Below are 62,739 nucleotides of genomic sequence, written 5' to 3'. Positions count from 1 at the left end.
GAGCACGAACTCCAAATATGTCTGCAAGACACAGGGAAAAATTTTAATTTTGGAAACTGGCAAAAGATTTGAGATAGCTGGAGAACAATCAGCACTTCCCTTCGTGCCTGGAGGGACTGACAAACTTTGCATAAACAATTTTCTTTCCCTCTGATGTGGAAAAGCTGCCATGGAGCAGTGGGAGAGGCCAACGCTGGTCCCCACTGACTTGGAGAAAGCCAAGCCCAGAAGAATTCCTTGAAAAATGACATTAATGGCCCAGAGCAGCGGGATGGGGGGAATGCAGTGGGAGAGGGGGAAGCAGCAGATCTGATTTCTGATCCAGGGATCCTGTGCTGCTTCCTAATCATGACCCCTCAACCTGGCCACCCTGACCTAGCAGGAAAAGAGATTTCCCTGCCAAGTTAATTGCCATCCATGGAAAAGAGGGTGGGGGGTTGGAAATAATCCCTTTTCCAGGCAAACCCCCCAGACTGCACCATCTCGAGCCATGCACCAGCAGCAGAATATTAATGTGGTGGAGGATGCTGTCCACCTCAGCCAGGCACCAGCTCCAGCACAGCAGAGAGATACCAGGAGCTCAATTTGTGTTTGCCTGAGCCAAGGAGAAAATCTAATTAAACATGGCGTGGGGGCTTGGAGGAGCTGGGGATGGGGCAGGAATATAAAGCACGGCCGCTTCCCACAGATCAGAGGGCAATATTAATAAACCCACGGAGGGGGACTGCAGGATCAGCTGGTAATATTGATAAATGCAAAGCAAAGACAAAGCAGCCTGGGAATATTGGATGGTAAAGCTGATAAAAAGACGAGCAGGGATGCAGGCAGCCCTGCCATCCTGCTGGAATGAGCAGCTCAGCTTCCCAGTGGGATGGCACGGAGCATCCCAACAGCCCCACAGCTGGGCATGGGGGAATTTTGGGCCATTGCTGTGCCCCAAAACCTGCAGTCCCAGAGCAGCACGGCTGCCCTGCACACCCCAGAGCCAGGGCACGGTGGGAAGAAGCTGTGGAGACACAAGCACAGTGTCTGGGGTTCAACCTGGGAGCTGGGGCAGTGCTGGGGATGGGCACTGGGGACACAGCAGTGGCTGGGGGATGTGTGGGAGAGCACAGCAGGGTGAGCTGGGGGCACAGAGCCCTGGAAGTGCTCCCTGCTTGCTCCATCAGCCGCAGGGAATGATGTGGATGAGGCAGGGATGGGGCTGAAGGCTGGGCAGAGGCTGTGGCACGGCCCCCACAGCTCTTGGCCCTCCCTGTTACCTGCAGCCTTTCATCTGCCGCATGAGGTGAAAGTTTCTTTCCTTCCACCCTCGGCAGAGTGACCTTGAGTGTCCCCAAAGCCTCTCGTGCTCCCCCAGCCACGCACCCTCCTCTGCCAGCAGCACATCGAGCCAGGGGATCAAAAAGAGCCACTGAGTGCGTTTTAAATAAAAGATCGCATCTTTCAGAGCTATTGGAGTGATGATTTAAACATGAAGTCAAAGCCAGTAATGGTGTTGTCAGAGCCGTGGCGGTAAATCCAATCAATAATTCACTGATAGCAGAAACTGTGCCTCCAGCCAGACCTACCTGTGGAGGGCACAGAGCCTCCCCCTGGAGCAGGAGGTGCATCCCTCGCCTCCCTGCCACCTCCTGCCACTGCCACCCGGCCTGGCTGCAGGGGTTTTGCCCCCAGTGGGGCTGGGAAAGAGCCAGGAGGCAGATCTGGGGCTCCACAGGAGGGGAACACTCCCTGGCTTGGGAGGTGAAATCAATCTGTTACCTGGGCACAGATTGGCTCCAGCTCAGTGGTTGCAGCTCAAGGTTTTTTCTCAGCCCCTGCGCCCTTGGAGAGAATCTAAACCTCCCTCAGGAAATGTCACAATGCCTTGTGAGGCCCAAAGCACTGCCAGGGGACCGTGCCCCAGCCATCAGCACAGCTGGGCTGCCCACCTGCCCTGGGTGCACTGGGGATACAGGGGGCTCACAGCTGCCATGTACCCCAGCACCACCTTCCCCCAGCCCAGGGAGCATCCCTGCGACCCACACAGCCTGGGTGAGCTCCAGAATCCATTCTGATGCCTTAGGATTTTAGCTTTTCTATTTTTCATCCATGGAAGGTAATCCTGCCATTCTTCAGTGTCTAAGCTCCACACACACTGGGAGCTGCTGCTTCCCCACTTTGGGCAGACACAACAATTCCTCTCCAGGCCTGGCAATCAAGGACACCTCACTGCCTCAGGCCCCAGAGATGGAAACAAAAGGGAGTTGGGGGCAGCAAACTTGGGGGAAATTCCTTCATTCCCTGCAGCTGGAATTGGGAGATGAACCCCCAATGTGCAAATGGAACAAACTTAGAAAAGTGTCAAAATCTGTGACTCATTTTGGGTGCAGCCCCTGGGGGGCTTTGTCTGCCCTAAATGTACCTGAAACCCTTCAATAAATAGAACTGCTTTTTATTCTCTGAATTTTGTCTGGCCTCTGCTTTTAGGTAGCCCCAGAAAGCATCAATTCCACTGCACAATCCTCAGCCACAGCCCAAGCACCCTGTGTTTGCCCCGTCACTCCCTCTGAAGCAGCATGGATCAGTTCTCCTGTAGATCCAGCCGGGAGGATTCCCTCCTCCTTCCTGCCGGGTTTCACCAAGCCTGGAACAAAGCTTGGGCAGGAGCTGAGCAGTTCCCCAGCACCTTCCCACCCGTGCTGGGACCACGGCAGGTCCATCCCTGATCCCTGCACCGACACAGCAGAGGTGTGCAGGGTCCAGGGCTGCCTCAGCCCCCAGTTTTGGGGAGCAGCTGGTGAGGGATGTGAGAACAGCCCTTCTCTGCATCCCTGCTCCTCCCTGGAGAGGGGTTTAACTGGGAATCCCCAGGGCTGCAGTGCCCTGATCTGCATCCCTGCTGACCGAGGGGGTTCAGCTGTGAGCCGGGGTTTAACCCTGGAACCGACCTAAGGATGCTGAGCCATATCCCCAACACGCTGAGGGGTGTGAGGGCAGCACATCCCAGCCCTAAAAACCTTGCAGGGAGGCTGGGGGGGGACTTCGTGCGGACCGCAGAGCTGGGGCATAGCTTGAGGACAGACAGACAGACAGAATCATCCCCTCCTCCGGGCCCTGTGGGGGTCACACGGAGCACAGCGGTGTTGGAGGTGTCCAGGCAGCCTCTCCTCGCTCCGAGCGCATCCCGGCTCCGGGAGCTGCCGAGCCGGCACTGCCACCTCGTGGCACGGCCACCAGCGAGCCTGGCGACACTGTGACATCCCGGACACGCTCCGTGCCTGCGCAGACACTTTATAACCAGGGGGGCTCCTGCGGGATGGATCAGTGCCAAAGCGATGGCAAAATGCTCCAAAGGCGGCAGGTAAAGGGGAGGGGAGTGCGGGTTACCCTGGCTGGAGGAGGAAGATGAGAAAGGTCAGCTGTGGGAGGGGACAGCAAGGGACAGGGCTCACTGTCCATCATCACCCTGCCAGATGGGGTTGGGGCTGTCTCCCCCCGTGCTCCTTGCTCAAAACCAGGACCGGAGCATCGGTGCCCATCCCAGCACCCACCTCAGCAAGGAGCACCAGCTGGGACATGCTGCAAATCCCAGGGGGAAAACACAACTTGGGATGCTCAGGGCAAAGAACAGCCCAGCATCCCCCACAGACACCTCTGGGGCAGCCCATCCCCTCCCCACAGCCCCTCCGACCAAATCAATGGCAGCAACCAAGCCTTTTTAGAGATATATTTATTATTTTTTTTTTTTTAGCAAATGTTTATTTATATCAAAATACAAAACATTTCTGAAGCAGGGTAATGTTACATGAGGAGCAAGTTAATCGATTCCAAAACCCATCATTCTCCTACAGCATGGCTAGTTGTACGTAACATTGCAACACTGCCAGAATTTCTTATAGTGGGTACATTAAAATAAGAAAAAATCAACTCAAGAAGTCAATCTATGAACATGCAATGTTACCGGCGATAAATTAAGTACTCAGCAGGCCTTAAAATCCCAACAGGCAGAGACCGAGGGACCAGCTACTCCCAGTAAGGCAGGGCTTCAAACTCTCGTTTCTTCCAATTTTTGTTGGCTTATTAGCATTTACTCATTAACTGACAACAGTCCAAGAGCCAAAAGGACCCAGCTTTCTTGGCAGAGTGGGATTATTGCTTAGAGCTATCAAAGCAGCCCCAGCTCCCGGCCGGCCCCAGGGGAAGGGCTGGGAGAGGGCTCGCAGGGCAAGAGCCAGGGGTCTGCCTTGGCTAAGCACTGCGGAGGTCGGGCTGAGCTGGAAGATGTAAAATCCCCCGAGGATGGGGCTCGGTGGGTCGTGATCCCGGGGGTGCCGGCAGCGCCGCCGGCGAGGTCTCGGATCCCTGCCCGGGGCAGGATAGCACCCAGTCGGAAGGAGAGTTTGGGGTGAGGGACCCCCGCTTGTGCCCCTCATCGCACGCCTGGGGAGTGATGCTGAAATTTGGCTTTCCCTCCCCGCGGGCCGGGAATTCCGGGGAATGCCGATTCCCATCCCGGGGAATTCCAGGGATGCCGATGCCGAGAGTGGCCATCGGTCCCTCCTGCTGGCATTTCCTGGCCTTGGCAGAGGCCGAGAGCAACAATACAGATACAGAGAGATTATAGAGAGAGCGGAATAAGTTTCGTATAAGGCTTTGGTACAGCACCATCATGTCAGATTTATTTGTAAATCGTTTACAGAAAAAAAAAGCTTACTGAAAAAATAGTGTTTTGTTTCTCTTTTTTTTTTTTTTTTATTCTTTTTTTTTTAATTATTATTTTCTTCTGAGGAACATACCTGAAAGTTCAAAAATTAACCCTCTAGTTGCCGTCTGGGCTCCCATCAAATGCTCATTTTGCTGCGTGCAGTTCCAAAAGGAAACGACTCCATCCCAAATCCCACTAAATTGTGACACAGCCCGCCCGGCTCACAGCAGCCACCAGCCTAAAATCAACACCACAGAAACCTGGCAGCTGATCGCTACTCACTGTTTAGTAAAAATTAAAACAGAATTAAAAAAAAAAAGAAAACCAAAACCCTAACAAAACTTCCAAAAAAAAAAATAAAAGAAAAAAAGAAAAAAAATAAAAGTCACGACAATGAACGTTATGGAACCAGCGGCACTAAAGTTTTTTTTTATTGTTATTGTTATTTAAAAAAGTCAGTTCCACTGGTTACCATTGAAACAGCACCAAAGAGCACCCTAACGTGTGTTATACATTGTAATACTTGACAGTCAAGATATGGAAACGAGGTTGGATGGTCTAGTCTTTATATCCAGAGGCAAGAAATTCTTCTTACAAAGAGGAAAAAGTTGTCCCACGCAACCAGAGATGCGTTGGGTCCGGAAGAAAATCCTGCCTTAGGGGAAAACACTATGGGGTTAGGAGGGGATTAAATCAAGAGCTACCTATGGAGGTCTACGAGGGTTCAGAGAGTCTACAAACCTATTAAAAGGGGATTAAAAAGTCTGGGCTCCCCTGGAGAGCCAGGGATGCTCCCATGGGAGAGCTGGAGATGCTCCTGGGGGGATCTAGGGCTGCTCCCCGAGGAGCTGGCGTGCAGGTGTGAACCCCGAATGCCCAAAGGATGAACCTTACTGCAACGTGGGCATATCCAGGATTTCCAAAGGGCTTTCCCACATGGGAAATGCCAAGGGACCGGAGCCTGCACAGCCGTGTGGAAGGTCCTGCACCCCCTGGGGCCACGGGAGCATCCCCTGCCTGCTCTCTGCCAGCCCCAGAGAAGGAAAAAAAGGGAAGTTTGGCCTTAAAGTGCACCTGGGAGGGCAAGGGGTGAGTGCCAGCATCTCCCACCGAGCCAGAACCTCCCCGAGCAGAGAGGGGCGCTTCCCAGAGCTCCCAGCCGAGCGGGAAGAGCCGGGGAGGGGGCAGGAAGCAAAGCCCCCTGGAAAGCAAGCTCCGGGCAGGTGCGCGGATGGAGGCAGCGGGGATGGTGTCCAAAAAAAACCAAACCAAAGAAACCACGGGAAGCGGGATGATGCTGTGGGAGCCGCCGGCCCCGAGCCCCCCCCCCGGAGCACGGGGGGAGGGAGCAGCTCCTGATGTGTCTGTTTGGCATCCAGAGGGTTAACGGTACTGTGGGAAGTGTGCTTTGTAAACATTTCTAGCTTTCCTTTGCCTGTTTTTTTTCTGTAAGTGATTCCAGGGGAGATGGGGAAAGGAGAAAGCTGCCCGCCCCCCTGCCCACCCCCAGCAATACCCAAAGCCCCACCGGTGGGGGGCAAGGCAGCCCCCCAGCCCGGACACCGAGCGGTGAGAAATCTCATCCCTTCTCTTTCTCCTGACATCCTTTTTTTTTTTTTTTTTGACACCGAGCGGTGAGAAATCTCATCCCTTCTCTTTCTCCTGACATCCTTTTTTTTTTTTTTTTTTCTTTTTTTTTATGTTTGTTTGTTTGCTTTTTTTTTTTTAACATATAAAATACTCACTTATGTATTTACCGCTATTAAATGCAAGTTAGTCCCATCAAACATGCTTTGCTTCGATATCAAGAATTGGTGCTGAACAAATCTCGGCTGGATATTAGAAACATCCCCCACCCCAGCCCCCCCGACCCGACAAAGAAGAGAGAAATATGGAAAATACAGGTGACACCTAGGGAGGACACGGTGCCGCTGGAGGGGCCAGCTCCCGGGGGTACATTCGTGCCTCAGCCACGGGGACATGGCATGACCACGCTCAGGGAGCTCTGCCTGCCTCTGGAAGGGTGTGAGCACTCCAGGGATGTGCCACTGTCCCCTCGGGGCCATCTGAGCCCGAACAGCAGCACCTGGATCCCCCCAGAGCCCAGCCTTGTGGGACACACACCGAGGGGAGCAAAGCCCCGGTCGCTGCTGCCCAAAGACAATCCCCAAATTGTGCCCCAGCGAAGGCAGAGGGGTGGTTTGCAGCTCCCTGGCACTGCTCAGTCCCAAACTGGCTCCTTGCCCCGGCACAGCCCACGGGGAAGTGGGCAGGGATCCGGCGGGTCCGTACTGCCCTGCAGGAAAAGCCCCAAATATCCCCAGCACATTCCCCACTGCACCAGGGCTCGATGCCACCTCACCCACAGGGACAGGGAGAGCCCCACATCCCATCCATGGGGACAGGGAGANGGGACAGGGAGAGCCCCACATCCCATCCATGGGGACAGGGAGAGCCCCACATCCCATCCATGGGGACAGGGAGAACCCCACATCCCATCCAGGCAGGGAGAGCTTCAAATCCCACCCATCCAGGCAGGGAGAGCTTCAAATCCCCCCCATCCAGGCAGGGAGAGCCCCACACGCTGCCCCGGTGGACACCAGCAGCCCCCAGGGCAGCAGTAAGCCCCGCTGGCCAGGGACACTCCTGGAGAGGTACTGACATTCCCGATGGAGAAGGCTCCCTGCTCCAGGCAGCTACAGAATCCCACTGCGGCCACCTGGCTGCCTCTGAGGGGCTCCACCAACTGCAGGAGGGTTTCAGAAACCCTCGAGATTTACGAGGGCAGTGAAGACAGGTGACAAACAGCACCCAGGGAGGCAGCAGCATGGGGACCCTGTCCCCAGAGCGTGCCCCCACCCTGTGCCACCCCCCAGGCTGCAGCTGCCTAATCCTCCCTGAGCGCCCTCACAGCTGAAATTTGTCTTTTTTCTCTGAAAAAAAAAAAAGCCCCAGACAGCCCTCAGTGGAAACACCACCTCACCATGGCCCTGGGCAAGCTGGCAGCAAGCCCAGGCTTCCCCATCCCGGGATTTTTTCCCTTTTTAGTGTTTTTCCCTATTGAAACAGCAAACAGCGGTGATGCTGGGCTCGGGGACGGGCGGATCCCCCGGAGCACTGCGAGCCCCCCAGCCTGGCCCAGCCCTCCTCTCCCTCGCCACTGTATTGCTCAAACAGCACTAGGCATGGATACAAAAATAAAACAGCTATGTGACTTAGATATATATAATTTTTATATATATATATATATTTGTATATATATTTTTGTCTATTTATAGGTGGATGGAGAAGCAGAGAAGCTGAAGCGCAATATAATGTAAAAATTCTTGCTCTGCTCCTGCTGTTGAGACTCTCCCCACCTCTGACAGCTTTTTTCCATGCTGCACAGAAGTTTCTGACACCTATTACTAATGAATTATTTTAAATATTTATTCTCCCCCCCTTCTAAAATAGAGAGTAAATATATATTTGTTTAATTTTATATACAATGTGGTTTTGCTACACCAATATCATTTCTTTAGATAGAGATACTGGGGCTCATTTCTCAAGTCTTTTTTTTTTTTGTGTTTTATTTTAATCTAAGTGCTGGGGGGGAGTGGGTGGAAATCCGAGGAGCTTTCAGACCCGGGAAGATGGGCACCCTCTTTTGCAGCCCCGCAACCTCAGGAGAACAAGAATAAAAGCCCTCCTGGGAGAGAAAGTGTCATTTTGATGGTAAATCCAAAATCTGGGCAAACTGTCCTCCATGGGGGATGCCAGCCCCTCCATCCTGCATTTCCCACCCCACTGCAACCAGTATAAAAATCCTTATGTACCTGTACAGAGCATGCTTGCCTCATCCAACACCCCCGAGCCTGGACCAGCCCCTCTGCCCCCCCTTTCTCTGCCCACCCCCTCCCCAGGTCCTTCCTCCATCCATGCACGTATCAAAAGTCAGCCAGAGCCCCAGGATTGGGGATGCTCCTCCTGCTGCCACACAATGCCAAGGAGAAGAGCTCAGCCAGCTGTGCCAAAACACCTAAAAATGGGGAAAACGGGCAAACACGGCTCCCTCTCATCCCAGTCACCCATCTGCAGTCCCTTCCCACAACCACACTGGTCCTCCCTGCTTGGGGATGTGCCAGCTGATGGGAATTAAGTGAAATATTAAGTTTCTTCTTTTGCTGGCACCAGTGTTGCCAAATCTGGTCGCTGCTTCCCAGCCCTCAGTTCCTGGATCAGGCGTTCCCTGACAGAGCTCGAATAGGAACAACTGCACTTCCCACCTCTCCCTCCCACAAACATGGGCAGAGAGGAGTCAAGATACTCAGAAATAAAAAAAAAACCCAACAAATTGAGCTGAAAGGGGGAAATAGGAGTAAATATCCTGCTTTCTGTAAGGGCTACCCAGGGAGAGCAGTGGGAATCCAGCCCAAACCCGGCTGCCCCCATGCCTGGGGTCAGTACCAGCTCTGGCATCACTGTGACCAAATCCCCTCTCTGCCTCAGATCCTCAAAGTCCTGCTAATGAGGTTTAAAATAAAAAGACACTGTCAGGAACATCTTGTCCCTCCCAGGAGGCACTGCTGTGGCCGGCTGGCACAGTCGGTGCTGCATTCCTCAGCTCAGGGGACAAATTTAGCTGTATCCCTCTCTCATCCCTTCTGACTCACGCTTTTCTGGGAAGAACAGACACAAAGCAAAATGCTTTCACATGAGTAACCAGAGAGCAGCATCTAGAGGGACTTGAGGGAAGGGTTTTCGCATGGTGCAGCTTTTTCTTTAAGCAGTGGCACCAGAGATGAGGCAACGTGACATCCTCCTCCCTTGTCGTGTCCCGTGTCGTGCCCCACGTGCCCCGGACACGCAGAGCACAGGGCCTGTCCTTCCTGCTCCTCCTTGTCACGGCCCAGGGGTGAGCCACAGACAGTGAACAAAGCAAAGCTAAAAACTGGGGATGAAAAAATGAAACAGAGCAATCTGTTGTGTGCAGCAGGGCCGCAGAGCAGGTCACGCTGGTGCCTCTCCATCCCCAAATTCCCCTCAGGCTGCAGCTGCTCCCAGCCCCTTCCCTGCCTTGCCCATCCTGATCCCCAGCTCCAGCACAGCTCTAAACTCTCCCCTAGAGACACACATACCCCAACATGCAAATCTACTGAATTCTGCAAACCTATCTACCTTTGTCCTACGCTTCTCTATCTATTTATATCTCATATGTACAGTGGGTTTTACTCCGGTTCCTTGAGAAGATTTCCTTCCAAAAACTCCCTGACTTCAGTCTGGGGCTGCAGCAAGCCCATGTGGGACATGTGGAAATCCCTGAAGGTCCAGCCTTATGGAAAAATACCTCCAGACAAGAGCTACAGCTGAAACCAATCCAAAACTCCAAGAACTCCCAAACCTACGTCACTGCCTGAAGCAGGAAGAGAAACCAAAATGCCAGGCGGATTTTGTCCTAATACAGACAGCAAGGTAGGAGCAGCAATGAATCTGGAATGTGTGTCATGTTCAGATGCCACCAGACATGACTAAGCCCTGCCAGGACCGTGCCTGGGCTGCTGAGCCCAAATCCAGTGTCCTCAACACTCCCAGAGGCAGGTACAGCAAGTTGTTATTCCCTTTACATTCCCTTTACATTTATATATCCAAACAGCATCACCTCCAGCCTTCCTCCAAACGGGTGGCACTGAGCCAGCTGACAAGATGACAAACACCAGATGAACAGCCTGGAGCCCACCAGTGCCCAAAAGCAGCCTCCAAGTCACAGGGCAGCAGGAATGAGAATCCTCCCAGGAAAAGCATCCCCTGCTCACACAGACACCCTGGGGCTCATGGAGACCTCTCAGCTCAGGGGGCAGACTGCAAACCACGCCGAGGTTCAGACTGGGAAGAGACCCTGGGACCTTCCAGCTCCCCCACCCCACAAAGTCATCGTTCCCTGTGCCTGTGGGTGCTGTTGTGGCAGGCACAGAAATAGGGCCCCACAAATGAGCCCTGAGTTCCCTCTCCCCCCTTTCACTAACTTGCATTTTCCTTCACGTCAACACCGCAGAACCAAAACGCTGCTGGGGCTGCACGGCAAAGTCACCTTAGAAACACGAGGACGAGAGCTCAGCAAGTCCTGCTGGAAAAGCAGGCAAAGCACTTCCCCTGCCCTTTTCCCCTGCCTGCTCCAGGACTCATTGTTGGACAGGCTGCAGGGGACAGCACCCCAGGACCACCCCTTTTCCACAGGATCTCAGTGGCATCCTGTACCCACCTCTCCATGCTGCCTCCCCCAGCTCAGGGTGCCCCAATCCTGCAACCCCACGGCGGCATGAAACCAGTGCTGGAGCATTCCCACCGTGGCCACCTTGCAGGGGGAAGCACCGGCAAGGACCCCCCAAAACCGGGCTGGCACCCCTGCACTGACACCTCAGCAGAGCCCAGGGACAAACCCCAGTGATTCAGAGGCATTTTTTCACCGTGGGCCAGGATTTGCCAAGGGACCTATTGGAACATCGCGTTCGTAACGTGCAAGGAGGAATCATACGGTTACGGATACAGAAAGAGCCATCTACCTCAGACCAGCTTAGAAAATAAGAGAGTTTGGCCCAGGAAGATAAAAATCATATATTTTGCAGCGTGAAAGGAAAAAAATAAAAAAAATAAAAAAAAAAAAAATGAAGAAGCAGCAGCAGCAGCAACAGCAGCTGTGTTTGCAAACCACCAAAGCGACACGGAGTTCAAACGGGGGTGAAATGGGGGAAGTGTTTGGCATCGTCTGACACGGCTTCGATGTTTCCAGGTCCACAGAAGGAGAGAGGAGCAACCCTGGAGGGCATGGGAACCAAAGGGCTGGGAGAAGCGAGGAGGTTGCCAAAGCAAGAGGCGAGCCAGTCAGCCAAAGCACGGCCCGAGTCTATCAGAAGGTAACTCGGTCTAGCAGGGAAAGGAGTTAAGGATGGTTTTAGGGAGGAGTTGCTTCCACGAGGCGCCCGGGCGGGATTTCCCACTCCAGCAGCGTGGCAGGTACACGGCTGAAAGAGAGAGGGCTGTAGCTCCAGCCTCTAAAGGTCGAAGACCATGAAAAGCCCAGTGGCTCAAAACACCTGCAAAAGGAAAACAACTCTCAAAAGACTGACCCAGCAAGCCGGCATGCTCCGTCAACCTGCCCTGCGCTCCAAGTCCTCTAGAGCTCCTTTAGATGGGATGGGGCACAGTCCTGAGGTAGCAACCTCAAGAGCCTGAAGACAGTGCCTGGCCCATCCGAACGGGTGTCGTAAATCGTTTGGAAAGCACTCAGATGGAAAAGCAACCCTCTGTTGGAGAGGCTGAGGCAATGAGAGCAAAAGGAAGAGCAAGTTGGCCGTGGCACAGGTAGCACAGAGCCCCCAGGCCTCCCCCGGCCCCGAGGGTCACTTGTCTGTCAGGAGCAGCCCAGCTGGAGTCACTGGTGAGCTGAAGTTGGCCAAGCCAGGCAGAGTTTTCCCCGCTGCAGAGCGGGAGAATGGCATTAAATCAATTCAGATCCGAGCAGGTTCTAGGGAAAACCCCTAAAAACACACCCAAAGAAAAGAAATCCACAGTCATACTGTTAGCAAGGTTGAGTTCTCACTCTGAGAGTTGAGGTTCTTACATCAGGTCACTCGTCACGTCAATAAAAAGCCCTGGTGCAGGCTGGAAAGAGAGGGGCATTTCTGCCAGACCCTCCCTCCTTCCCGAGATAAACCTGCTGACGGTTTGAGACCACCTACACAAAGTTGTTAAAGCTCAGAAATATCTGGTTATCGATTTAGAGGATTCATTGTCCAGTGGTTCAAACCTTACTTAGGGCATGGAGATTGGAAAAGACACGGTGCTCTGCTTTTGGTGGTCACAGGTTCCCGAGCATCCTGCTGGGAGAGGAAGCACAACCTCTAAAACCAGGTAAGTGGAGGCAGAGCAATCAACAGGCTCCGACCTAAAAGCGTGGCGTGGTCGGAGAGCCAGATCACAACTCAGAGCTCTCGTCTTTCTCCAAACATCTCAGCCCTTGGAGCTTCAACCAGCAGCAAGAGCAAAAAACCAAGGCAAAGCAGAATTAAAGGCGAGATTGCAGAGAATCTCTTGGCAATTCTACCTGGGAATAAACAAAAGTTTCATATGCAAATAGAGAGCCTGGGGCTAAAAACATGCCTGCGGGCTCTCCAGCTCTCCTGACACTTTTTCTACAGCCTGAATCCACTCAAAGCAAGAATATCTACATGAAACACTCTGTGTTTTATTCCCAGGCAGGCTGGAGGGTTTAGCACTTTACCGCAGAGGAAGAACTGTGCAAACCTGGATGCAGTGGTTGATTTTACCACTTCAATCTAAAAAACAAAAAAAAAAAAAAAGAAAAAGAACCAACTCTAAATATTTTAAAGGTAGGGATTGCTTGGTATTAGCACTAAGCATTTACATAGCACTTGCAGTCTGTAGGCCACCAAGTGCTTGTCCAAAGTGCTTAAATATGACTTATCCCCATTTTACAGATGGGAGAACTGAGGCACAGAGAGGTCAAGTGACTTGCCCAAGGCCACGCAGTCAGAGAGTGGAGGCAGAGCAGGAAAGTGAGCCCAGCTGTCCTCGGGTTACACCTTGCCTGCTAAAAACAAACCGAAAAAAAAGGCCTATGCAATCCAGAAAACCACCAGCCACCAAACCTACCCTATTCTGAAGAGGAAATACATTCTGGTGAAGAGTTAGAACAGCATTACCGAGGGGAACAGGGGGCAAAGGGAGGGAAACAACCCCGGCGGGTGTCACAGCCGACACATCCGGGCTGGAGCAGGAGGAAAAAGGGAAAAACGGTGAAACCAGCGGCAACACATTTCAAGCTGGCGCAAAACACTAGGCTTAGCTTTGCACGGAGCCATCCACGTCCATCCGCAGAGCTGGGCACTTCCAGATGCTCTCCCCGGGGCTCAGCACCTGCCGACGGAGGCTTTGGGGACACACAGCCAAACCCCGCTCGTTCGCACGCCTGCGTCTCCCCACTCCGCGGTCACCGGCAGAGATCAAACATCACACAGTAAGAAATGACATCACCATTCGGCACTGAGGGACATTCGCCTGAGATACACAGAATTAATCAAACCCACCCTCATCAAAGCTGGCCCACGCCACACCTGGAGGGGGAAACACCCTCAGATCACGTCAGCCCCGTACCCGCGTGCTCGCACGGCGCCGAGCGCGCGTCACCGAGGCTCGAGTGTGTTTGCACACAGACAAATGGTGATTTCTCACATCTCACATTGATTCCAAGGCTCGGGGTCTTTCTGGCTTTCCCCTTTCAGAGATAGGTAAGGAAAGATGTCATGGATGGTTTTGCTGCTGTTACCTTCACGTCAAAGGAGGCTGGGAAGGGGGAGGCAGGGAGATTTTCACAATTACAGCTTTCCTGGGATTATTTGGTCATGTTTTTATCATAATCAGATTCATGGGATTACCAGTTCCCGCCTGGGTTGTTAGGTTCTTGTCACTTAATTACACCCTGTGTCATTCAATTTCTTCCGGCGATTGAGGGCCAGCTGCTCAATCCCACACTCTCCCCCTAAACACGTGCTGCGGACGCAGATGTCAAAAGCTCCACCCATGCCCTTGAAGCCTAGAGATCTTTTCCAAAACCAAGGTGCAACACCCCCCTTCCCGCCCCACATAAACAGTTTGGGGTGGGGGAGAAGTGGATTTGAGGAACACCCAGCCCAAAGCATCCTCCCCAAAGCATCCCCCAGGTTGTCCCCACTGAACCCCTCAGAGAGGTGACAGTGTAGGGGTGTCCCCCCCTCTTTCCCACCACCTCCATCCCCCCGTGGTGCGACACCAGCTCCCTCCACCAGCTCCTATTCCACCTCCTGGGACCGGCGCTAGGCTAGAGCAGGGTGGCGTGTCCGCTGGTGTCATCGTGGTCTACGCTGTTGAGAATGGCTGTCTGGTCTTCAGGGAGCTGCCGGTGGCAGAGGTCGTCCTTCAGCGCTGAGAGCCGGGCGAAGGGGTCCTGACGAGGGTGTCTCTTCTTCTTGCGGAGGCAGACAGCTTCGTCAGGCGACAGTACCTGAGAGCTGGGAGGGTGCTGAACCTGGGAGGCAGAGCCGTCTGGGAAGGGGGGAGAGAAGGCAGATGGGACCGGAGCCAGCAGCAGGCAGAGCAGAACGCTTTGCTTGCTGAAAAAGGGAGGTGACAGCAAGCCTGGCCCTGAACCCGCAGCGTGGCAAGAAGGGAGAACGCTGGGCACCAGGGAAAATGAAATTAACACTCAAAATCCAAACAAATTACTAAATATGGGAGATGCATGGAAAGGACTCGGTTTGGAGGATTAAAGGAGGGACAACCTACAGGCAAGCAGGCCAGGGAGACATCCCTTTGGGAGGCAGGGCACAAGGGCAGCATCCAGGAATGGACTTGGAGACCCCAGCGCTGGAGCAGGGATCTGCCCGAGCTCTGCTCACAGCAAGACACAGGGAATGCTGTTGGGGACTGCAGGGTCCTCGCACTCACTGGGTTGTTTTCTGGATTTCGAAGAGCCCTTGGATGACTTTTTGGGCTTCTTTATCCGCTGGTATTTCAGAGCTTCGAGCCTCTCAGGTGCAGCAGCGTCCCCGGGCGGAGATGGACGTTTTCTAGGAAGGAAAAGCAGACACGCGCCATCAGCGGCTCCCAGCCACGCTCGGGCCTCTGGACGTCCCCGGTGGGGGATCGGCCGATCCCAGCCGGCTCTGCCGTGGAAAAGGAAGAGGTGAGGAACCCGGGGCCGAGGGAGCAGGGCCAGCCAGGCGTGCCAGAGCGTGGGATGGAGGAAGTGAGGCGTCCCCCTACGTCTCCTCCAGGTTTGCGAGCGGCACCGCGACCCGGCCGGTGCCACCGGCCACGTCCAACGTGGGCACCCCCAGCTCACCTGCCTGCCATGCCAACACTGCTAAACAAAACAGGACGGGGCAGATCCTATGTCCGATAAGGCATTTCTGGGAAGTGGTAGGAAACCCCTTGGGATGGAGAGAGAAGAGAAAGAGATAGGCAGAAGCGGCACGGCAGCATCGAGACGGGCACCACGAGCCACCCAGGGCGGACAACACCGGCGCCACAAACAGCAGGGAGGCAGGATCCTGCTGGCCCTGCTCCCACAGCCAGGAAAACCAGGGGCCACACGACAGACAGGGACACCAAGGGCACACACCGACAGAGCCGGGAGAGGTACCTCGTTCCCAGGTCCCTGTGAGAAGCGACAACAGAAATGCGACAGCACAGGAGCACCTGCTCCTGGAACAGCGAGAGGCTGGGAGCTGGAAATGGAAACACTGACGAGGTTTTATTGCGAGGACAAGGAGGGCGTTTGCAAAGGGGTGCTTCCTGCAGGAGAGCCAGCAGGTGCAAGGGATAGGTTATCAGCTGTAACCCCTGAGGAACTCTTCTACAGGAACCAGCTCAAGGTGCAGTATCCTCCCCTTTGCAAAGAGATTTTTTGTCTTATTTCCTTCACTGTACCTGTGTTTCCCATCCAAGGCCTGGAAAGCATGACTGCTGTAGAGAGCAGAGCATTAGAGGAAAACCTTTTCCTTAGGAGAGCAGGGAGTCCAGCTCTTATTGATAACACATCACAGCATTCCCCCCTTCTTGCTGCTTTCCCATCTCCTTCCCCCTCTCTATTTCACTTCCACGACCCTCCAAGAGTCACCAGCTCCTAATGCCACAGAAGTCTGAGGCCATCTGGGATAAATCCAAGCCACTTGCAGACAAGGTGTGCAGAGAAGACAGGGAAGGTTCCACAAAGCACCTTTCACTGTGATAAAGCCAACACTTTAAGCCAGGCTCCAATGAGGAAAGGAAATTCAAACCAGCTTGCCAGCACCCTTCCGAGGAGGAAATGACTCTCTTCTGCTCTCACAACTTGGTCACCAGAGGTCAGCAACCAAACCTTGTCACAGGAGCCACACAGAGGACAGTGCTGATGGCAGCTCCTGCATCCATCTGAGGCCGGGGCAGGGCTCAGCCAACCCCACAAGCCACGGGCAGCAGGAGGGCAGCAGGCTCAGCTGGCTGCAAGAGGCAACATCAGTGCCTTCAGACACCTGCTTGGGCACAGAACCATTGAGGGTGATGTCCCCCTGTCTGGCAGCAAGGTGTGCCCCATCCAGGATTGCAAAAACACCGTGGCTGCTGGCGGGAGCAGCAGAGAAGGGGTGAGGACATGGGCTGGAGCACAGACCCCACACTCCCGGGCTGTGGAACCAGAGTACACCCACCCACGGAGAGTTTGGAGCTCCTCATCTCCCCTGGGGTCCAGGCAGAGCCTGGCTGGCACTGAAGACACCCTGCAGGTTTTCCACCACAGGTCCCCACGTGTGCCACCACTGCAGAGCACAGTGCAACAGCAGCACTTCCCATCCGACATCCCAAAAGTCTCCAGAGCATTGAAATTTCAGCTGGAGCACACAGGCAAGGAGCTCCCTGGAGATTTTTCCCCTTGGGGAGCAGAAGGGTTTTTGGTTTTTTTTGAAGATGAGTGTGATTGAGAAGCTTCTCAGTTCTGCTGGCAGCAGTGGAGAGCACCCAGGGAAGTGCAGAGTGAGGTGAAGAAGCAGCTGAGGCGCAGCAGACGCAAAAGAAACCCAAACACTGGGCACAGAAAATCTCCTTTTCATGTTTTCCAACGCAACAGAGACGTCAAGGTGCAGAGAGCTCCTGGAAAGCCTCTGTTCCAGCTCCCAGAGAGCCTCTGTTCCAGCTCCCAGCAGAGCATCACATCAGCCGAAGATGAAGCAGCTCATTAGACATGCCAGGAGTCCCGCTGGCTGGATCCAAGCTTTTCCTCGTCAGGAAGACAACGTTTACATTTGCAGAGCTCAAACACCTTCCTGAGTCCAACCAGTGTCTTGTGAGAGCTGCTGCCAGCAGCATCTACCCTCTGAGCTGAACCAACACAGCCATCCACTCAATGCTGGCTGAAGGCAGGACCACAGTGACCCACAGGTCACACACAGCGTGGCAATCCCTGCAGCGATTCCTGCCCAAATGGCCAGTGGCTCTTCCCACTTGTAGCCACCACGCTGTGGGGAGCACACGAGTTACATTCCTGCAGGTACTTGGCGACTGGTGACTTCAGCTGCTCCAGCTCCATCGCCCACGGAGCTCACGTGTGCCAAGCCCTGGACACCACTGAGCTTGGTGATCCTGCCACCATCCTGCCCCCCAGCACCTGCCTCCTACCACCTCTTCCCACCACCCAGACAGCTTTGCCACTGTTATTAAAGCTCAGCCTGTAAAAGTCTCTTGCTCTTTCCACTCTTTTTTTTTCTTTCTAAGAAGAAGCTGTTGTGGCATGCTGACAAAATTAGACAGATTTACATGAGGGATTATGAGGAAATTGCCTGAAGCTCATTTCCACTAGTTCTCCGTAATTGAACTCGTATTTATACACACAAACATAAACAGTGAGTGCACTGAACCCATGTGTCACCATAAATACTGTCTGACCTCTGGCAAGGAAGAGATACAGAGGACAAAACGATGCTACTCAGCAGCCAAATTTTATCTGCTCTACCCACCCTTTATCTCTTCAAAGGCCGCTGATTCTTCCAAATTAATTTTCATTTTAAGCTCAGCCAAAAGGCTCTTCCTGCCCCCGGAGTTCACATGTTGGGCAGCTGCCCACGCACGAGGGAGATCTTGAATACCAACAGATGAGATGTGCAGGAGGCAAGCAAACTTCTTCTGGAAACTTCAGCATAGAGCCAAGCAAAGGAGCTTTGGGAAGCCCACGTGAACTCCTGGCCCCAACCTTCTGCAATGTACCACCAACACCTGGAGAACCAGTTTTCCTCGAGTTTTCAAAGGAAAACCCTTCTGCATGAGCAAGTGTGTGGACTGCATGGACTGAGAGGTACTGGAGAGGCCACAAAGGTACTGAAGGACCTTCAAGAGTCCCAGGACAGGAAAGGGAAGTAGAGGAGAAGTATCCAGCCCAACACATATCTCAGCTGCTCTTCTTCAAATGTTCTTCCACGTACAAAGCAAAGGGAGAAGACCCCCGAAATCATCGCTGACCTCTTTCCACTCAGAAGGGGAACCCATATAAAGGAAGGGTCCAGGAGATTCAAGGATACTATACACATATTTATATATATTTAACCTCATGGAGGTCTCAACACACCCTCCCTGTCTCCTGCTCTCCTTGAGCCAAGACATTGACATCCAGGAATAGTTTGGGCATGTTAGAGCATCCACTTGGACAGAGTATCCACTTGAAAGGAGCCCACTGTGTCCTTCAACCCTTCATCCTCCTCACATGAAGAGCTCAATTTTCCTACACGAGGCTCCTGCAAGTCAGAATTCCCACTCTGCTCCCACTCAGCTGGCTGCTGCCTCCATCCCGGAACGCTTGGGATCCTTCAGCACAAGAGGTGCCAGAGAAACACGGCGGTGACAGCCCCAGGCCAGGGCTGCTGCTGCTGCCAAGGCACCGCCAGGAGGGAGGGAGGAAGGGGCTGGTCCCAGCAGGGAGCACACCAGAGAAGGGGTCCCCTTCTACAGGTCTGCAGACACCACAACTCATCTACACAACGGACTTCACCACCATGCTGACGGAGAGGAGAGAAGGCAAGGGAAACGGGGCTGGGCTGGACAGGAAGAGGGGGATACAGTCATGGGGAAGGGGAGGGGAGAGAGGAAGATAAATGAAAAACAGGAGTGAGAAAATATATAAGGAAATTAAAGAAATTGAAAATAAAAATAAAATAATAATAATAATAATAATAATAATAATAATAATAATTAAGAAAGAAAAGAAAAACGCACTCAGACAAGCGGACTCACAACTTCTCCAAGCGGAAGGAGGCATGGAACACATGCAGAGGATCAGCACATGGACAGTCTTTAAAGGGGAACCTGTTTTCTTTCAAGCGGGGAGCGAGGGCTGCTGCTCCTCCCGCACGCCTGGCGCCGACGTCCCTTCATCACTCAACGCTACGCCACGGCCAAGCCCCCCAGCTCCCAGCACTGGCAGTGCTGCCCTGGCAAGGGGGGCCTGGGGAGGCCACCCAGGACAGGCTGCCATGCCGAGGGGCAGGGGAGCTTGGTGCCTCGTCTGTGGTTTTTGGGTTTCCCTCAGCAGGGAGATGACAGCCCCCTTTACCCTGTTCCGAGATGCGCACTGCATCCTAAGAGAAGAAGATGGGAGAACTCCTCATGCTGGATCAGTAACAGCATCATTTATCCCTGCCCATCCATAAAAACTACCTGAGCTTCACCTAGCAAAAGCCATCATGCTGCAGCACGGAGCTCACGTGCTCCCTCTCCTTCTCCTCTCAGCTTTTAATGCTGCAATAGACAAATCTGGCTGCTCTGGTATAAAACCCCTGTGCTCCGCACACACTGACAATTTTACGACCCCAAATCATCAAGAAATTACTTGGCTGGGCTCTCTATGGGATTCCTCACGTATTGAAGTGAGATTTACTCTTCTGGTTTTCCCTTTTTGGGGATAATGACTCTGGAGTCGTTCCTGTGACTGCAGCTCCCAGCAGCATCCTGGAGTAGGACACACGGCTGCCCCCATCCTGCTGGGCAGCGTGACCCTGCTCCTCAAAATCCATCAGCCCACGGCAGCCAGCACTGGAGCCAGCCAGGATCTGGGCAAGAGCCACACCAAACTCAGACACGAGCCTGGACTCACCTCTGCTGTGCTAAAGCCACGTCTGCTCATGTCCCTAAAGCTGCCAAAGCAGGAAAGTGCCACAGAGCAAGAACAAACAGCCACATCCTCTCTGAGGGCTTCCCCATTCCCCAAAAAGCCTGGCACAGCCCAGATCTCACCAAGGCTTGGTGCCAGCTCAGGGGATGCCCTGCTTTGGGATTAGCAAGGAAAACCAGAAGGAAAAGGCAGCCAAGTGCTCAAGAGATTTGGAGGCTCAAACAGGATGGGTTTTGTCATGCCAAGAGGATGGCTCCTCCATGGAGCACACATATCCAACACCCCCTCCTCACCAATCCTGCTCTCTCCACCCCAGGACAGCCCTCCAGGTCAGCTGAAGGGATTCCTCTCTCCTGGAAACACCTCCCTGACTTCTCTAGGCATCCCACCTCTCTCTCATGAGGCTCTTTCCCATCCCAGCACAGTTCCTCATGCTGTTGGAGAGAATCAGACAGGACTTGGGCTCTTCCCAACCAAGCCAGCAAAGCTTAACCTTTTTTGTAAGACCTGTCCTAAGGAAGTTTGGCTATGGGCAGGCTCTTAGAAGCAGGCCCATCTACAATCCCATCTCTGCTTTCATAACCAGCCTGGCTGATGGCCCAACAGGTCAGTGCTGCCAATCCTCTGGGTCACAAATTACTATTATCCCATCTGGATTTGGCAGTGTTAGTGATATTCTTCTGCTTCTAAGGTCTGAAAACCATCTCCAGATTAGTCCATCCCAGTTCCAGAAATGCCCATGGCTATCTAGGAAACCAGCCCCATGAAGGCAGCCCAGGAGGAATTTTATTGGAAGAGTCTTGCAAGATCTGTTTAGGGCTGTTTAATTACAGCTGGGTCAGAAGAAGTCAAACATTTCTCCATGGAAAATTTCAGGGATGGAGGGATTTTCCCATGACTACACTTGTGATGGGAAGGAAAAAAACACCTTTCTGGCAGCCTGAGACCATAGTTCTGCTGCTGCCAAGCATCCAATCCATCTTGGGAGAAAGACTTCTCCCATTTTCTGTGATTGAGGAGACTTGGGAAAAACAAAACAGATCCAGATACTGCTGGAAACAAAATTCTCCATGTGCTGGACTACAGCTGGAGACTGATTTTTGGAGCCCACTCTGAGCACACTGTCTGCAGCTGCCAGCTCCAGAGGTGGCTGTTTTTCCTGCCTGCAGGGGGTGGCTGTGGGTTCCTCCTGGTTTGGATCATCTGGGACAATCCCACCTCAACACAACCTCCCTAACACCACACAGCCCTCGTGCACCCTGCCAGGGCCAAAAGTGTGTCACCATCCCCCAAGAAAGGAAGGGTGGCCCAGGGAGACGGCAGCTCGGCTCATCCCAAACCCCAGCCCCGAAGGCAGGGGAGCAGCGTGTGCTGCTGGGAGGGGAAACCCAAAAGCCACAGAGACTCTGCGTCCAGAGGTGTTTCCTACTGTTTTCGCATTCCTTATTCCCCTTTAAAGGAAGAGATGGTATTGGAAAAGCCCCTTCCGTGTCCCCTGTCATGCCCCACTCCCAGCCACCCTCCACAGCACCCACACCATCCTTTCGGACATGGATCACCCTTACCTATTGAGCTGAGGAGAAGCTTGTCTCGACAACACTGCCCAGATAGCTGAGATTAATCAAAAACAAAGCAGTTATCAACACCCGCAAGGAGCCGAGCTCCGCAACACATCAGCACGTCAACAACTCCAAAGGAAAAAGGAGGGAAAGAAACCAAACTGAAACACAAACGAAACGAGGCTGGAGAAGAAAGGGGGAAAGAAACAGAAGAGAAAGGAAAAGAAGAAACAAAAACGATAATCAACAAAGCGAATGGATACACTGCATAAAAGCACGGACAACAGTGCTGCTCTAACACGGCTCTGTCCTGGAGCTGGCTCTCCTTGGAATGCCCTGCTAGAGACATGGACCTGCGACTACATCCCTGACTGCATCGCTCCGTAGCTGGGTTTTCCAGAGGCACACAGAAGTCGTTTCAGGCTCGTCCAGCTGCTCTCCCTCCCCATCCTCTCTCCCCTGAGCCCTCCTTCCTTCCGTTCAGTGCCGGAGGGATTTGCTAAGGCCATAACGCTTCCAGGTACCAGAGGGCGGGAGTGAAATGCGGAGGGCACTGCGGGGTGAAACGCTGCCTCCCCCCTCCCCAAAACACAGCCTCTTCTCCGAACACCTCCGACCGCGCTGGCTCCGCGGGGCTGGGACCCCCGGCCCCGACTCCTCTCTGCCACAAGCCGGAGGAGGGGGCTCGACCCCACCAGACAAGAAGCCAGAATGAAGCAAGACGAAAGATGGGACGAAAGCACGGCTACGGGGTCTAAGGTGCTGTGAAAGACGGAAGGAAAGAGGAGAAATAGAGAGAAAGAGAAAGAGAAAGAGAAAGAGAGAGAGAGAGAGAGAAAGACGCTTTTGCCTGGAGCAACCCTGGTACCTGGAAAACCAGCCGCTACTGTCTAGTGCAGCCACATCCCTCTTTAGGGCAGGATCTGAGCGTGCCGGCAGCCTCCCGATCTCCGCTGGGCTTAGTTTATTTTTATTTTTCCTCCTCTCCTGACATGCTGCTGGTGTGGCTAAGTCCTTGATCTCTCCCTGCCCGCGTCCTGGGGCTGCAGCATCCCTTTTGCAGGTGGGGCGGTGACCGTGATAGCTGTTTCTGTCATGCATTAAAGCTCTCTAGACTCCGCGGGAAGGAAGAGGAGGAAGACAGAGGCGCGGCGGCGGCGGCCCTAACGTTCGAAGAAAGCCAAGAGCCAGCAGCTAGAAGAGGAAACAACCTCCAGTGACACCAGGACACTTACCTAAGCGAGCCAGGTCTTTGAACACCTGGTAGACGGCCCGTAGCCCGAGTCATGGCGCTCCCAGATTCCCAAGGGACCGGGAAGGTCGCCTGCCTAAGACCCAGCGCTCTCGGGCGGCGGCCATGCAACCCGTGCCCGTGGCACCAGCCTCTGCCTAGCAAAGCCCGCGGGACGCCGTCTCCAAAAGGGATGCTGCAGCGTGCCCAGAGAGACCCTACCAGTTGGGATGGTGATGGCAGGGAGGGAGTCAGAGGGAGTGGGTAAGGCAGGGTGGGGGAAGCCAGGAAGGGGCCAGGGGGATCACCAGGGGGCTCACGCACTTACCCTGTGGCGGCTACCGTGGTGGTGGATGTCGGCTCTGGTTGGAGAATCTCCTCGCCAGCCCTCCTTGGAGAAGGGATGTCTCCGAAAACATCCATGGTGTCCACGGGCAGGGAGGAGCCCTGGGAGTTGGAGAAGCCGGTGCCCACGGGGGTGAAGGCGGTGGTCGGTCGGAAGCTGGGGCTGTCCCCGCGGCTGCTCGGCGCCGGAGATCCCGTGGAGGACGGCGTGGATTTGCGGGAGAAGCTGACGGCCGCGGGCGGCTGCAGCGTGATCTCCGACACCTCTGCCTGCTGGATGAGCCCCGGGCGGGGCCGGGCGCGGGCAGTCAGCTCTGGGGAGCTGTTGCGGGAGCTCAGGGGACTTTGGGTCAGAGGAGAAAGCCTTGAAGGTTGTAGCACCACCTGATGTAAACTGGGCTCAGCCCTCCTGACCTGCCGAGGGCTGGGCCGAGGTCGGGGTTGGGGCTCGTACCACCTGGTGTCCAGGCTGAATGTGCTTGTGCCGCTGGGGCCGACGGGCTCGGACGGTTCGTGGTAAGGCAACACGGGTATGCCCATACCTTGGCTGGTATGTCTTAGCTGCCCTTGACATCCCATGGGTTGCATAGGTTTGTCCTGCCACTTGGTGGTAGTGGGCACAGAGGATTGACCCCTGCCCGGTGACTTGCCGGTCCAGCTCTTTGGTGCCTCCAGGGGCAGGATGCCCGAGTAGGATGCGGGGACCACCTGGAGGGAGGAGGGGGGCGGCCCCCGAGGAAGGCAGCCCGTGGGCTGGGAGCCCTCGGCCGCCTCGCAGGGCTGGAGCTGGTGGGGGAACGGCGCAGGGGCCAGCTCCAGACTGCCGAAGGGGAACTCGGCCCTGCCCCAGGGCTCGGGGGACCGGCCCCCCGTGGGGGTCTGGGCCAGGGGCAGCGTGCTGTTGGAGGCATTCTCCCCATTCTCCTCGGGGATGGTGGGGTGTCCGAAGGGCCCCTCGGGGGGCAGTGGTGGGGAGGACATGACCGAGCTCAGCGGGCTGACTTCTGGCATGTAGAAGGGCGGCGGGTCCACCTCCCCGGGGCTGCTGCTGCTGAGGTAACCGTAAAACTGGTGGTGGAAAGCCCGGGGGGCCGGCGGGCGGGCCTGGCCGGTGGCCTGCAGGGCGCCAGGACCCTCCAGCGCCCGGTGGAACCGGGGGCTGTATGCTGGTGGCTGAAGGTAGGACTCCTGGCTGGAGGACAGAGGGGTGAGCTGGGCTTTCAGGGCGGTCACGGAGGTGGGGACGACAGGGTCGTCGTTCTCCTCGTCTGACTGCCTGAACTCGGGGTACATGTCCGTCTCCTCCACGAAGGGGAAGCCCTCGATCCGCCGTGTCTTCAGGGAGGGCTCCATCTCCGCCGGGTCCATGACAAAGCGTCCATCCGGCCCGCGGCTGATGAGCTCGATCGGAGTGGTGGCCTCGGCTTCGGCCTCCGCCTTGGAGACGCTGTACTTCTTGCTGCTGATGGCTCGTTTGGTCTTCTTGTAAAGGGAGAGCTCCTTCTCCTTGGTGGGGCTCAGCATCCGCTTGGCCTGCGGGCCCTGGTCATCAGAGGACTCCGAGGGGGGACGGAGCGTGCGGATGCTCTCGGGACTCACCTTGCCGGAAGACAACCTGGACCACAGGGGAGAAAAACCGAGAGAGGGGACGGTCACCCGGGGCGGAAAGGACGCCTTCTCGCCCAGAAGAACAACTCTGGATCCGGAAAACAAAGTGCTACCGGCTCTCAAAAGAGGAACCTCTGGGAGAAATTGGAAGGGGCTAACCAGGATGGCAGACTCTCGCCAGCAGCGGTGCACAACATCCCTGATCCTTGGGAGGGCAGCTCGGAACACTCGGGGCAGAAAGCTCACACCAACACCTTGCAAGCTCCACCAACACCCCAACGCCTCGCAACAAGCTCCACCAACACCTTGCAACAAGCTCCACAGCCCCACAGGGAAAAAAGACATCCAGAGCTCGCTTCCAACTCCTTCTGAGGTTTCTTATGTCCACCTGAGCTATCCATGCCCAGGGAAGGCCCTGACAAGAGGGACATCAGGCAAACATTCCCTCCCACAGAACTCAGCATCTCACTTGGAGATGCTGATGGATCATTTCAGACCAACTCTTTCTCCCATTCTCAACACTCAGACTTTAGTCTGAGAGACTCAGGGTAGTTCCCTCATCCCTATCCAGAAAGCCTTGGACAAACAGGATTGAGAGGCAAAAGACAGCAGATCCAACAGAGACAGTGCAGGTAATTTCAGTGCAGTGGATGAACTGAAAACAAGTAAGATTCAGATCTACTGGCACCAGGACATTTTACAACAGTCCAGGAGCCAAAGAATGAGGTGACAAGATCCCAGACTCTTGCACTCCCAGCGGGAAGATGCTCCTGCCGATTTGCAGCTACACATGCTTTTGATGGACTCTGCAAGGAGCTGTGGCTTCTGCAGCACCATGATCCACCACCTTTGGGCACATGTGGTAAGAGGCTTCAGGGCACTCTTCAGGAGAAAAGATGAATTTCCCAGGGAAAAAAGAGCCAGCAGAGGATGACTCAAAAACTGCACCGAGCTGGCAGGAAGGACTCCGTATGCAGCAGGCTAGTCCTTGTCCTAAGGAGCGCCTTCCAACTGGTGTGGAATTGAGTTCCATCAGCCAACTCCAGCTTTGGAAAATGTTCACAGATCCAGCGGGGTCATCTCTTAGCTCAGTTTGCTGCATTTGTCCCTGCTGCTTTCTGCTCCAAAGCCCATTTGTCTCCTGTGAACTGCTGTGCTCCCAAGAGTTCAGGGAACACCCAAACACAACTGATCATGAACAAGCAAATAAGGATGAGATATTTCCATTTGAGCTTTGCAATGACTGTTGGAGGGAGGCATCTTGAAGACCCCACAGCCTGGTGCTGCAGCTAAGACAGATACTTACGGGGACTCCAAACTCTTCCTGCAGTGGGTTATCGAGAGAGGAGGGTCTGGAAGAGAATAAAAAGGGGAAAGAAGAGAGAACGCTGAGGAGGCGCAACACGACAGAGACAAGACAGACTCAACATCAAGACAACAAAAGACACTCAACAAGAGGCCAAGGTTTCATTGCTCCAGTGCTTTAATGGTTGCTGACAACAAACAGCTCCCGTCACAGGGTCCTGCCCGTCCTGCTGCCGCAGCCCCGCAGGCTGGAGGAGACGGAGCCGCTTCCCTGCCCTCTCCAGCTCCCCAGCCGCCCTTTTCCCTACCAGCCGCTCCTGCATGGAGGCTGCAGTCCCAGCTTTCGGGAAGCAGAGCAGCAGGGTCTCCTTTGGGGTCTTCTCTAGCCCAGCACTGCCCGCTCCAGCAGGCTGGGAGCAGCTGGAGAGCCCAGCTTCGGGGGGCCCTGGAGGAGGTGAGCGGTGCCCCCCGAGTGCATCCCAGAGGACAGCCCAGCCCTAAACCCCCGGTTCTAGGAGTTATCACCACGTGGGAGAGCTCCCTCGAATTCCCAGGCTAGTTTCTCTGGCGCCTCTTCACCCACCCTGCCTCTCCCGCTCCCGACCACGGGCGCTTTCAGGCACAGCCGAGGGAAGAAGTCAGGGCTTCACCTGAGGACGCGCACGGACGAAGAAGAGACAGACAGGGAAGAAGGTTACGACCACAACACAACCAGGGGGAAGAAACGAGGAGGAGACAGGAAGGAGGGAGGAAGCACACGGGGAATGGACTCACCTTTCTTGCGCTTGAGCTTGCGTTTGCGTTGCTTGTTGACGAAGCAGGCGGCGAGTGTGCTGAAGAGGATGGCAGCAGCCAGGAAGCAGATGGTGGCAACGATGCCAGCCAGCACCGGGCGGGCTAGGCCCTCGTCCGTCAGGTCAGGCTGAGGGAAAACGTCTGGGGAAAAAACACAATTCAGTGTTACACCTGCTGCCTTCCCCAGGGAGCTGCCACAGTGTGGAGGCAGTGACCGTGTCCAGGAATGACAAGCTCTTTAAAGACCCTGCTTCCAAACCAGCCCACCCAGGGAGAGCATCAGCGCTGCTTCAGGACCAAGGGATTTGGTGATCTCACACCAGATCACTGAATCATAAGGTAGTTTGGGTTGGAAAGGGCTGTTTAAGGCTGTCTAGTCCAACTCCCCTGCAATAAGCAGAGACATCTTCAACTAGACCAGATTGCCCAAAGCAACCTGATAAACCTTGCTGTGTTAGCTGGTAGACACCCAGGGAAGAAGACTCTACACCGAACAAATACATATTTATGTCTAAACACACACAGCTGCAGCAAACCTGCAGTCACCTCCTGGCTGTTTAACCTGCTGCAGCAGCACAAGATATTTCAACCTCTTTGTCAGTGCTTCATTTCAGCGTTCCAATGAAAGCTGGGCTCCAAACCCTTACGATACCCCTTTGCTAAACAGGAGCACGTGTGCAGCCCCAGCAGATCTCAGCTGTGGGCACGTGCAGATGTGCAGCCTGCACACCTCGCTGCTCCTGCCGTGTGCCATACCCAGGATCAGCGCATTTCCCCACGGAGCCTGGGCTTTCAGCCTGGGAGAGCAGCTGCCTGGGGCCGGGCACCTGCCAAACCCCATCAGAAAAACTGGCGTGAGGAGCAAGGGCAGCCAGCAGGGAGGCTGCAGCAAGCTCTCCTCACCACACCGACACCACTTGGGGGCAGAGAGAGACCGCTGCTTCTCAGCACAGGCTTTTCCACGAGAGCCAGAAATGCGGGCTCGCCGCATCCCCATCCCTCCCTGCTGCCCTCGCCTTCCCCAGCGCCATCGCAGCCTCCTCCGCCTGTCCCTCGGTCGAGGAGCATCCTCTGAGCGCAGGGAACACGCCCGAACCGCAGCACGGTGCAGTATCCCGCTGCAAAGCCCTTTTCCCTGTGGACTCTGCACTGCAGTGCTGCGTTTCCCTCTCCCCACCTTCCACTGCCGTTCCCAGGCTGCGCCAGTGCCCATCGGAGCTTTGTTCTCCCGGCTCACCGCAGCGCCGGGGCGGGCTGGGCTCTGCGGTGCTCCGGGGATTTGTCCTCACCTGCTCCCTGCCTGGGGTCAGCGCCGTGTTCAGAACATCCAGCACAGCCCTGCACCCCCTCAGCCCAGCTCACTGCCCCCCCAAGCCAGGGGGAGAAGAGGAGCCAGCCCTCACCTGTGCTGGACACGCCAGCGACGTTGCTGGGTTCACTGATGAGATCCTGCATGACCGCCAGCACACGGAACTCGTACCAGGTGTCCTGGAACACCAAACACACCTGTCAGGGCCTCCACACAGCCTCCAGCCTCGTCCTCCCAGACCTCCCAACATCCCCAGCATAAATAAAACCCTCTAACCCTTTCTAAGGTTAGCAAGTCAGGCTTTTATCCTTGCCCAGGGAGTGTGTAGACAGTAAAATCCTGGCCTCCACCCAGACACAGATAGAAAATTTTTTCATCTATTTATAGGTTTTCATCAAACAAAAATTATTGTTCATTGGTTCTAAATTACACAATTCTCTTTCATTAATTAGTATTCTATCCTCTATTGGTTATTGATTTCTCGCTTCTTATGCTAATTAGTGAATATTTTTAGTCTTTTTAGTAGCTTTTTCCTCGTGTAGGGACTTTCTAATGTATACTGAGACTTTGCTAGTCTCTTTAGCTTCTAGTTTCTGAAAAATGTCCTTGTGGTCCATAAATCCTACATTCCAACCTCAACAATACATCCTTCTCTCCCAGGCTTTGTTCACTGAAGCACATCAGAGTGACTGTATCAAAACTTTAAGTTTCAGTCATTTTCTCAAGCTGTGCTCCTACAAAAGCAGCTTATAACAACTTCACCAAATGCTGGCTAAGAGTAATTGAGGAGTAACACATTATTTGTAATTTATATGTATATTATGATTACTTAACACCATTAACTAAAATTATTAAGATTTAAATTATTAATCTTTTCCAACACTTGCCCAGCTCTTTGATCGAGCCCAGGGATCGAGCCACTCCAAAACTTCCCCAGAGCCACAGCAGATGGTGCAATATCATGAAGGCTGGAAAAGATCCTTGAGCTGGGTGTGGTGTGGGCAGCCCCTGCTCACCTGGGACAAGTCCTTGGCAAAGAACTCGCTCTCGGAGCCCGGGATGCCATCATCCAGGATCTCCCACTTCTCCGCCACGCGGAATTCCATGATGTAGCGGTCGATGGGGAAGCTGTGGTTGGCGGGAGGGAGCCACGACAGGAGGACGCCTTGCTGTGTCCGGTTGGCTGTTAGGCACCTCGGTGGGGTAACCAACACCAGAGGCTCTGGAGTTGTTACAGGGAATGCTGGGGACAGAGCAGAAGGGACAGGGACACCTCTGAGATGGGGCAGGGCAAGCACAGGAGATCGTCTTCCATAAGTGCCCCCAGCAGCAGCAGAATCACTGTGGCTGTTCCCACATTCCAGGAGTTTAGGGCACGTTTTGGGAGCCTGGTCTCTTATCACAGAAATAGAAAAGTGGATTTTCAAAAGGCACTGGACTAAATGAGGCCGTGACTCCAGGCCTTCCTGCCTCCTCCCACTTCCACCTGAGAGCCCAAAGGCTCTGAGCTGTAACAAGTGATCTCGTGCTCTATTAATACCTCCTGATCTCAGCTGAACTTAAGGAAGATCTGAAAGGTAACTGGCACAGTACAGCTCTCCCATGCTGTCTCTCAGGACAAACCTTCCAGAGCCTCATCCTTCCAGAAAAGTCTGCAAGCTTCATCCAGGACCCTCCACAAACTAACCCCTACATGGCTGGAAACTATTGCTGATGGTGTTCATCTTCAGCAGCATCTCATGGAGCAAGGCAAAGGGCTCCTTCTCCCCACAGACCTCCCAGATCCCTCCCCAGCCCACCCCTCGCTCCCAAAGAGGACCCACCTAGAGTGTTCACAGTGACCACCTCACTGAAGGAGCTGGTGCCCAACTTGTTTTGAGCCAAGACACTGAACTGGTAAGCAGTCTCTGGTTCCAAGGTATCCACCAGTAGCCAACTGGAACCAGCTGGCACAGGGAGAGACAGCCAGTCATGGGGTCCAAACTGGGCTCTCTTCATCCTGCCGAGAGAAAAGGGAGCATCCTCAGGGAAGCTGTCTTTGACAGGGAGGACAAAAAGGCAGCATTAACTTCTTATGCAGAAATGGAGCTTTCCCGAGCGATGGTTTGGTTTGGCAGCAGTGATGTGGATGGACGTGGGGCAGCCACTCACCACCCACGAGCTGGTACAGGACACCATCCCTCGTGTCCCACCTGCTCTCAGGGGCACTGCCACCAGCTCTCCCCTCTGCCCTGAGCTGGGTCAGGGATTAACAGCAGTGCCAGCAGCCCCGCTCTGACGTGATTTCCACCAGATTCCCACGGGCAAAAGTGGGAGCTGGAGCATTTTGGTGAGTGCTGCAAAGGGAACGGCTGACGCAGGAGACAGGCCTTGTTCCCATTTATACCTCGACATCTCCTGAGCCAGAGCCAAGTTCTCCCTCAGCTGTAGCCCTGTACATGTCATCCCACGAGAGACATTTAACTAAATCCCCATCTCTACTACATTTGCACAAGTTGGGGGCTGCCAGCACAGCCTGGGGCACCGCTCAGGGTTTGGCAGAGCAGCAGAGACACTGGCAGGGAGTGCAGGACAGAACCTTTCTTCTGGGGTCTAACCACAAATACAGGGTACAAAACGCTCCCAGAGCCATCCCAGTGCCACCCAGGAGCATGCAGCCACCTCCACAAGCCATTAATCCCACCAGGATCCCACGTCCCAAAGCAGCACCACTGCACTGCTGTGATACTGCAAGAATAGGTGCTCGTGTTAGAAAGATGCTTTAGGGAGTCTGAGGTTTTGGTGGTGTCCATGGAGGATTTGGGAAGGATTGGTGCAGATGGTCTGTCCTGCACAGGTAAGGGGACACATCTGCAGCCAGCAGCACACAGCCAGGTGAATCCATCCAGCAGGAAAAGATGGAGGGAAGAGAAATAACGCTGCTGTCCAGGGAGCAGAAGGTGAGGCAGAGAAGAGGCAGCAAGCCATGGAAACGAGCAGGTCGGTGGAGAGCCGTGCACGTTCTGTGTGCCTCCACCAAACCCAGGGAAAGCCTCTGGATCACCACAGCTCCAGCTGGATCCCAGGATCCCCCAGCACTGTGGCAGAGGCAGGAGGGCAGCAGGGCAGCCTTGTGCAGGTTTCCCTGCAGTGTTTAATCCCTCTGCCCCCACATCCCTCCTTCCCAGCACTACTGCGGGCAGGGACACACGAGAGAGGGGCTGAGGGTGGGGAAAGCAGAGGGTAAATGCAGCACTGAACTGGGAGAACCCCCTGGCTGAGGGGGATGTGGTGTAGCTGGAATGCTGGGGTGGCCCTGGAGGAGGGTTTGCATTTCCAGCCTCAACAACAGCAGACACAGGAGGAGAACACGAATCCAGAGAAAATGGAGCCATGTTTTGCTTGAGCATCCCACAGCCACAGCAGGGAGGAAAGCACAAGGATGGCACTCCGGGTGGCACTACATGAGCCAGCTGTGTCCCAGATCCCTGGTCCCAGGGAACAGCACATCCCCCAGGGATCACATCCCAGGGTCAGGGCAAGACAGGTCACTGCCTGCCTGCTGAAAGCCCCCACAGCTCCCTGTGAATTCCTTAATGCAAGCTTGGTGCAAACACCCTTCCCTGCTGGCTGCTCTCTCCCTGTGGAGTCTGGAAGAGCCACGAGGAGGCAGGAATCCGAGAGCAGGCTGCAGAGCAAGAGCAGCAGCAGCTGCTGATGCAGCCACGTCTCCAGAGCAGAGAGGTTTAACCACTCCTTCCCAAGGACATTTTCATCAAAGCAAGGTCTGCACTGCTCAGCTTGCTCCCTCATTTTCCCCCCTCTGTTCAATCCATTCCTTCTTTCCATCTCCAGACAGACAGCCCAGCCCCGGGCTGGAGCAGAGCAGAAATCATTACAGGCAGCGTCTCCCTCTCTCCTCTCTATCAGCAGCCTCCATCAGGGCAAATTAAGGCAAGGAAAGGCTTAGAATGCCAGGCCAAGCCTGGAAAGGGAAGGCATCACCCCCTCCACGTTTCCAAGGATGATTCTTTAGAAGAAGATGACAAAAGCAGAGCCCAAAGTAGACCCCAGCCTTGCTGCACTTCATTTCTCCCTCCCCTGTCCCAGGGGAAAGGCACAGGGCTGAGCCTGGCCCTGCTGCAGGAGGGTGGGATGCACCCACCAGCTTTGGGTGAGCACAGGAGCTGTGGGAGCAAAGCCCCAGGGGCTCAGCCCCAGTACCAGGATCTCACAGTGCTGGCCATGATCTCAGCGGGGATTTGACCACCTCCTGGGAGTGAGAGAGAGGCTCAGAGCAAGGAGAGAACATTTCTGCTTAGTCACAGCTCTTCCAGGACACACTCTCTAAAGGTTGCATTTTCCATCCTCTCCCTGGCTGCTAAGCCTCATAAACAGTTTATCTTGAAATTAGATGCCAGAGGCACAGCTACATGAATGCAAAGCGTCTCCCGTGTACCACAAGCAGAGTAAAACCTGCTGGGGCAGACGGAGGCAGTGGCCAGCACAGAAGGGAGAGGAAATACGGGAACTACACGATCCCACCACCATCACCACCACCCATCTCTCCGAGGAACCCGAGGGAGTTCAGCCCTGTAAGGCCCACAGGCACAGAGCCAGGCACGCCACCCTCCCCACCCTCCTCCCCCCGGCTGCTCGAAGCTCGGGTCGGCTAGGAAGGAAAAGAAGCAGAGAGCAAAGCATGCCAGGATGACTCACAGAGGGCCGTACCAAACTGAGAAAGTCTGCTCGTATCCACCGTCATAGCCGGGCTCCCAGGAGACGTTGGCTGAGGTCATGGCGGCCACAACGTGCACGCTGGTCGGGGCGTGAGGGCTTGTCCCTGCGGAGACAGGGGACAGCTCAGAGGGAGCAGCACCAGGGCTGCAAGGGGGCTTCTCCCAAGGGTCCGAGGGGATTCCTCTTGCACCGAGCCAATGGCCAAGGCCTTTTCTGCTGGAAATGGCAGCAGGACAGGTGGCCAAAATAACAGCACAGAGAAAGGCAACTCCACCAGGAAATAACATTTAAAGGACAAATTTGTCTTGGAATCGTAGAGTGGTTTGGGTTGGAAGGAACTTGAAGGGAGATCTACTCAAACCCTCCTGACATGGGCAGGGACACCGTCCACTTGACCAAGTTGCTCCAAGCCCTGTCCAACATGACCATGAACATTTCCAGAGATTGGGGCAGCCCCAGCTTCTGTGCCAGGGACTCACCACCCTCAAAGGGAGGAATTTCCTCTCAATATCCCATCTAAACCTTCTGTCTCTCAGTTTAAAGCCACTCCCTCTTGTCCTGTCACCACACTTCTCTTTGTGGGGAGCATCCCCATCTCCTGCCTTGCCTGGGGGGCTCTCCCCAGGCCCCTTTCCCCCCTGCCCGTACCTACGACAGTCAGGTGGGTGCTGGCAGTAATGCTCGCGACGATGTTGGTGGCGACGCACTCCCACTCGCCGTGGTCGTCCTTGCCGAGGGAGCGGATCTGCAGGGTCCCGCCGGGCAGCGTGTTGTGCTTGCTCCTGCTGGGCTTCCCTACCTTGGGCAAGGAGCGGGGTGGGGAGCCGGGCAAAGAGAGAAAAAACACGCCTCAGCAGCGGGTTGTGGGGCAGGGCGAGGCGGCGGCGGGGTCACTAAGCTACCTGCGCGGCCCAGGGGACACCGCCGGCCACCGGCAGGGGATCCGGTCTCTCCGGTCGTGGCAAGGCAGACGGTTCCCCCGTTTCCGAGAGGACCTGGGGGGCAACGCGAGAGGCATGCGTCAGGAGGCTGCTGCTCAGCACTCACACACGAGCGGGAAACCCCACGGCACTCGCACGGACAGCGAGCCCCGCGCCAGGGCTCAGCCTCCGGCATCCAAAGCTGAAACTGCTGCGGGAAGGGGCACCGGCCATCCCAGCTAAACCACTCACGGGATGGGGAAGGCACAGGCTGCCCCAGAAGATGCCCAAACTGCCCCTCAGCCTCAGATAGCAGCAGATGAGAGGCAGGACACAGCAGAGGTCTGGGCAGCAAGGGCCTCATGGGGATATGGGAGGATGGCGTGCGTGGAGGTGCCTGAACGTTCTCAAGTCGAGCGGAAAGATGGATCTTGTAACAACTCATCTGTGCCCATCAGCCAAAGTTGTGCAAATCCCATGTTGTCCTGAGTCCTCTTCAGGTGTTCTTCGTGTGGGGGACTCTGCTGATCAACACCAGGACCCACAGGTTGATGCAAAGAAGGAGGAGCAGAGGAGCCCATGGACATGTGGGGTTACCAGTGCAAGCCCAGGAGTCCTTCAAGAGACTGGTCAGCACTGATGGGCTGATGGGGAGGGAGGGAGTTGACTTCTGCCGCTGGAAAACTGAGCCCAGTCCAAGCCAGCCCTGACTGAGTTGGAGGAGATAAGCCCAGAGCCACAGAATGAGGAGAAGCACCAGAAGGTACAAATGGGATTGGAAAGAAACCTGACTGAGACTGGTGAGGGCACGGAAAGAAAAATAAATGGAGAAAAAGACTAAACAGCCCAAAAGCTTTAGGCAGGTCTCTTGAAATGTGTGAAAGTCATGGTCCTCCTCGTGCTGCTAAAAGGGACTCAGAGATCCAGCAGCTCAAGACACAAGGATTGGGGATGGTCCCAGACAGAGGGGACACAGCTCACTCTCAAGAGCCCTAAGAAGGGCATGGAAGGCTCAGAGAGAAGTTCCTGACAGCACAACAAAGAGCCCAGGAGGTCTCCTGTTCAGTGGCTTTCCTATGGGAGCAGTAAAGGTGGGAAGCAAGGGGAAGGCTGCAGGAGAACTGGAAAGCCCTCGCTGCTCCCAGGCTGTGCCACCACACCCTGCTCTATGAAAAGGAACATCTTGAAATCTTTCTATCCAGTCCAGCATCATAAAAACAGCTTCTTCACAGGGTCTTTAAAGTCACAAGACAGTAAAGCAGCTGCTGACTGGTCCAGAGCCAAGAGACCCTTGGATGTGCTGTGGTGACACATCCCCTCCCTGCACGCGCTGTGAGAACGGCATTGCCACACTGCCACGTCCTGCCAGCGAGCAGCTGGGAGCCAGGCAGGGAGGAGGGTGTCCTGTGGGCAGTGCTGGCGAGGCAGAGGAGGGGGCCGGGCCGGGGGCAGTGTTTCAGCTTTGCGGATGCTGCCGTGTCGGTTTCCCGGGATTACTCGGTGGCCACAAGCCGGGCTTCCCCCACCCACCTGCGGGACAGGACGGCAGTGGCTCAGCCCAAAGCGAAGCAGCTGTACCTGCAGTTTGTTCTTACCGGGACAGAGTGTGGCTTCTCTGTCTGCAATATTCACCAAAAGCCAAAGGCACTGCAGATTTGTCTGGCAGGCCGGGTACCTTTCTCCAGGCGATGATGGGAAAGGGGTCTCCTGCAGCAGCGCAAGGAATCAACAGCTCCCTCCCTGCCTCCTGTCTGTACTCCCAGCCTGGTAGCACCGTGAAATAGGGGGGGTCCTGCAGCCAAGGGGAAAAACAAGGAGTGTCAGCCTGCCCAAACTCCCATCACCAAAACCAAGCCTTTTCCAAACCAACCCGATCCCTATTCTGGTTGCAAGGAAAATTGTGTGGAGAATGTGTGCCAGGAGCCTCGATGGCACACCAAATTACACACCTGGAGGGAGATTCTCTCCAAAGAGCCACCGTACTGGAGCATAAAATCTTGGAATCACAGAATGGTTTGGGTTGGAAAGTACCTTAAAGCTCATGTCATTCCACCCCCTGCCACTATCACAGATTGCTCCAACCTGGCCTTGGACCCTTCCAGGGATGGGGCAGCCACAGCTTCCCTAGGTAACCTGTACCAGGGCATCCCCTCTCTCACACAGAAGAGCTTTCTCCTCATATCTAACCTAAATTTTGCCTCTTTCAGTTTAATCCCATAACCCCTCCTCCCATCTCTACATTTCCTGACAAAGAATCCCTCTCCATCTTCCTTGCAGGTCCCCACAGACACAGGAAGACTGCTGTGACAACTCCACACAACTTTTCCAGGCTGAGCAGCATCTTGCTTTTTTACCTCCTCGAAACAGGAAGAAACCCACCCACATCACATCAGCCATCAACCTGATTTCCTCGCCCCGGCAGCCGCCCCGGCGGATGTGTGTGTCTGGTACACAAAGCGTTGTCATCTGAACCTCGGCTAGACACCATGAATCACCACAGCTCCCTCCCAGGCACAGGACTCCGTGTTCAGGGAGGGAAGAGGCAGCAGCTCCCACCCCAGCTGTACCAGGAACAGTGCTGGGAGCCCAGCGCGCCCCAGGCGCCGCACGCAGCCGGAGCACGTGGAGCTCAAATCATCCATTTATTAAAATCCTCCTGAACCCAAGCCCGGGCCAGCAGGGCTAAGTGTTTTATTGGCAAAGGGGACATTCCAGGGAGATGTTTCCTCAAACTACCCCAGTCCAGTGTCAAAACCCGTGCTGCTGCTCTGGCAGGATATTTCCAGCTACACCAGACAGGGCGCCCTGGGGGTTTGCCGGTGCTGGTGGGAGGCACAGACACACCCTCACCCTGGAGCCTCTGCTCCTCCCCACACAACCCCGGGAGCTGCCCCTGGCACAGGAGGACACTGCTCCCAGCAAACCCATGGGATTTTGGCAGAAGAGTTACCTTCAGTACCAGTCGGGCAGGGGGAGACTGGCCCATCGTACCCAGGGCGTTATAAGGCACACAGGTGTAAGTGCCGAGAGCATCTTCAGTGGCCTCCTCGATCCGGATCGACCCGTCCTCCAGCAGGTTCCAGCCGGAATACTGCAGTGGGGAAGAGCAGGGAGCTCACTTATCCAGCACCCACCACAGCTCCTCATCTCCCCTTGAGCCAAGCCCCCCACCCACGCCCGGGGTGGTTGTCATATCCCCGGGAGATGCCCAATCCCGTCCCAACATCCAAAGCATCTCCTCAACAGCAGAGAGAGGAATCCTGGGCAACATCAGCCTGTCCAAACACAGATGGGCTCCTTCATGTAGCCCAAAAGACTTAAGATCAGAGTCTAACACTAAAACAAAACTTGTTCTGGAGTTGGCAAGACATCTCCACCTGGAGGGCTGAGGGCACCAAGGACCAGGAGGCCAGAGCAGCAACAGCTTTAAATGGAATTAAAACTTCAAATCGTTAATATTTAAGCAAAAAATTTAAAATATTAAGCGTTTTCTCTAAATGTTTAATGGCTAATATCCTTGCTCAGACTATCAACCCACGATTAGGAGAAGATGTACATTTGTTAAAAGGGTCTTTTTACCACCTGTTGCCATTGGAAAAATAAACCAGGGCCATCAGGAGGTGACTTTAGGGGGAAGAAGGCATCAGGTGTGAGAGACACAGAATATCCACAGGCACTGTGGGCTCTGTACAAGTAGTGGAATTAACTCTGCCCACAGCTGATAAAGAAAAGCAGCCTCATCCCATCCATGAGATTCTTCTCTCCCAGCACAAAGGGACCCACAGGGTGCCTGGTGGTGCTCATTGGTGTTGGCTGAGGACATGAGGGTCTGAACCCTGCTGTGCCCCCATCTCCCCTCCCCGGGGGCTTCGTTACCTTCTCGATTCGCAGGGGACGCCCGTCCTTGTTCCACTTGACCAGCGTGACCGGGGGCTCCGCCTCGACCGGGCAGCGGATGTACCCGTGGATCCCGATGGGAACGTAGATGATGGGGGGCATGTTCACCACACGGGCAGGATCTGGGGGGAGCAGCACCACGTTAGCATGGGGAGAGAGCCCATCTCTCCTCCCAGCCTGGCTTCAGAGGATCTACCTCACTTCTGTAATGAATTCCAAACCCAGCACCACCCTGGCTCCCACGGGCTGTGAAGCCAGGCTTGCTACGCACAAATCCACCGGAATACCTGGAATTTCTGGGAGGCTTTGCTCATGTCCAGGGTGTTCCTACCTGGGGCTCATTAAAGACTGCATTTAAGAAGAAATGTGAGATATGCCTGCTCCCAATTCCACACCAGCTTGTATCCTACTGAACTCTGCGCTGCTCCATTACAACATGACACGTGCCAGGTGTGATGAACACCCAGCACAGCCTGGTTTGACATACCAGCAATCAAAGCTATTTCAACTGCCAAGCCTTAAAACACACCCAGATGGGAAAAGGGACCCATGTCCAGGCTGCCATGAGTCCTTTACCTCCCATATCTGCTTGTACTCGTGCCTCATTGAGGCTGGGTCATGCTGAACAGCAACCACCTCACCCTTTCCAAGATGCAAAAACCTTAAAATATATATCTAACCCCCCCCTCCACGCTGCACCACCCACGCAGAGAGGTGTCTCGCAATCCTCCAGTCTAGAATGTGTCATTAACAGCACTTCTAAGAGCTTTTTAATTAAGTGCGAGTGGGTTGAAGATAATCTAGACTTTCTTTAATAAGAAGCTTTTTAAAAAAATGTTATTTTTAATAAGAAGAGTGAGTATTTCTACAATCTCGTCTAGACACCGGCAGCACGAGGTTATGGGAAAATCCTGATGGGGCTTACGCTGCATTAAGGGATAAATGTGGAGGTTTTGGGGTGCAGCATCCCTGCACTGCTGATGCAAAGTGGGAGCTAAACATTAAGGTGCTTAATAGGAAGGGATGGAAGATATGGGGGTGTCCTTTCCTTATTGCTTCCTTGGGGCAAAACCAGCAGAGTTTGGGAGCTCTGCTCCCAGCACGTCACCCCAACCACTCCCCAGATCCGGCGCCCCCGGCAGTGGCACCATAACCCAGATTGTTCAGCGCTGCATATGGAGCAGGCTTTACCCCCCTCTGTGCAACTCCAACTCTTAGGAAATGTAATCAAGGGCTCCAGCAGCGCCGGAGAGGGTAATGGGATCGAGCCTTTCACTACTAGGTCACTGGCCAGGGGCCAGCCCAGCCCACTAATGACCCAGAGCGGTGTCCCCATCTGCTTGGGAGGATGGGAAGCTCCCTCCGGAGCCATCAGCCCCGCTGTGGATGAGGTTTGCTCAGGAGGAAAAGGGTTTGTGGCACCAAAAGCCGAGCACCCCTTGGCTGAGCGGCAGATTGTCCGAGCGCTGCTCTCCCTGCCATTAGAGCTATTTTTAACAGCTATCAGCCCTGACAAGCGGCCTTGGATTAGCGGCAGGGCAGATTTAATGGCCTGAGGCCACAGGCTTTCCCAAGAGCCACCCAGCTGGGCACATCCAAGCCCCAAATCACGCCTGTGCCTGGACACAGCACCACTGACACCGTCCCCCTGCCCACTCTGCCCCTTCATCCACAGGGACTTGCCAGCTCTTCTCTCAGAAGCTCCCCACTAACCAGCACCAGGTCTAAAGTCAGCAGCTCGAAGACAGCCTTGGAAAACCCACGCTGGGAACCCACTTTGCTCAGGCCTGTCTTTCATTATGAAATAAAAACGCCGCAGTCTTTTTGAGCGGAGCAATATTGCAATTGGAGCGGCGGCAATTGAGGCCATTACTGTGGAATGCCACAGGCTGCCGGTGGCACACTACCCATTACCGCCCGGGGATTCCGGGAGAACGAGCGTGGGAAGCAACTCTCCTGCTCCAGCCCTTTCTCCTCCGCTTGTTTAGATCACTTACCTCACTTACCGCCTGAAAAATGTGACACGCCGAGCTCCGCGCTCGCCAAACGGCCGCGCCAACAGGAATAAACCCCCAAAATGAGCCCCAAAAATACAGCTTGGCACTGAGAGCCCTGAGCTGGTGCTTCCCAGCAGGGTGAGGACAGTGAGGGAGCAGGCATGGGATGATGTTCACCTAATTAAAAAGCACTTGTGGCAAAGGTGGACACCAGTCCCAGCTGAGCAGTGTCACTCAGGCTGCTCAGACCATTTGCTTTCTTGTCTCCCACACCCACATGGGATGCTCTCAAGCTTTTTTAGCTGAGGATGCTTCCATGTTCATGCAAAGGCTGCTGTCACATCAGCCTGATTCTCCCAGTGTCATACCAGGACAAGAGAGCCTCTGGGGCTGCCTGGGAGCCAGGTGTTATCACTCCCAGCCCCATCCCTGCACTCACACTGTACTGTCAGGTAGGCAGAGGCTGATGGCGAGCGGCCCAGGCTGTTGCTGGGGATACAGGTGTATTTTCCAGCATCCTCTGGTTTGACACGGAAAATAATCAGCGTCCCGTCGATCAGGATCCGCACCCTCAGCTTCAAGTCGCTGCAAGAGAAGAGGAGAGGAGGATCACAGGGAGAGCCAGGGGCAAAGCCCAACACAATCCCAGCTCCCAGCACAACCCAGGAGCAGCAGGAGAAGGAGAACACACCGCCCCACCAGCTATAAACTCACTTCTTGAAGTAGACATTCTCCTCCTCCCAGTACCACAGGTAGGTGAGGTTCCCAGGATACGCCTCGGCCTGGCAGGTGAACAGCGCATCCTGGGAGATGTTGACTGTGATGTTCTCCGGAGGGGAAACGATAAAAGGAGGTCCTGGAGGGGGGAAGAGGAAAGTGTCACTCCCAGCACTGCAGGTATTCCCACAAAGGTTGCTCAGGTTCAGCTGCATCACAGCATTTTGGCTGGGAGCTGCTGGAGGTCTCTGGGGCAGGGCTGGCCCTGATCCTCTGAGAACCACAGTGACCCTGTTATTCCCAACCCTTTCCCTAATCTCTGGGCTGACTGAGAACCACAGTGACCCTGTTATTCCCAGCCCTCTCCCTAATCTCTACAGCTCTGAGGGGATCCACTCCCATGGTGCTTCTCCCAGGGCACACAAGGACACACCTCCCTTCATCCCCAGCACTTCCCGAGGATAGCATCACCCACAGGAAATATCCAGGGGGAAGAGACTGCCAGGAGCCAGCAGCTCACCACTGCCACAAAAGCAGAGCAGAGGACACCCTGTGCTCCTCTCTCTGCTGGTAGCTGTTGACCTAATTAAAGATTTATTTAATAAGAGAGGGAGCAAGGAGCAGGAGGCCTGTCATGCATCACCGCTGTCTGACGAGGCGCTTCATGACAGCCTCAATCTTTTCCCCGCTTCCCAAACAAAACTGAGCTGCCATCAGGGCCTGGCTGCTCATCAGCACGGCCACCACTGTCCCAATTAAGTGGATTCCTCCGTCCTACAAACCGGATGCAGAGCCCCGGGGCAGCCAGCAGCGTGCCAGGCACACAGGGCTCGGGGGTCGCTCCAGGGTGACACCGCAGCCCCGTGGCCCCTCCATCCCGGCTTCCCAGGGGATGCTGAGGAGCTGGAAGGTCTCACCTTGGACGAGCAGGCGCGTGGTGTGCACAGCCTCGCCCTGGATGCTGTAGGCCCGGCAGGTGTAGGCACCTCTGTCCTCCCGGCTGACCGAGAGCACCGTGAGGCTCCCGTCGCTCACCTGGGAACAAGGGGAGACCCTGGAGCGTGGGCAGGGACCCCCAGGGGGACGGGGAAGACCCTCCCTGCTTCCCACGGCAGAGAGCTGCCGGCACTTTCAGGGCCGGATGAGAGACGGGTTTCCCCGCTCTGCAAGGCTTGGGATATTAATAAACCAACACACGCGTTCCTGCTCGACGCCAAGGGGAAGGGAAAAGAAATGATGAAATAAATAAATAACCATCCCAGCGCATTCATCTCCCACAAGTGACTGGCAGGCAGCAGGCTCCAAACCGCTCCTGCCAAGCACCCTGCCACCACTGGAGCTTCAGAAGGAGCCTTGCTGGAGCATTCCCTGCCCCACCAGGGACCTGCTCCATCACTCAGGGATGAGGAGGATACCCCAGCTTGGCCACTGTCCTCCCTGTGGGGCCACCTCTCAGCCAGAGGAGTGGATGGATTCCCCCCAGGGACACAGCAGAAGGATGGACAAGGGACTGTCACCTTTGGGGTAGCAGCACCCCCATGCACAGGGAGGCCTCCCAGCCAGGCTTTCCCCCCCACCTCATTCTGCCTCATCCTTCTATTTCAATTAGTAACAAATGATTCCTAATTACTCTCATTAGTGCCTGCGCTGATTCCAATGCCTGATTTACCAATTACAGCTCAGGGGGGAATCTCTGCTTGGGAGCCTCTGGGATGCAAAAAGGGTCCTGAAGGGGAGGGAGGAGGGGAAATCCTCCCTGCTCAACCCTCCCTTGCTCCAGCCCTGTTGCATCCATCTCTGCCAGGGGGACACTACCCCAGGCTGCAGCCCCCACCCCATCTCCAGGGTCCTGGCCCCTGGGCTGAGCCTGCAGGGAGCAGGTCAGGTGCAGGAGCAGGGCTGTCCCAAGCACTTGGGTGGTCTCCAGCCAGCACCCAAGGGCTGGCAGCGTTACAGGCTTCTGCTCAGCAGGGATGGGGCGGGGGAAAACGGGCATCTCACCAAGAAGAAGTGCTGAGAAAGCACAGCTGGCTCCAGGCACGGCGGAGCTGCCGCCACCGTGGCCCTGTCAGTGCTGTCCCTGCCAGCTCCCAGCCCAGGAGTCCCCACGGCAGCCCTGCCACACCTACCTGGTACTTGCCATTGGCACCCAAAAGGTCTCCCTCTCTGAGCCAGGTGACGATGGGCTTGGGGTTCCCGAACGCCATGCAGGTCAGGGTGACGCTGCTGCCCTCCTTCGCCTCTACGTACTGCGGTGGGGTCTCCGTGAACGTGGGGGGAGCTGGGGGCACAGGAGAGCACCGTGACCCCCCGGGTCACCCACGGCCACTCTGGCTCTGGGGGCACACGGGGACAGAGGGGAAAGCACTGCCTGGACACAGGGGACACTCTGCACATCCCCACGGCGGGGCTGGGACCACCCCAAAGGCAAACGGGGCTGCAGGGACAGGGGTGTCCTTGGGGACACCGACCAAGAGGGGCCACATCACACCCCAGCTCTGCCCCCTCTCCTCCCCCCAGCCCGCTGAACATTAACTCGCTATTGTCAAAACATGGGAAAACACCGCAGTGCAGATCGAAAGGCTCCTTCCTGATGAAAGAGGCTGGCAGGATTACAGCCCGCCCCTAATTACCCGCGGTTGTTAAAGCCCACTTTAGAGGAAGACAGGTTGGCAATTTAATCTGCTTGGGGGGAAAAAAAAAAAAAAATTGAAAAGGAATTATATTTTGTTTCTCCCCAAATGATTTTTATTTTGCCCCTAAGAAAATTAAGCGTTGTAATGCCACAGTCCTCACCCTGAAAGCAATTCCTCGGGCTGGGAGGATTATGGTTATTATATTGTTATTAAGCCCCTGCACGCCCCGTGCTGCATAAAAGCCCCAAAACTGGCCCATTTTTCCAAGGGGAGGGACAGGGTATCTGGGGCCATTTTCCAGCCCCTCCAGCTGGTGGTTTGCAGGATCCGTGCACGTGGCAGAGGTGAGCCAGGCACCACCATCCTCCTCCTTCCTCCTCCTCCTGCCCTCCTTCCCAAGCCCTCGGAGCTCATTAGCAGGCTGGGGGAAAGCAGGAAGCGGCAGGCAGGGCAGCAGGCAGGGATGGGGCTGGTGGCCTGCACGGCCCCTCTTGCAAAGCTCCCGCTCACTAATTGGGCTCAATTAGGTGGCTCTGCGCTGTGCCACAGCACAGCATCCCCCCAAAGGTTAAATTAATTGCACAAGGTCAAGGCAAGACCAGCGAGGAGCTGCCAGTGGCCACATCTCTCCAGCCACCCCACTGCAGCAGGAGAGGCACAGCCCTGCTGCTGGGCTAAAAATAAAGATCTCTCTCCTGATGCGGAGAATGACAATTTGCTAATTAGTTTAATATACAGCCCTAATAAAATGAAAAAGTAATTTGAGTAAATCTGAATTTCAAGAAAACAAAGATTTGATTTTCTGATCTGTTTGTTGAGAGAAGATTCATTCCCAGCCCTGGTTCTTGATGTCTCTCCTTTAAACAAGCTCTGTGTAATTAAACTGAAGAATCCCTAATAAAACTTCGTCCCTTTTGAAGTCACACCCTGGCTGGAGCAGCCAGCCTGGATGGCTTCAGGCTCGCGTGTCTGCCAGGCACAGATGCCATCGAGGCCAGGGTCCAGCAGGCATCCAGCATCCACCAGAAATCCCATTTTGGCACCGCACAGACGCCGCAGCCCCCGCCGCGCTCACCATTGACCGTGAGGTGGACCCAGCTGCCGTTGTGGAAGGTGTCGTACTGCTGGTCCAGCATGAGCACTTTGCACTCGTACCAGCCCTGGTCCTCGGAGCGCACCTGCTCAATGCGCAGGGAGGCTTTGTCGTGCAGGCTGGCCCGGCCTGTGGGAGAGCACAGCGTTGGCACCATGTCCCTGACACCAGGACATCACTGCAGGGGACACCCCATCCCCACACCAGAGCAGCCCCAAAACATGGCCACAGGGGACACCTCATCCTGACCCCAGAGCAGGCCCCAGAACATCAGGGGACACCTCATCCCAAACTGGAGCAGTCCCCAGAACATCCCCACAGGGATACCCCATCCCAAACTGCAGCAATCCCCAGAACATCCCCACAGGGACACCCCATCCCCATGTGGGCACTGTCCCAGTTTGGGGCTGGCTGAGCTGCGGGGTGTGGTTGCAGCCGGTGGTGCCAGGCTGGTGGTGCCAGGCTGGTGATGCCAGGCCGGTGGTGCCAGGCCAGTGACACACTCACCCGTCTGGGGACAGCAGAGCCAAGCTGCCAGGGCCAGGCAAAGTGCCTTGAGCGATGTCTGCCCACAGCGACACCGGCCTTCTGCTCCCAGCCGGGGGCTGGCGGCGGCACAGCCGGCACACAGGCGTGCCCCAAAGCTTTTCCCCGCCTGGGAGACTCCCAGAAAGCAGGGCAGCCCTCAGCTGACCCTGTGCACAGCCCCAAAAACTGGGTCAGGAGCAAAGCAGTCTAAACCTCCGCCCTGGTGCAGTGGCCATCGGGCTGTGGGATCACCCATTGCTGAGCTGAGTTTGGTACGGCTCAGCTGGTGCATCCTCCCTGCTGCAGCATTTCTTAGAGCACTTTGGGCAGAGAGTCCCATATGACCCAGGGAAGATTCCCAGGACAGCATTCCACAAGGAAAGGAATACCACAGAGGGTCTGTCCTGCCACACCAACCTTCTCAGGGCTGCTCTCCAGCTCCCAGCTCCCACCAGGGGACACCAGCCACGTGTCACAGGCAGCACATTGGCGAGCAGCCACATGAGTTCTGCAGCTCCAACCTGTCACCTCTGCCCAGCACGTGGCCCTGGCTCCATCCCCAGCGTCCCTCCCTGGGCTCACAGCTGCTCTGGGGCGCAGCGGCAGCAGCAGCAGCCACCGCCACCACGCGTCACCCTGGGTTTCTCTGCCTCGCTTGCTCCCGTCCCACGCAGCCCAGCTGGCTTCCTAACGCTGCTGCTTAATTAAAACCAACTGGGTGGAAAGCGAGCAACGAGAGGCAGAGCCTGCGTGGTTTCCGACGGAGGAGCGGATGGAGCGGGGCTGCGCATCCCGGGACGTGCTGCGGCCGGGACCCGGCACCCTCCCCTCGTCCCCCCCCAGGACTCACCGGCATACTCTGGGTCGACATGGGGAGGGTAAAACCCAAACTTGATGAAGATGGGGATGGGGACGCCGAACTTGAACCACTCCACGACATAGGGAGGGGGCTGTCCCGTGAGCGGGTGGATCACGTCGCATCCCAGGATCACGCTCTCGCCAGCGCGAGCGGTCACGAACTCGGGCTCCTCCCTCGAGCCGAGGGCACCTGCGAGGGGGTGAAGGAAGAATCCGTGGCTGCTTGTCCCCAGCATGGAACCAGGATGGCCAGAAGAGCAACAGCAGCAGTAATGCCCATCCCCAGCCACCTGTCTCCAACAAGAGCAGCCTGTGGGTTGTCCTTGCCCCAGAAACAACAGGGTGTCCCAAACCCTTGCACTCAGCTCCAAGGCCACCCTGAGCTACCATAGCAGTCAGGACAGTGGCCATCAGCACCCCAGTGCTCCAGGACAGCTTCCCAACCTCTTCAAGGGTGATGCCCAGTGACCCCATGGGGGATCTGCTCTCAGTAGAGGGGCACAGAGCATGCCTAGCACTGCTCCCCACATTGCAGCACCACCTGGTATACCTCGTATCCTTTGGATACAGGGAAATGGCTGCTTTTAGCTCGTGCCCCTGCATCCTCCAGCGAGCAGGACCGAGCATGCAGGGACCCCTGACCACAGCTCTGCTGCACCAGCTCACGGACCCAGCTCTGCCACCGGTGCCAGGACGGGCTGGGCTCCGCAGCCACCATGCTCCAGCCAAGCCCACATGTCCTCGGGCATCCCTGAGAGCCCCAAGCCTGAAACTCGTCTGCGACCTGCGCGTCGGGTCTGTCACCCTGCTCCTCCCAGCTGGGTAATTACAGGGGACTTTGGTCTCAGCTCCGAGGCTGCTCCACCCCGGCTGTGCCGCCCTGCTCGCTGCAGCCTGGCGTCATCCTGCTCCGCCAGCAGCAGCAAAGCTGCATCCTCAGCACGGCGCTCAGAGAGGGAGAGAGAGGGGGAAACCCAGGGCTGGGGGAAAGCCAAACAGGGGGTCCCCAAAACTAGGTTTAGACCCACATCGCCCTTCCCATTGAGGAAGGGCCCCCCGTTTTCCAGGCACACGCGGCCGCTGGCTGTTCCGGGGGGGATGCTCGGGGAGGGATGCTCGGGGAAGCACGTTCCCACTCCTCCGCGCTGCTCCTCGGGGCCGCCGGTGATTGGCGGCGAGTGACATCACCGCTTCCCCGCCGCGGGAGCCGAGCATCACCGAGCATCACCGGCTATTTTTGGCTCTGGCACAAGCGCGTACCGGCGAGAGGCCCGTGATGTGCCACCCCACGGGCCCGCCAGCCGAGTGTCCCCGCGGGAAGGGCAGCGGGCAGAGCTCGCACACGGCACGCACAAGGTGTGTCCCTGCCCAGGGTCACAGCCCGATGGTCACCCGAGCGTCCTGAGCCCCCACGCCCCCGGCACACGGGTGGCTCTTTAACTGGGAGGGCTGGCTGGTGGCAGCGGGGTGCGTGAAGCCGGGGTGCAGAGCTGTGAGCCATCTGCAAGGAGCAGATGCTGCATTGCACACCCACTGCAGGCAGCCGGCCCCGCTCTGGGGGTCCCGCAGAGATGGGGAGGGGGGTCCTGCACGGCCACGGATCCGCCCGGAGCCCAGCGGGGCGGGGAATCGCTGAGCACACACGTGCGGTGTGCACGCACACCCCCGCACACGCTTTGCACCGCCTCGACAACGCTCTTGCACCTTTCCATCCCTCGTTAGCGCTGCATCGCCGATGAGCTCCCGTTCGCACCCTGTCAGCAGGGACCGTGTCAGCCCTCCCCTGCCACCCCGGCACTGAGCTGGGAGAAGCCGTCCTGACCCCGCTGTGCCCATCCGGGAGGGTGAGGGGGGCTGCGCTGGGAGCCCCCTCCCTGCCCATGGCCCTGCTGCGGGGACAGAGCCATCACGTGCTGCTCAAGAGCATCCAAGGACGCGCTTCCCCGGCCGCCTCGCCCGAGCGAGCCGGTCCCCAGCACCTCGTCCCCTTCAAAGTGACACCCTGTACCCACCAGCAAGAGGAAACGGAAGCTCCAGCACCCAAACCCCTTTCCCAAGCCCCCCACCTACCCCAGCGCTCCAGCTCCCCGGCTACCAAGAGGGAATCTCGGTTTCCAGCACCTCTCCAGCAACTGGAGCCTGGAATGCTGATGTTTGCCCAGCTGGAGCAAGCTCGCTGCCCAAGAGGCCACCCTGACACCCTGGGGACGGGCGCCAGGGAGTCACCCTACGCCAGGATGCCCTGAGTGGCTCCCTGGCAGGGCACTGGGTGACGTCCCTGGGGAGGGGACGAGCCAGGCGCTCTGCCGGACCCACGCCTGGCCAGGGCTGCCCGGGCTCAGGAAAATAGGTCATCCCCGGCAGCTCACAGCGCCGGTGTCTGATCGCAAGGCCGGTGGGGAATTGCACGCACGGCTGAGCATCACCTCCCCAGCGCACGGCCGACTGGCAGCCACGGCAGAGAACCGGCCCCCGGCTCTCCCCAGCTGCCACCCACCCTGCTACCAGCCCCATGTCCTCCTGTCCCCACTTCCACAGCACCGGGAAGGCAATGGGAAGATGTCTCACAACCCCTCTTTGGGTCTCCTCAACTTCCCAACCCATCAGCCCTGTGGTCCCAACCCTGACCAGGTTTTTCTTCGAAGTTCAGACCATGAAGAAAGCGAGCAATGGAGACTGCAGCTCTCAATTCAAAGTGTTTTCTCACCCCCACATTTGTAGGGAAACGCTTGAAAACAACCCGCAGACGCCAGAAGAAACAGAGCACAAATAGACAAGGTATTTTTAAACCCACTTTATTTTCCCAGCCAAGTTCAGAGAGGTTTCAAGGCTGAATCTGCGGTTTGGAAACAGGGTCAACATCAGGGAGCGGCAGCAGGGATGCGAACCCCCAAATCCGCCTCGGTGCAGGAGCTCACGTGAAGATGGGGGATGCCTCGTAAAGAAAAACAAGTAATCAACAGGCTTCGTCATCCAAGCAGATCCAGGAAAAATAAAAGCACGCCGCGTGCCAGGAGGCAAGAATACAAGATGCGGAGGTGGAGTTGAACAGCATCCCAAAGGGAGAGGAGGGAAGGCTGCCGCCACTGAGACGGTGCCACCACGGGGCTCCCCAGGATGGCGATGCCAAGGATGGGGAGACCCTCACCTGGATCTGGGCATCCAGCTCCTCTGATCCCAAGGGCAGAGGTAGAAGGTGCCACAGGACCCAGTGAAGCTGAAGGCATCCAGCATCTCTGCTGCACTTGCTGAAGCGGGACCCTTCCTGCAGGTGCTTTCTGAGAAGGACATGGCCACGGCAGAGAGGTTTCCAAAGGAATTAACGCCTGGGAAAGCTTTCCTGCTTGGCACAGTGGACACCCATGCCCTGGGGCAGAGAGGGCATCCTGTCCTGATCCTCTGTCGCCTTGCAGCCTGCTAACAGAGGCACCAGGATCCATTTCCAATGCTGCCCCACATCCCTGGCACTCATCCCCACCCTGTGCCCCCATGGGGATGGCTGAGGGAGCAGGCACAAGGCCTGGAGCCTGCAGACCTCCCCTCCCTGGTGAGCCGAGATGAGATGTGCTCTGACACATCCCGCTCCCATCGGTGGAGGAGGGATATGGCAGGGATCTCTGAGGACAAGGCCACCAGCGTGGCATATGGAGGCCAGCAGGGAAGGAGAGCAGGCAGCCATCACCATGAAATGAAGAGGGGAGCGACTGCAGCCCAGGGTGGGGGACAGGGACAATGTGCTGCAGGGACCCCGGCTGCCAGGGCAGGGTGTGGGGTGCCAGGAGATTGCCAGTCCCCCACCTCTGTAGACCCCTAAATATCTCAGTGGGGGTTGCACCCCCCATTACAAACCCAGTCCCTTTGCCTATCTTGGGGTATCCAGAGCCCCCCAAAAGCATCTGCCTGTCTCCTGGTGGGGGGAAGCCCTGGGGCTGGGAGCGCAGCCCTCACCCCCTCCCCCAGCTGGAAAGCAGCATCTGGGCTTTCAGTGCAATTCCTGCTTTTTAAACCCGATTTTCCAGATGGATGGAGGGCGACGCGCAGGTCAAGTGACATGCCTCAAGGTCACACGGGGCCAGGGAGGAGAAGGATTAGCAGCTCTGAGGGGTGGCTTGGTGCCCCATTCACAGCGAGATGGGGACTCAGAACCCCATTCCTGGGCATGAGGGGTGCCCTGTGGGATCACCACCACCCTCCCCAGGCAGCCAGGCAGCTGCCAGGGCATCCCAAGGGGAATGCATGCATGGGATGTCGCACCACAGCGAGTCCTTGCTCCCTGGAATGGCACAGGTGGGAACATGCCTGGCCAGGCAGCAGCTCAGCAAGCATGTGAGAGCACAGGGTGATGTTCTGAGAGGCATGGAGATGAAGCAGGAAAGAAAATTCCTCCCTTAAGGTCACCTTACACCTACCTGGGGGTCCCTTGTGCCCCCTCCCTCTAATCGCCATCCGCCCGGTGTTGAGCATCCGGTGTTGGCAGCTGCCTCGTGGGAGGCATCATCTCCCAGCAACGACCAGCAGCTACCTGTGCGCTCCCTGTGAGCTCCCTGTGCACACCACGGGGCTGAACACACAGCTGTGCTGGGAGCTGGAGCACCAAGCCCATCCCAGAGGAGACCTCCTGCAGCCGGAGAGCGCTGCCAGGGTGCCGTGCCCGCAGCCCAGCCCCACATCACAGCAGGACCCCCATGCAGGCTGGCATCACCCTCCCCATGGAGCAGTGGGTACCATCCCGGTGCCTTCACAGTCCTCCAACAGGAAACCGGGATGCAGGCAGCGCTCCGAGCTGCCCGCCAGCAGCTCCTGAATCACGCTGTTCCTGGCTCAGGCAGCCCTCCCACCAACGCCAGCCTCTCCATGGAGGAGCGGGAGGAAGGGAGTTGTTTTTCCAAAGGCCAGCTGGTCGCTCAGGGCTCCCGGCTCGGGAGATTCCTACCGCAGGGAAAGGGAGAGGGAAGGACTCCTCCATCGGCACGGCATGGGGTTGGACACGCTGCTTGCCCATCTGCGGGGCTTCTCGTCCAGCATGAAGGCACGACCTCCAAGACAGGGGACCAGAGGTGAAAGGGAGCTGTGCCACCCTGCCACAGCTCTGGAGAGGAACTTGCAGGGCTCACCCATCACCAGCAAAGCTGCATCTTCCAAGTCAAAAGGCAACTGAGCCGGCAAAACATCGTCTCAAAGACCCTCCGGCATGCCAAGTCATCGAGTGAGACGCTCACGTCTCTCCCTGCCCCGCGCGCTCCCATCCAACAGGTCCAGAGGAGCAGAAAACCTCCAGGGAATGATGGAAATGGGAGCCCGGCCAACGCCCTTGGCTGCTCCCGGTGCCAAACCATCCCCTTGCCAGAAAAGAGCGGGGCCAAAGCTGCACGTGCCAAATCCAGCGGCTCCCAGTCCAGACTCCTCCACGGCCAAAGAGGCAAAACCCCAGAGCTCTGCGCCAGGAGCGAGCAGGGGATGCAGCGCTGGCACTGCCACACCGAGCCACTCCAACCGGCCAAGGTCAGCGCCAGGAGCATCGCCCACCGCGGCGTCCAGGGAACCTCTCCAACGGAGCGCGCGCCCGGGGCTGGCGGAGCCCAATCGTCCCTCTGCAAACCCTCCTGACAGATCCACGAGCATCCCCACTCCCTGCACGATGCCACAGCGTCACACTCGTGGGAGAGGGAGGAAAAGCCCCTCGGTGTGACGGCACTGCTGGGAATGCCAGGAGGCCGGATCCCTCCTCTGACACCCACTCCTGGCGCGGTCACGTCCTGGCTCTCCTCCCCCATGCCATAAGAGGGGATAACGCACCCTCCTTCCCTCTCTGAGCCGATTAACGCCTGGAAAGCCCTTGGAGAGCCAGGCAAAAAGGCTGTCCAGGGCCAGCACCGCTACTTCTCAGCTCAACAAGGAGGAAGTGGTGTGGGAGGAAGGCCACGGCAAGAGGAAAACCCCCAGGGAGGGCACCGGCACACGGTGAGCCCCAGCTCTCCTCCAAAGCCTCGTCCCCAAGCAATGCGGGCTGCCAGCTCCCCATGAGGACGGGACAGTGCTGGGACCAAAGGGTTGCAGCAGCTGGGGCGAGTCCCGTGGGCTCCCTGCCCCTGCGGGGGCCACGCCGGCCCGCAGCACCCCCTCCCCCGGCACCCACCCACGCATTACTCACGGCACGCTCATTCATCACGTACACGCTGCTCCACACGCACAGCACCCCCCGTGCCGGGGCTTCCCGGCACCCACCCAATCCAGCACCAGCTCCGGAGCTCCATCCGAGAGGCTCCAGGGTATTTCCAAGTTCCCAGGTGCCGAACGAGCTGTTCGGCTCCTCTCCCCGGCAGAGCATCCCTGTACAAGCCGCTGCTGCAAACACTGCCTCACCACACTGCAGCACGCAGCTCAGGCAGGCAGCAGCCGGCCACGGCTCAGTAAGAGGGGCTACGTACCCCCAAAACGGGGCAGCCCCATCCTGACCCCCGCGAAAGGACAGCCCCGTCCTGACACACCCCCACCCCTGCCTCCAGGAGCCGCCTGCCAGGCGAGGAGGACAAGGGACTGTGGCATGGCACAGATGCGACCCAGCAGGCTCGAGGAGGGCTGTGAACTGGGGGGGCTGCAGCACCCCGACACCTGCCCCTTCCCAGCCCACCCGTGCCCCCCGAGGCAGCGTCCCCTCTGCCACGGGGAGGGGAGTGGTGGTGGCTGCCAGCCAGGCATCGCTTGCTGCCGGCAGCCACCGCATCCCCATGGGCAGGGTGGGTGACACCCAGGGCACGGCTCCAGGGTCTCATCCCGGGAAAGAACCACCGGGACACAGGGATAATCATGTGCCCAGCGAGGAACCAGCGGCAGAAATGGGGGACGTGCTGCACCAGCGACAGGCAGCTCCCCTCTACCTGCAGGGATGGCTCGGAGGGCTGGGAAGGGGCTGGCAGCTGAAGGGAAAGAAGCCAGAGCAGGAAAATCACGGTTATTCCTTGCTGCCGTCTCCGTCCTGACCTTGGACAACCCTGTGCCTCAGTTTACCACAGCACAGCAGCCAGCCTGCAGTGGGGGGAGAAGGAGGGCAGCCTCTCCTGAGCGGTGGGGGGGGGAAGCAAAGTCACCCCCAAACCCGCAGCCGGGGCGCTGCAGGGGAAGGCAACAAATCCCTCCTGCATTTCTCCTTGCCCGGCCGGGCTATCCTTGCAGGGAAGGGCAAACGCTGTCCGCACCCCCCGGAGCTGCCGCAGGCGCTTCCCCAGGATCAGAGAAGAAATTCGAATGCGGAGAAAAGCTTGCCCATCCCTGATCAAGGGGGACACTCAGCCAGCCGTGCCCGCCCCCCGCCAGGACCCGCACCCGCTTCCCTTCTCCCAAAGGGAATTTCCAGCCCCTGGGCAGAGGCTCCGCCGCACCGGGAGCGCGGCTTCCCGAACTTCCCCAGCTGCAGCCGCTGCCCTCAGGGAGGTCACGGCCAGCCCCGCCGAGCGCCTGCGGAGGGAGGGAGGATGCGCCGGGCGCTCCCGGCTCCCCCCGGCAGCGGGGGATGAAGGAATCGCCAGCGCCCCGCCGCAGCGGGAAGCGCTCGGTCCCCGCACCGGCAGCGGGGAAGACGCGAACCCCGCAAATCCCCTTCGCAGCCGCAGTTCCCCCTCCTACCCTCCTCCCCAGCCTCTTCTCGGTACCCTCTCCCCGGGACGTGATGCCCGCTCCCCCCCCGCGCCGGTGCGCGCATCCCTCCCGGTCCATGCGCATCCCTCCCGCCGCATCCGGTACACCGGGAGAGGCGGGGGGGGGCATATGCAGAGGCGGCCCCGCCGCCGCCCCGCAGACCCCGGCGCGCCCCTCCCGGGCTCATCCCGGCGGAGAACACCCCGCGGCCGCACTCACCTTGGACGGGCAGCCCGCGGGCGCCGAGCACACTTGCTACCAAAGCGGCCACATACCAAATCATAGTACTACCGGCCCCCGGTGCGCAGCATCTTCCGCCCGCCGGGCGGCCCGGCCGGGGCGGGGCGGAGCCGGGCCGGGCTGGCCGTGGCCGGGCAGGGCTCGGCGGGGCTGGCGGGGCCGGAGGGGCGGCTCAGGGCCGGCCGCCCGCCGCTGCGCCCATGCCCGCGCCCATCCCCGCGCCGCGCCGCACCTGCGCTCCGCCGCGCGGTGCAGCCTAGCCTGCGCCCTTTAGCGGCTCGGCACCGCCCCCGCCCGCCGCCCATTGGCCGCGCCCCGGCGGAGTGGGCGGTGATTGGCCGCCGCCGCGGCCCGGGCCGGTTCAAGGTGGGTTGGCGCGCACGGGGCCCCTGCGCCGCAGTATCATGCGCACTGCCGGGAGCGGCGCGGTCACCTCCGCCGGACGGTCACCTCCCCGCACGGACACCCGCCGGGACCCGCGCCGCCCTGGGACCCCGCGCAGCCTCCCCGCCACCTCCCCGCGTCCAGATGTGCCGCCGCACCGCCCCGGTGCCGCCTCCCCGTTCCCAGATGTGTCACCACACCAGATCGGTGTCACCTGCGCGTCCCCAGATTGGCCCCTGCGCCGGTACCGTGTCACCTGCTCGTGTCCAGATGTGCCCCTGTACTGGCTCAGTGCCACCTCCCCGTCCACAGATGTGCCCCTGCACCAACTCATTATCACCTCCCTATCATGTACTCACCGTTCCCTCTTTGTCTGCAGATGTGTCCCTGCCTCAGTACAGCATCACCTTTCTGTCTCCAGATGAGCCCCCTACAACAGCTCAGCATCACTTTGTAGCTCAGTGTCACTTCCTGTCCCCAGATGCATTCTCTGTGCCAGCTCAGCATTACTTTCCTGTCCCCAGCTGTGCCCCTGCATAGCCTTAGTGTCACCTCCCTGTCTCTGGATGTGCCCCCTGCACCAGCTCAGCATCACCTCCCTGTCTCTGGATGTGCCCCCTCCCCTGATGCAGTGTCACCTCCCTGGCTCCAGATGCCACCTGCCCCTTCTGCCATACACCGCTCCTCTGACACGCCAATGACAGCTTGTCACTAGGCAGGGTCACCTCCCCACCGTGGGCTGAGCCACCTGCCCCCTGCACCAGCTCCACATCAGCTCTGCCATCTGTCCCTGCCACCCTGCACCACCTCAGGGTCACCTCCCTGCCAGCTGCTTGGTGCCACCACAGCCTTGTAGTGCACATCAGCTCAGGGTAACACAGCTGCCACCATCTGTGCCCTGGCAGAGGTCCAGGGTCATCGACCCACAGCCTGGGACAGATATGTCACCTGCCCCCTGCACCAGCTTGCTGTCATCTCTGCCAGCACCCTTCACTGCTCAGTCACCTCATTGCCACCACCACAGCTTGGTGTCACATTCACCTGGCACCCGCTCAGTGCCATTGTCACCTCTAGCACCAGCTGTAGCACCTCCTCCTGTCATTGCGCCACCTGTGCCACTCCCCTGTTCCTGCTCCCCACCATTTGCCCACTACAACAGCTCCTTGTCACCCTGTTTTGTCCCCTGCTGGGAACAGCCCCCTTGACAAGAGAGAATTTGGGTTCGTTTCAATGGAAAGTGGGCAGAAAACAGGAAGCGTTCCTGTGCTCCCCCATCTCATCCCACCCATCCTCCCTGCAAAGACCTGGCAATGCCAGATGGGCAAACAGCCGGGCTGGCTCCCCCAGGAACGTGCCAGCCATGGAAAACGGGCCACTGAACTTCCCCTAGATGACAGCCAGCCCAGGAGGGGACAGGGTCGCACAGAGTGGGGGACACATCATTTTGTCCCCAGCACTCACTGTCTTCCCCTTGCCCATTGGAAGAGTATCTGGGAAGAGGTCTGAGCAGCTGCTGGTCTTCCCACCTCTTCCCATGCACGTTCAGGCAAGAAGCAAAAAAAACCCCAATTCTTGCAGAGGATGTGGGAGTTGGAGAAACATCCCACAGCTTCTGCCCGGAATTACATTCCCGGAGGATCAGATGTTGGCACGGCCCTGGGCAGGAGGCAAGAGCATCCCCCAGCCCTGCCCCAGCTCACGCGAGCTCCCGGGCACTTTGCTTCCTTAGCAAATTCCAAGACCTCATAAAAGCCTGACTCAGCTCCTAGTGCTGAGGCCTGAAATGAAAGCTTGCAGATCTGCACAGGGGGTTGGCACAGCTGAGGCTGACCCTTCTGCTGGGGCAGTTCTGCTCTCCAAGCTGCTCTCCTATTTCCTGAAAGTCTGGTTTGGAGTGGCCCAGGAGGGCAAAACCCCTTGGCCAGCACCCTCCTCATGCCGGTCCCGCCACCTTCAAAGCACCCAAAAAATCCCAGCCATCACTCACTGCCTGCAAAGCAGCCAGCCCAAGGCTGGCAGAGCTCCAGCTGCCCTCGCTCAGCCAGACAGAGACAATGCGTTCTGGTCTGGCTGGAGTCCCTGTCACCAGTCAGATCATCTCCATGTCTTTACCTGGGTTTTACCACAATTTCAAAGGGGAAAAAAATAATTAAGGGCATTGATGGCACCTATGGTAACACAACCCAACCCAGGAGGCATCAGGAGCCTGTGGTGGATGGGGGGACCCAGCCCTGACCCCAGTGTGTGCATCCCCAAGACGAGCCCAGCACAGAGTACCCAGCAACATCCCTCAAGAAACTGGAAATATGGGCTTGGTTTGGAGCATGGCTGTCAGTTCACACCCTTGTTTCTCCAGACTAATTTGCTGGTTTCATGAAATCCATTCCCCACTGTTTTCACACTTCTCTCCCTCTCTATTTATAGCTGGGTTTATTTACATGAGCAGGGCACTCCTTGTACTTGCACGTCAGTCTGTGGTGGCAGAGCCGGGAGCGGGTGAAGGAATCAGTGGCACGGCAAGGAGCCCCCCAGCCCCTGGCCATGGCCACCTCCTGCCCAGCACATGGGAGGCAGGCAGGCAGCCCTCTGTGCCAAGGGCATGAGCTGGAAGCAAACCAGCAGCACAACCCCCAGACCCACACAAGTGTTTTGTCCCCATCTCCGCAGGGCACAGCACTGCAGTTCCCATGGGATGCAGATCACCCTGGAGCTGGCACCTTCCTGCCCCACATTTCCAGCTGGAGCTGCTCCTGCAGCAGCGTTTTGCTGACCTGAGCAGTACCTGTGTGTTGTGCTACCGACCCAGGGATGCCCTTGCCCTCCACACAGCCACGGCCAGCAGAGCCCACCCTGCCCAGCTGAGCCACCTGACAGCTGCCCACTGATAAATTCACTGCTCTGCCTAACAAGAGGGATAAAAATGTCATTGCTTTCTTAAAGAAAACAGCTCTGACAGATGAGGCAGGAGTTCTCAGACTAGCACCAGAGACCTGGGGGATGCAGCTCTCCCCATCACACACATTCATCTGGGAGAGATGCAGCCCTGGCTGAGCCCTGCTGCCATCTCCCTGGGGCTTGGCTCTCAGGATCAGGGACATAGATTTTGGGTTGGGAAATGGCACAAGAAAAGTGGGAATGAGCTACCACTCAGGCTGGAAACCCAGAGAATTCTAGAACTTGGAGCAGCAATGTTCTGGATCGGACTTCGTATTGGACAGTAAAAATACTCAGCAACAGAGAGGGGCTGACCTGAAAATGGGACTTGCCAAGGTATGAATTAGTGCTTCTCTCCCTCTAACTCCTCACTGCTGGTGACCAGTCCAGGAAAGCAGGAATCTGGACCCAGCTGCTTCCCACCTGGCCGAGGGATGCTCCAACCCACGCGGGGCTGAGTCTCCCTGCACAAGTACATGATTATTCACAGCCTCCAGGATTTGCATGGTGGAGTCACGAGTCTCACAACACCTGATCTCCCGGGAGAGCTGCCTCCTGTACTTCGGAGGGAACGGCCCACATTCCGAAAGTGGGACTTGGTGTCTCACAACATCCCACATGGCCCAGCTGTCACGTCCTCCCCTCTCTGTGCGGGGACCAGGAGAGCCCACCCCATCCCTGCCACCTCAGCGAGGAAGAGCAGCAGGGCAGGGGCCCGGAGGAGCGCTGAAAACTCGGGAGCTGAGCCTGGAAGTGCTGAGCCAGCCTGCAGTGTCGCTGCCTGCACAGCCAGCCTGCTCTTTGGAAAGACCAAAACAAGCCCCCTCAAAGGACGAGCAGGCAGATGGGCTCGACTCACGCCCAGCTGGGGTTAGGCTCGTTCCCTCCTCGTCCCCTCTCCCCTCGCCGGTGGCTCATCACCGACGCGTGACTCCAGATGGCAAACAAGGAATATCCTGCCATGCCTTCCTGGCTGCACATCCAAGTCGTGGAATGATCCACCTGTGGTATTTCAGAAAAGACACACTAAACTTGTGTGAAGAGGGGTCAGTTGAGTCACGGTAACAACTTTCTCCTCCCGTTAGCAGGTCTCCAACAGAGCTAATTACTCATCAGCCCACTAATAGACTCACTCACACAGCACTCCCTGGATCAAGCAGCAGCGATTGTCTGTCTTGTCTTGTTAACCTCAAAGAAAGATCCGACTGTGGTAACGCGATACCCCATTCTTATCTCATCACCTGTTTCTCCAGCCAAAATATGTCTTCCCACGGCATGGAGCATCCCTGTCCCAACACCAGCCGGGGGAAGCCTTGTGCTGCTCCGTGGGATCTTGGCTGGGGCAAATCTGGGCTGGCTCTCGGTGGGAGCCCCCAGACCCACGGCAGCCACCGTGACCCGGTGTTTGCTCCCCCAAGCAAGGAGCAGCAGGACACCGTGGCCCCAGGGACCCATCTCACCCTTCCTACAAGCACAGTGGTGTTGTAGCCCCTCATCCTACTGCCCCATGGGGGACACACCCCTCTTGGGGCCGGTGGGGGTCGTCCCTCCATTCTAAAAGGATGACAGAGTGTACCCTGCAGCCCCCTCCTGCCCGGCAGCACCACCCCCCCCGGCACCCCAGCACTGCCGCCCACCCCATTACTCACTGGGGCTCTCTGGCACCGGGAACACACCTCCCTGCGCGGGAGCACAGGCACAGCACGTGCTCCTGGGGGCTGCGGGACTTGTCATCAGCACTGTCATCGCCATGAGTAACCACACTCTGCCTTGGCATCCCCGAGAACATCCCCGAAAAGCCAGGAGCGTGCCGCTCTCCTTGCTGGGGGAGGCGCGGAGCCGCGGCAGCTGCTCAGTTCCCTGCACCGGGGGAAACTGAGGCACGGGGATCCGGCCATGGCGGACAGCTGAGCCCCCGGAGGGAGCGGGACAAGGCTGAGGCACGGCAGAGGTGCCCCGGCAGGCTGGGGAGGAGCGGTGACTCAGTGAAGGTCACCGGGCTGGCTCAGCACTGTGGGGCACACGCCGTGTCCCGGAGCTCCAACCTCTCGCCCCGGCATCCTCTCCAACCCCTGCACATGCAGCGTGTCATCAGCTGTGACACACTCTGCTGACGTCCCCGGATCATGTGGCATCAACCTCGTCCGTAATTACCGGCGCAGGAGCTCTTCTCCTTTCCCCGTTCGCTGCTGCCGTGCCGGGCTCCGCGATATCCGCGGCCAGAGCCCAGCCCAGTCCCACCCTGACTGGGGGGGCTGGTGGTCATCCCGAGCCCTGCTCCCCCAGGAGCTTTGTTGGTGCCAGGCAGGGAGCCCCGGGGTGCGGGACCCTCTGCAATCCAAGCATCGCCCCCCCAGCACGTGCTGCAGGAGGGGACAAGCCTGTCGGGGTCCCCACCACGCCGGACCCCACAGCACCCCAGGAAGGGAACAGGGGGCAGGTGCCAGGCTGGGCTGGCCGAGGGCAGGGAAGAGCATTGCAGCCTTCCAGAGGAGGGGGGCCGGGCTTGGAAAAGGCTTTTGCTGCCGGAGAAAAGGGAGCTCTTGTGCAGTGCCAAGAGGCAGGGGAGCCTCAGAGCCGCCTTTGTTCAAGGGGAGAAGATGATGGCTCTTGGGTCTGCAGCCTTGCACCTCCCTGCCCAGGCTGAACCAGCTACTGTTTTTCTCCTTCCTCAAAATGATCTTCTTGGGTTGGGGGGCTCAGGGTGGTCTGAGGATCCAATAGCCAGAGACCATCCCTTGCTGGATCACTTTTCCCATAGTCATACCCCAAAACCGGGCTACATCATGGATGGGGGAAGCAGAGTCCAACCTCACAGGGAACCCCCCATGTCCCTCCAGCCCCAGTCCCCCTCCTGCTGCTCCCTGCCCCGCAGCAGGTGGGCAAATCCTCAACTCCCACAAACAACAGCCTGACAACCTGTAACAGGATTGCCCGAGGCCACAGCCCTCCAAGCTGTCTGCTCCTGCACAGGCCAGGCACAGTGCAAAGAGGCTCTGCCCTTTCGTGTGTGTCACCCAGGCACAGCCCAGATGCCACAATGAAGGGCTGAAGGAGACAGAGTGCTCAGGACAGGTGGCTTTGGAGGCTCCCAAGCTCGGGGCATCACCACAATGTCCCCAAACCCTCCCTGGATCAGGAGAGACTTGGGGATGAAGGTGCAATGAGCAGGTGGCACCACAGCCAGCCATGAGGAGGAAATCCCCATCCAGAAGTCACACAGTGGCACCAGCCTGGGTCCAGGGGCCCCCGGGTCACCCCTTACTGCCACGGCACTCCCGGGGGACACAGGGAGAGGTGACAGCCCCCCAGGGCTCTCTCGGGGATGTGGGGGTCCTGCACCACCGGGACACACAACTCCCCAAAGCATCCCTTCATCGGGACGGGCACAAACCAGCGAGACGAGTTGGCCAGTGCTCAGCTGCCGCTGAAACCAGCCCGGCGAGCCAGCCCGGCCCGGGAGCAGCGGCTGTCGGCATCGCTTCCCGCAGCTGGGCTTGGCTCCCAGTCAGCTTCCCCCTCCCCAGGCTCCCTCCCTGCCAGGCAGCAATCAGCCCTGCATTCACAGGGCTGCGGGAAGATGACTCGGCAGCGAGTCAGACCTCTTTGGGGACAAATGTGCAATCAGTCCCCAGGAACACGCCTCGCTCCCCTGGAAGGCCGGCAGAGCTCCAGGGAATGCCCTGAAGAAGCTGTGGGCATGGGTAGCACAGCACCTTGCTTTGCTGATGCTCCCCCATCCCAAAAAACTGCCCCCCTCCAGGGTCCTCGCCCACTCCTGCAACATCTTCCTGACACACAAGCTCCCAGCCTGGGCAGGAGGACCATGGAAAGCTCTCCTCCATCTATCTGCCTTCACTGAAGATGGTCCTGGGAGCAGAGCAGCTCGAAAGCCTCAGCCCCAGCCTGTTTTCCCTGTCAGACAGCAGCAGAACAACTTTCCAAGTGCTGAGAGCCTGGGAGAATTGTGACTGATGTGTGCCCCAATCCCCCCGGGTGCATCAGCACTCCCAATAAGAACCTGGGCAGCGCCACAGCCACGCTGTGACCCACCAGATTCAGGGAGAGTTCCCCTCCATCATCCCTGATTTCCATGGATTTGATCCCCCAGACAGCATTTCCCTCCCCATCTCGGGCACTGGCATGTCACTGCTGCTGCACACTGACATTTCTTTCCCCGGATGCCACTTATTTATAGCACGCCTGACCTTTTCCCCAAGTTTACATCCTCCTCTCCCTTCCCTTCCACCCACCCAACTCTGGGAACCACCCCCGGGATGCTCCCAAGCCCAGCTGTGTGCAGACATCGGTTGGGATGTGGCTCCCCAGCATCGCCACGGACAGCACAGGAGGACAAAGCTGGGGGTGTCTGTCAGGCACGGGCCCCCTCCTTTCCCACTGCAAGGAACAGTTTCCAATTAAAGCAGCTGCCTTTGAAATCCAGATGGTCCATAATTCTTGCTGGGGAAGAGGAGAAAGCCTATTTCACCGCAGCCCCCTGCGAAGGCAGGGCTGGGGAAAGCAGCAGGCTCCAGCCGTGTGCGTGGGATTTGCCAGCGAGCTGCAGGCTGGAAGGCCAAGGGGAGATTTGCATTGCAGCCCAGCTCGGGGCTCTGGTGCCGTTCCCTTGGGCTGCAGGAAAAATTTTCCCATTTTTGCCCAACTGTAGCAAGAGCCAGCTCCTGCCAGGATCCCCTGTCACTCTCTCTTTGGGTGATGCAGTGGGTTCCCTCCCTTGCAGGCAACTCCCAGCACCCACTTTGGGAGAAATTGCTCTCTGGGGCTGGAGGGGCTGCTCCAGTGGAGAGGGAAAGCTGGAAAACACCCAGCTTCAGCATTCATGCCTTTGTAATGCGAACACCCTGCTCCTGCCAGCCTGGGATGAGGGGTCTGGGTGCCAGGAGGGACATCCCGGCTGCTGGAAGAGCGGGAGCCCCTCGCCCTCCCTGCTGCCTGTCCGTCCGTCTGTCCCTCCGCAGGCGATGGGCTCCGGCGGCCGGCCCGACCTCCCGGCCCGCGCCGCCTCTGCTGCTCTAATTACTCCTCTCGCACCCGGCGCCGGGGCCCTCCGACCAAATTACGATCGATCCTTTGCTCCAGCCCAATCGATGCCATTGACTGAGGCATTAGAAAGACAAATCCGGGCTCCCCGCCCCAGGAAGGCGGCGGCAGCCTCGGGGGTGGGGGATGCCACCACGCATGGCGAGAAGAGGGAGGCACAGGGATGCCCTCGCTCGATGCTCTGCATCCCTACATCCATACGGAGAGGGCAAACATCTCCGAGAACCTGAAAGCTCCAGATCAGTTGTTCTCCAGCTGCTGGACATGAGACAACCCACAGCAGGGATCAAACTCCTGGAGCACATAGCCCTGATCAGCCAAGAAATCCCTGGCAGGAAAGCACTTCCCTCCCAAAACCTCCCCTGCTTCTGCCCAGCTCCCACTCTTTTTCAATAAAAGAAAGGATTTTCCCTTAACCTGCCAAATCAGCAAATGCAGCCTGCATCCTAGTCACCTGAATCAAGCAGCAGTGATATTTAACAACATGGGCAGCTGATGAAACAGCTGACCTGGGAAAAAGGAGACTCAGATCTGCATGGGACAGGGATGCCTTGGTCCTGAGTGGGCTGGGGATGCTCTGGTCCAGCAATGGGATGAGGATGCTCTGGTCC

General features: G+C 57.2%; 1 protein-coding gene across 7 annotated transcripts; it reads right to left on the bottom strand.

The window, feature by feature from the left end:
- Positions 1-8,236: 8,236 nt before the first annotated feature.
- On the bottom strand, positions 8,237-53,863 carry IGSF9B (immunoglobulin superfamily member 9B). Of its 7 annotated transcripts, XR_004500226.1 has the most exons (22): positions 53,729-53,863; positions 45,867-46,064; positions 44,471-44,617; positions 42,889-43,040; positions 41,677-41,794; positions 40,757-40,898; positions 40,482-40,627; positions 38,025-38,167; positions 37,099-37,239; positions 35,824-35,940; positions 34,131-34,223; positions 33,877-34,027; positions 33,208-33,331; positions 30,333-30,508; positions 29,526-29,752; positions 28,604-28,688; positions 27,180-27,341; positions 26,407-26,452; positions 23,476-25,107; positions 22,785-23,110; positions 21,923-21,968; positions 15,245-15,291 (listed from the first exon to the last, which is right to left on the bottom strand). XR_004500226.1 is itself a non-coding variant. In XM_015649861.2 (21 exons), exons 1-21 carry the CDS (start codon positions 53,790-53,792, stop codon positions 14,544-14,546), a joined length of 4,410 nt encoding a protein of 1,469 aa, XP_015505347.1. In that variant the 5' UTR covers positions 53,793-53,861; the 3' UTR covers positions 8,237-14,543. The 7 variants fall into 7 exon arrangements, 5 of the variants coding, with proteins under 5 accessions (XP_015505347.1, XP_015505350.1, XP_015505351.1 ...); XM_015649861.2 differs by lacking the exons at positions 21,923-21,968; positions 22,785-23,110 and adding an exon at positions 8,237-14,767 and having other exon boundaries at positions 15,170-15,291; positions 53,729-53,861; XM_015649864.2 differs by lacking the exons at positions 21,923-21,968; positions 22,785-23,110 and adding an exon at positions 8,237-14,767 and having other exon boundaries at positions 15,170-15,291; positions 33,220-33,331; positions 53,729-53,861.
- Positions 53,864-62,739: the final 8,876 nt, after the last annotated feature.

The sequence above is a fragment of the Parus major genome, chromosome 24 (genome assembly GCF_001522545.3).
Source record: "Parus major isolate Abel chromosome 24, Parus_major1.1, whole genome shotgun sequence".
Lineage (NCBI taxonomy): Eukaryota > Metazoa > Chordata > Aves > Passeriformes > Paridae > Parus > Parus major.
This window is presented reverse-complemented; position numbering and strand designations above follow the sequence as displayed.

Bases quoted from the DNA above. Each gene is read 5' to 3' on its own strand.
- IGSF9B (XM_015649861.2), bottom strand. From the start codon at position 53,792: ATGATTTGGTATGTGGCCGCTTTGGTAGCAAGTGTGCTCGGCGCCCGC. The intron at 46,065-53,728 runs GTGAGTGCGGCC...ACCCCCTCGCAG, and splicing joins CCGCGGGCTGCCCGTCCAAG to GTGCCCTCGGCTCGAGGGAG. The intron at 41,795-42,888 runs GTAGGTGTGGCA...CCTTGTTCCCAG, and splicing joins GTGCCAATGGCAAGTACCAG to GTGAGCGACGGGAGCCTCAC.